We start from the raw sequence: 70883 nt of genomic DNA, 5'->3' as shown, positions 1-70883 counted from the left end.
GGCTTTAACCCACTGAGCCACCCAGGTGCCCCTAAGCAAAGATTTCTTAGATAGGACACAAAATTCAGAAACCATAAAAGGAAAAAAAAAAACAGATCTTAAATCTAAATTTAAATTTTAAATCTAAAAAATTAGATTTTAAAAATGAAAAACTTATGCTCTTTAAAAGAGCAGAATCATCATTAAAGGGGAACCTGGGTGGCTTAGGTTAGGTGTCCAACTCTTCATCTCAGCTCAGGTTTTTTTGTTTTGTTTTAAGAGTTTATATCATGTGTGAGAGAGAGAGAGATCATGAGCAGGGAGGAGGGGTAGAGAGAAGCCAACTCGCGGTTGAGCAAGGAGGCCCGCTGAAGGACTCGATCCCAGAACCTTGAGATCATGACCCAGGATCCTGGGATCATGACCTGAGCCGAAGACACTTAACCAACTGAGCCACCCAGGGTCCCCACTCTCGGCTCAGGTCTTGATCTCACGATTGTGAGTTCAAGCCCCACCTGCAGATAGGTGAAAGCATTTGCAAAACATGTATCAGATAAAGGACTTCCAGCCAGAATTTATAAGAGTTCTGACAACTCAAAGTAGGAAGGCAACCAGTTTTTTTTTTTTTTTTTTAAAGATCTTTATTTATTTACTTGACAGACAGAGATCACAAGTAGGCAGAGAGAGAGGGGGAAGCAGGCTCCCTGCTGAGCAGAGAGCCCGATGCAGGGCTCCATCCCAGGACCCTGGGATCATGACCTGAGCTGAAGGCAAAGGTTTTAACCCACTGAGCCACCCAGGTGCCTTGGTGACCACTTATTTTAATGGAAAAAGAGTTGATCAGACACTTCATCAAAGAAGATACACAAATGGCCAATAAGCACACAAAAAGAAACTCAACATCATTAGTCATTTAAGAAACATAAACTTAAATCACAATAAAATGCCACTACACATAAATAAATAATCTTTAAAAAAAAAAAAAAAAAAGGGACGCCTGGGTGGCTCAGTTGGTTAAGCGGCTGCCTTCGGCTCAGGTCATGATCCCAGTGTCCTGGGATCGAGTCCCACATCGGGCTCCTTGCTGGGCAGGGAGCCTGCTTCTCCCTCTGCCTCTGCCTGCCTCTCTGTCTGCCTGTGCTTGCTCGCTTTCTCTCCCTCTATCACTGGCAAATAAATAAATAATCTTTAAAAAAAAAAAAATGCCACTACACATCCATAAGAATGACTAAAAATAAAAAATGGCAAGAATGTGGACAGCTAGAACTCCCCTACTCGGCTGGTGGGAATGTGAAATGGTGCAACTTTGGAAAACAGTTCGGCAATGTCTTGTAAAGATAAATATACACTTACATTACATCCATGCCATTCCTTTCTTCGGTATTTACCCAAGGGATGTTTACCGAGAGATATTTACCCAAAGAGTTAATAAATGAATGTTCGTAGCAACTTGATTCTCAATGGCCAAAAGCAGAAAAGAACCCAAATGCCAATTAACTGGTAAGTGGGTTAACAGTTGTATAGTTGTGTCTATACACATAACAGAATTTACTCATCAATAAAGAGAAACAAGCCACTACAGTTGTGATATATATATATAAGAAAATGGATAAATTTAAAAATCATTATGCTGGATGAAAGAACCCAGACATAAAACAATGCATATTATATGATTCCGTTTATAAGAAACTCCAGGAAATTCAAAATTACAGTGACAGAAAGCAGATCAGTAGTTGCCAGAGGCTAGGAGTTGGGGGAGAGGACTGACTTCAAAGGGGCACAGGGAAATTTGGGGGTGATAGAAATGCACTATATCTCCATATATCAAGGAATAGATATATGTTTATCTCTCTATATAGGAATTACACAACTGTATACATTTGTCAAGATTCATATTTTACACTTGAAACTGGAGAATTTCATTGTGTGTAAATGATGCCTAAATAAAACCTATTTAAAAAAAAAAATACTGGCTTCTTTTTATACATAAGGCCACTTCCCAGATTGGTTTTGTGGTTAGCAGTGGGGGAGGGGCCCCACAGCTCCGGAGTAGGAAAAATGAGACCTAGGGAAGTTTAGCCAGGAAGGGGAAAGGCACTTAGCACTTTCCTTAGCAAAACCTTTAAATTCGAAAGAAGTTCTAATACCATACGTTTGAATGAGTTTACTCTTTTGTCCGGTATAATATATATGAGTTACAGGATTTGTCCAGTGGAGATTGTTATTAAAGATCTATAAAAGAATCACAGTTTGTCCAGTGAACAAATCATTTCAGGACCTCTTTGTTAGTCGAGATTACTGACATTCAGACCCCCCTGACATGAAGTCCCGCTGATTAGATAGGGACCACCCTCATCATTAGGGGCCTTCCCATATGTGGGCCTCCCCAAGGCTCCGGGCTGTAGGGTCTTTGTAAGAATGTCCTTGGCATTTCACTTAGTGCTAGTTGCACCATACATATTCTCATACTAATGTCCCTTCATCCTTTGTTTCTTGCCCCTGAAAGCTCTTTACCAGAAAAGGATCAGAGTCGTAGTTTATAGCTAAGGATTAGGTTGATTAAATTTAGGATTATGGGCATGGAAAGCCTAATTCACACTGCTCCTCCCAAGTGTGTGTACCACATAGGGAGTGGTGAGTATAAGTATTCAAATCAATGAATGAATGAAAACTGATTGAAATGGAAGGAAGCTGTTAGTTGGCTTCAGGTGGCTCAGATAACATCATGAAGGATAGAGAAGGGGTTGCTCTCTCTCTCTCTGTCCTGACCTCTACAGTGTCATTTGAAGGCTTCCCACCACTCACCACCTACCTCTGTTCTGCTAAAAGCCTCCTTGTGCTCCCCTGTGCTGTCCCATAAAGGGGAGTCTCCCTGGTTGCACCATGGAGAAGAAAAGCCACTTCTTCTCAAGAATGCCAGAAGAAGTCTCCTTGCTTTCCACTGGCTTGGATTTGGTTTGGGGCCCAGCTCGAACCTTGACTGTGGCTATATGGACTGGCTAAAACCAATCAGAACCTATTCTTGGTGCTGGGGAGTGAGCTGCTTTCTGCAGTCATCAGGGGAATGGGTGTTTGGCAGTCAAAAATAACAACTGTCACAAGGATGTCAGGGTCTGGATTAGAGCTTCCAAAAGGCTCCAGTGTAGACTGAGCAGTGAAAAGGCTGAGTTGTGTTTCTTTTAGATCACGATAGGGAGAAAAAGCATAACACTTTGTGCCCTGTGTTCTGCTTTTCAGGACTTTGCCTGAAAACAAAAAAGCCACCTACCTAAAAGCTGTTCTTCATGTAGAAGAGTGTAAGACCTCTTAAACATGTAGGGTTGGGGGAGAGGGAACAAATTGTTATGTACGTTACTGAGTTACGGTAGTAAAAATACTGTCTTTATATGGATAAAAATATGGAAAAATAAATATCACCAGGTGTGCTAGGCTATTTAATGACATACAGGGATTGTTGAAAAGCAATTTAACGGCTTCAGTTTTCCACATATATCATCACAGTGTTTGCCTAATCATAAGAATACAGCACAACGCCTGGGCGCCTAATCATAAGAATACAGCACAACAGGGGCTCAGTCAGTTAAGCGTCTGCCTTTGGCTCAAGTCATGATTCCAGGGTCCAGGGATTCAGCCCGGCATCTGGCTCCCTGCTCAGCAGGGAGTCTGCTTCTCCTTCTTCCTCTGCCTCTCCCTCTGCCTCTTGCCCTGCTCATGCTTGTGCTCTTGCTCGCTCTCTCTCAAGTGAATAATAAAAAAATCTTTTTAAAAATGTAAAAAAAAAAAGAACACATCAGAACAGAGTTTGGGTTAGGTGAGGGATGAATGCTGGGGCTGGGGTGCAGATGACCTTTCCCTGAGAGAAATGGTTTAGTCTCGGGCGCCTGGGTGGCTCAGTGGTTAAGCCGCTGCCTTCGGCTCAGGTCATGATCTCAGGGTCCTGGGATCGAGTCCCGCATCGGGCTCTCTGCTCAGCAGGGAGCCTGCTTCCTCCTCTCTCTCTCTCTCTGCCTGCCTCTCTGCCTACTTGTGATTTCTCTCTGCCAAATAAATAAATAAAATCTTAAAAAAAAAAAAAACATTAAAAAAAAAAAAAAGAAATGGTTTAGTCTCTTGCAAGCTTCGGTTTCCCCAGATGTAGGACAGAGGCAATAGCGACAGTGACACCTCACAAGCGGTCGTGAGGGTTGAATGAACACTCTGTCTATCCCATGTAGAGCACACAGTAGTTGGTACCCACTAACCTCTCTCGGTATACCCTCGCGGTTAGGAGGAGGACAGGGGAGGGATGCCTTGTAAAGCTAGGACTAGCTGTGACTGCACATAACTGGCATCAGATTTGCAAAGCGGCTTTATTGAGGTAAAATTGACATGCAATAAACAACACATGTTTCAATTATACAATCGGACAAGTTTTGAGGATGTATCCACCCTTGCAACCATCACCACCACCAAGATAAGTCCCCTATCTACCACCCCCAAATGGTCCTATTCCCCTTGGAATACCCCCTCTCATCCCTCCACCCTGCTCCCTCCAGATAACCATGGGTCTGCTTTCTGCCAACACAGATTAGCTTGTATTTCCTAGAATTTCATGTAAATGGAATCATAGACATTATATACTCGCTCTCTCTCTTTTCTGGCTTCTTCCATTCGACTTGTTTTGAGATCTTCCATGTTGGTGTTGTACTAATAGCTAGTTCGTGCTTTTTTATTGCTGAGTTGTACCCCATTATATGGCTATCTCACAATTACTTTCTCCAGTCCCCTGTCGGTGAACAAGTGGGCTGGTGCCAGTCTTTGGCCATGACCCAGAGTTGTTATGGGCTTTTAGTCTTTGGGTGGACATATGCTTTCGTACATCTTCTGTAAATAGCTACCAGTACGATTGCTGGATTGTAAAGTAAAAAAAAAAAAAAAAAAAAAAAAATATATATATATATATATATATATATATATATAATCTTTACAAGAAACTTCCTGGCAGTATGTGCCATTCCAGGTGTGCCCCTTTGCAGGTGGAGCCATTCCAGAGTTCAACCTCACAGGACCTCGGAGCCACGGGCAGGACAAACCCACTGCGGACTTCGGGTCCCCAGCTCAGCAGCAGGTGGTAATTAGAGTTAAGATGAGGAGGAGTCCGAGGGGCACCTCATCTGAAGGGGGGGGCCAAGCATGAGCAAGAAAATAGCCCCAGGTGTGCCTATAACCCATCTTGCCAGGTAGCCATAAAATTGAGGTGGTTCGTGACAGAAAGTTTCAAGAGCCCGGAGTCCTCTGCTCTTTGCCATGTAGCCTCTCCCTTCAGAATCAGGGCCCCGTGTGACACCCTGCCTGGCTCATGCGAACGCTGTCCCAGGGCTGGACCTTGCCACGCCCACTGGAGTCCTGCTGCAGACCCGCCAAGTCTCTAGACACAAACCTGGTTGCATCTGTCGACCTTGAGACTATGGAAGCCCAGAGCCCAGGGGTTCCAGGAGCTCAGCCTGTCTTCAACCTCAAGCTCTGGACACACCCAGCTGCCGTGAGCGGGGCCGGCTCTGCAGCCTGTCTGTCCCACGCTCCCCTCCTTTCTTATGCCCCCCTCCTTTCTTATTGAGCCACCCATCTGTCCCCACCCTGGTTCAGTCTTGGTTTCTCCCACTTGAGCTATATATCTGGTCCTCTTCTGGCTGCTCTGCCTGGCCTCCCTTTCTCCAGCGCATTCCCTCAATCCATCTTCCACACATCATCATTCTAAGATGCAAATCTTTTCTTTTTAAAGATTATTTACTTATTTGACAGACAGAGAGATCACAAGTAGGCAGAGAGGCAGGCAGAGAGAGGAGGAAGCAGGCTCCCCACTGCGCAGAGAGCCCAATGAGGGGCTCCATCCCAGGACCTGAGCCAAAGGCAGAGGCTTTAACCCACTGAGCCACCCAGGCACCCCTAAGATGCAAATCTGACGAGGCCCCTCCTCTGCTTCCCATTGCCTATAGTGGAAAGCTCTAGTTCCTTAGCCTAGCATTCAAGGCCCTCCATGGACTGCGTCTCTGACCTTTCTGGCCTCCACTCCCTCCATCCCTTGAACCTTCCCTGGGTTCTAACCACCTTTATACCTGCTGTTCCCACTGCTTGGTACACTGTTTTTAAGTCCCTATTCCTTCATTAAGAATCAGCCCTCCCTTGGTTCCTTCCTCGGTTTCTGGCACCCTGTGCAAAACTTCACAGTGACAGGGTGCCTGGCTGGCTCAGTAAGAGCATGCGACTCCTGATCTCAGGTTTGTGAGTTCAAGCCCCAACCTTGGAGACAAAGATTACTTAAAACAAACAAACAAAACCCCTTCCTGATGGCAACAGCCACACTGTGTTAGAGTTGTTCCATTGTGTTTGTTGGCCCACCCAGCTGGGGGTTCCACATGCCTATAGCTCCATCTTTAGTAGCTAGCACGTGGTACCTATATGTCGAATGAACGAGGGAAGAAATGAATGAATGGCAGAGTGAGTGAGTGGGACAGTGACCTGGCAGCACCCACGGTGGTGATGGTGTAGGTGGGTTGGAGCAGGCAAAGGATGGAGGTGAACCAAAAGAACAAAAGGAAGACACGAAGAGACGGCTCCAAGGGGGAGGGGAGGAAGTCTCCACAACGATGATGTTCCAACCCTATCTCTCTGCATGGGTCCATCCTGCAACCGGGCTGTGTGCTCTGAAATCCCCCAGAATCCCTGTCATTTCCTCATGTTTGTTATTTCTGCTACCCCTATGAGGAAATGCTCCTTGACCTCGCCCTTGAGAAGAGTTGCTCAGGCCTTACCTAAGGCTGTTGGCTTCTTTGCCAGCTGGGAGGTGAGGAGGGGACAGCACCGTTCACCCCTCCTCTGGGCTCCAGGACCCTCCTGGCAGGGGTCCCGTGGGGAGGGCCTAAGAGCTGAGCAAGCAAGGCCTGAGCCATATGGGAGAGGAGGTTGGGCCTGTGGACAGGGGGAACCAGAAAGCCATGGGGTCTGGAGGCTGGGCCACTGGGCCATGCTGCTGTCTCTGAGCACACCCCCCACCCCCACCCACACCCCAGGTGGGTTTCCTGTCCTAGTTCTCTTGTACTTAGCTACATTCCTGATGACAAAGCACTCACTCCATGCTCAGCCAGGAAAGGGAAGCAGGACTGATGGAAAGTTTTTTGCAGGGTATGAAGTATCTGCCTCATTCGGTCTTCACCACTATAACTTCAGGACCCGATACCATGCCTGGCACATGGTGAGGGAGCTCAAAACTCTGTCTGATGAATGGATGGATGGATGGATGGATGGTTGGATGGAAAATTGTCTTGCCTGGGACCAGAAGTCTGTAGGGGAGTAGCATCTCTATTGTCCATCCCTGGTGGCAAATGTGGCCAGGAGAGTGTGGGACTCCCTTGGAAAGGGGTAAGAGGCTGGGGGTCTGAGTCGGGGGTCTCTTATGCTACCTCCCCACCTTCTCAAGCTCTCTGCTCCAATCTTAGAGTTCTGGGATTGAAATCTCAATGAGGCCTATCCTTGCTTGGAGACACCCCTTCCCCACGCGGAGGTCCACATACCTGGCTAGGCATCAGAACTTCAGGGCTGTGTTTCAGGAGAGGTTGAACCACAATGATTCCTGGATTCCACCTGAGATCCACTGCTCAGAATATTGCTGGATGGGACCACAAATTCTGTGTTTTTTAAAGTATCCTGAGTGATTCTGCCATGTAAACAGGCATAGGAGTTCCCCCACCTACCGGATCAAGTTTAAACCCCCAAGTAAGGCATTCGGAGCCCTTTGCCATCGGGACCCAGTGCCCACGTGTACCCTCATACCTTGCCCTTCACCCCAAACACGTAGCCCAGTGAAACGGCGCCATGGTCCCCAGTCCTGTTCAGGCTCTCTCGTCACCTGAGCCTTCACTCAAACTCATCTGTCTTACCTGCCCCCCTCCGCTACCTGGAGAACTTCCATACATTCTCTGAAGCCCAGAAAATGCCACTGCCTTCCCCAGGAAGCCTTTCACACCCTTCTTCTATCCAGCCAGGCAAAACTTCAATCTCCTTCCTGTGAATTTCACAGTCCCTGCCACTACCTAGACCATAGCACCTGTCACCCTGCTTAGTCATTATCTGATAATGTTTGCACCAGCAGCCTTGTTAAATCCTCCCAGACACCCTCTGAGGTAAAGGATGACAATGACAGTGGCGGTAGCAAAGTCCAATTATGCAAAAAGCCTGCTGGAAGCCCTCAACACGTGCTGCTAGGCCCTTAAATCCTCACAAGAGCCTGGTGAGGTAAGTACTGTTATTACCAGGCCCATAATACAGATGAGGACACCAAAGCCCAGAGAGCCAAGCACCCTTGCCCTGGGCCACACTGGATGTGGTAGAGCTGGGATCTAACCCAGGCAGTGCTCCACATACCACAGTCTAACCCACCACACATCGGCCCGTTTACACTTAAGGCTCAGGGAAGTATTTGCCCAAACTCACCATTCTCGTAAGCAGCCCAGACATTCTTTGCACCTAGGAGCCCCTGATTCCCAAACTCCACGCTCCCACATGGCCCCTTTTTGGTAAGTAATTGCAAGCCAAGCCCCATTCCAGGCTCTCTTCCTCACCCCGGGACCCTCCCCCTATCCCCCAAGGACCTGGCCTGCCCTCTCGGCTCACTCCTGTTTATCCTGCCCCACCTCAAGTTCTGAGTTCCATGGAAGGAACGCCCAACCCTTGCTGAGGCCACATCAGCTGGCAGGCTGAAGTCTGACATTGCTGGCAACTTCTCCTCCATGACATTCCCGTGCAGCATTCTGGGTCGAGCAGTCTGGGACAGTGGAGGAAGCAAGCCTCCTCCTCCTCTCCCTCGACCTCAGTTTCTCCATACAGTGGTCTTGGTCTGGTTGTCTTCCAGGGCTGAGAAGAGGCTCTGGTGATCACAGGACAAGGGGCTTGTCAGTGCTGGTGGGCCAGCCCTGAGTACCTCACTCCTGGGCCTGGTTAGGAGGGCCGGATCCCCAGTCAACCTGCAACCCTACACTGCCGCCCTGGCAGGTTACCTACCTTCCCTGTGCCCCAGCACCCCATTCAGCAAATGGGATCCCATGAGGACCTTTGCACACAAGCACTGTGGGAATAGACTGCGGAAAGGCACGGGGTACATATAAAGGGCACCTAGACCAGGGCAATACCGCCAGACATAAACAGTAGTAATTCCTAAGAGCCCTGCCTCCTTCTGAGGGGCGAACAGACCAAAGCAGAATCACAGCTGGGAAGTCAGTCACCTTTGTAGACAAAAAAAGTGGTAACGTACATGCAGCGGTAGACTTGGCTTTCTAAGGTGGGTCCCCAGCCCAGCTATCCCATGCACTGAGAATGCTCTACCAGTCCCGCCGGATGTCTGCAGGGCTTCAAAGTCGTACTGGGCTAGCAGATGACCTTCACGACGTGCCAGAGCTCTTTCGCATGTGCTTTTCTCACCCAATTCTTTACAGAGCCTGTAAAAGGAGATTCCTTGGGCTTTGGTTCCAGGCTGGCCTGAGCTCATGTTTCCAGTTCTGCTACTTATGAGCTGCGTGATCTTGGGCAAGTTACTTCCCTCCTCTGGGCCTCACTTTGCCTCATCTGTAAAGTGGGAACGTTAGTCCCAACCTTTGAGGATCCCGTGAGAGTTACAGGTATCAGGCATAGAGAAGGTACGTAATCCTTAAAGCTCTATAACCCCCTTGTTCTAGATGAAGAAACTGAGGTTCAGAAAGCTTCCACTGCCTGCTCCACAACCAGAAGGGAGCAGGCTAACTCTAGCTCACGACCCCTGCTACCACACAGGAGGGTGTCTCCCAGTTCACAAGTTTAGAGGCCATGAGGTCATGAGGGATGGCTCTGGCTGTTCAAGGTCAAGGACACGGGGTCCCGCTTTACAGGCTTCTTATAACTCTCGTTTGTCAGAGTGGGCCAGGTCCAGACCTAATCATCGGGGCCCTCCAGAGTGGGTCAGAGGGGAAAGGACAGACCCAAGATGGCTGTGGCAGGCGTGGCAAGTGTGACAGGTGAGGCCGTGCGCCCTGTGACTACTGGAAGACCCACAGACACTGGGCCAGAAAGCAGAGCCCTTGCCCCAACCAACTGCACCGTGAGGACACAGTGACCTCATCTCTACCGTCAGGAGTTCAGCTATTAACACTGTTCCTTCTTAAGCCTCAGTCAGTGAACAGAACCACATTGCATCGCACTGGCTTTGTGTCTGCTGATTTTATTAGGGCCACTTCTAGATAAAGCAAGTTGTAGTCAGCATGATTTGCATGGATACCAGCAGGCTTGATATGTTCTTTCCACACTGGGGTTTGTCCTCTTGGCGCCTTCCTTATTGGCTCCAGCTCCAGTGCTGTAAGGAAGCCTGGACTCTGCTGCTGGAGACAGAGGAGCATGTGACACCTTGTGCTGAGGATGGCCCCCGCCAAGCATCTGGCTGAATGTCACAGCTTCACCACAGGGAGCAGAAGTGCCGAATCCACAAAATCGTGAGAAATAATACCTCATTGCTGTTCAAAGTCACTAACTAGGTTTGGAGTCGTTATTCCATTCCATGGCAATGGAGAGCTGAAACACCCCAGTGTTTTCATTTCCTAGATTTTCAGCGTGCATATAGACCATTAGAGCGGAAGCACCTGTGTCTGAGCGCCTAGTGCCCTGTGTGCCCCCCACCCTGAAGGCAGAGCCTCAGCCGTCCCCGATGATTGAGCTTCTACTCCTGGCCACACATTGTGCAGCTTTCCCAAACACCATCACGTCCTAGATGCGTACTACTTATTGAACAAGCAAATAAATGCCTTAGCACACACTGCAGTCCCGTAACAGTTGTTTTATCATCACTCAACTGAAACTGATTCTTTAGAAAAAGAATCAGAAAGATGCAAATATTACAAAAGAGGGAAAAAAAAACCATGACCCCGAACTCTACTACCCATAATTTCAATTAACATTTAGCATGTATGTCTAGAGATTCGATTATATTACATATGTATCTTTACTTTGAAAATTGTTGTTGGGGCACCAGGGTGGCTCAGTCAGTTAAGTATCTGCCTTTGGCTCAGGTCATGATCTCAGGGTCCTGGGATCGAGCCCCAGGTCAGTCTCCCAGCTCGGTGGGGAGTCTGTATCTCCCTTTCCCTCTGCCTCTCCGCCTTGCTAATGCTCTCTCTGTCTCTGTATCTCTCTCAAATGATTTTTTTTTTTTTAAATCTTAAGAAAACAAAACAAAACAGAAAGCTCTTTACATATTGATTTGGGACACTCCCCAAGATAAACCACACAGACCATCCTGGTGGCCACCACCTCACTGAGTGTTGGTGGCTGAAGTTGGCTCAAATGCCTTTATGCTTGCAACCAAAAATTTGTCACAATTACTACTCTATGGGTTTGAGAAAGAACGGACTCTCTACCACAAGGCCAGGCCTCTGGGAGCCAGTAAAAAGAACAACCCAAGACAGAGGAATATTGCACCTTCCATAAGCAGAGGCTCTACTAGCCACCGTAAAAAACCGGGTACACAGGGGGCTCCCAGAGGGCTCAATCAGTTAAGTATCTGCCTTTGGCTCAGGTCATGATCTCAGGATCCTGAGATGAAGCCTTGCTTCTCCTTCTCCCTTTGCCCTTCCCTCTGCTTTGCACTCTCTCGCTCTCTCTCTTAAATAAATAACATCTTTAAACAAACAAAGCCAAACCAGGTATGCAGGATGGAATACGAGCTGCCTGAGGGGAGGGCCCCATAGCCCAGCAGTCAAGGTCCTCTCTCTATGCCATGGCCTCCACCTTCCAACCTCAGCAGCAAATATCTGTTGGCCACCTGCCTCATGCAGGGCACTGCGTCCAGGGCACAGATGTATACGGATGCATAGATGTCCATGTGTGACTTTGGACAAGTCATTTCCACCTCTCTGGGCCTCAGCCCTCTCATCTCTTAGTAGGCTGAAATGTACAATCTGAGTATCTTTCCATCTCTTAACCTATACATCTAAGCCAGTCCCGGTCCCAGGGCTCCAGGGAGGATACAAGCTCCAGAAGTGGCATTGGATTTTCCAAACGCCTTCATCCATTGTCTCCTGTGATCCTCCCAACAGCCCCGAGGCAGGGCTCTTAGGCCAATTTGAGGGATGTGGAAATGGGAGATGCGGAGAGATGAAGCAACCTGCCCGAGGTCACACAGCTGTTGAATGGATGAGCTGGAATTTCAATCCAGGTCTGAGCCAACCGCCCCGTGGAGAGAAGGAGCAAACAACCCTTGACTTTTATTAGCATGGTTAAAGATGAGAAAGTTTCTATGAGGTCCCTAGAGCAGTCAAATTCATAGAGACTGGAAGGAAAAAGGTGGTGGCCTCAGGCTGGGGGGTTCAATGGGTAAGGTGTTTCCCTTGGGGAAGATGAGCAATTCCAGAGATGGAGGGCGGTGATGGTTGCCCAACAGCACGAAAGGATGTAATGGCATGGAACCGTATGCTTACACATGGTTGGCAGGGTAAATTTTATGTTCTGTATATTTTACCACTTTTTTAAATGAGAAAAATGAGGTCTAGCAAGATCAATGGAGTAGGTGTAGAGCAGTTTGTGAGAGCTCTAGGGACAGATTGGGTTCAGTTCTCAGATCTGCCACTTGCTCACTTGCTTGACCTGAGGCAGCTTGCTCTGGAACAGTGCCTCAGTTGCCCTCTTTGTAAAACGGAGTAGCACCGGTATATCTGGGATTGGTTAGAAGAATGAAAGAAGAGAAGTCCATGCCAACCCCTTAGTCATGTGCCCGGCACACAGCAAACTGTCTATACACGTGACTTCTTCTAATGACGAGGCCTCTCAAACAGAGCCACAAGAGCCTTGCAAGACACCTGTTAAAGCCCCTTTGTTACAAAATGGAAGAGACCAAGGCTGAGACCGAGGCTTAGAAGGACTTAGAAAGGGACTTGCCTGAAGCCACCCAGCAGATCTGCAGCGGAGCCCAGCGAGCAGCAGAACCGCCACCCCTCTCTGAGCACAGAGATCTCCGTCTCCAGCCAGCCCACAAGACTTTTCCTTTCTTCAGAGCTGAACTGCCATGGATTTGGGATATTAATCTCAAGCCTGGAGGAGGAAGGGAGGGCTTCTCCGGGCTCCCAACTGGTTTTCACTCTCCCTCTTCTGAAGTGTGAGCCTGCTCTGGTATAACTGCTGTGAGTCAGCTGGCATTCCGTGACGAATGCGCGTGTGACTGCCAGGTGGCATCCAGGTGGGGGCTGGGGGAGGGGGTGAGCACCGTGTGATACCTGCTGGGTCATGCGGGCTGCTTGCTGCTTCTGGAACCAAGCAGCTGCACAGTGGTATCAGCAGTTAAGGGGTCCACGTTTCATACCTTTAATTTGCTACCAAATTCCTCCTTTGGTGTGACCTCCAGCAAGTGCCTTTAACTTCTGTGTGCCTCAGTTTCCTCAACCGCCCCATGGAAATGTGAATATAGTCTTACCCTCAGGACAAGGTGTGAGGAGTAAGGGAATGATATGTGAGAAGGTATTTTTTTTTTTTAAGATTTTATTTATTTGACAGAGAGAGAGAGAGATCACAAGTAGGCAGAGAAGCAGGCAGAGATAGGGAAAGCAGGCTCCCTGCTGAGCAAAGAGCCTGATGTGGGGCTCAATCCCAGGACCCTGGGATCAAGACCTGAGCCAAAGGCAGAGGCTTTAACCCACTGAGCCACCCAGGCACCCCTGTGAGAAGGTATTTTGCACACTCAAAAAGTTGTATCAGCATAAAGGACAGTGTTATTTCATTTCTCAGGAGAAATAAGGTTCTAAGAACAAAACAGAGCCCAGCCAAGCTATTTATTTGTTTTTTTCCCATCAGTCCTTAGACTTCTCAGGGTGGCTGAGACCCACCGGTCTCCTAGCTGATCCTATCTGAAAGTGCCAGATTAATTCCTCAGTGTCAGCCTTAATGGAGAGTCTACTGGGCACCAGGCCCAGGGGCAAGCCACTGAACCCTCTCCAGAGCCCCACAGTGTCAAGACTGTTCTGAGCTCCATTTTACAGAGAGAAAACCAAGGCTCAGAGAGAGAGAGCAACTTGTCAGAGACGGCATCACCAGCAGGATGGAGCTGGGCCATGAGGCCAACTTCTGACTAAACCCCACACTCTGTCTCCCTGTAGGCTTGAGGAAGAAAGCCCTGGGAGGGCTGCATCGGGTCTCCTCCTTCCAATTCCAGAGTCCTCCAGAAAACAGTACATGGAAACTGAAACAGGTCGATTCCTGCCACCCTGAAGTAAACCAGGCTTTGCGAATGGAAAACACAGGCAATATTTATCATACTTACCATTTTCAAGTATATATTACATGCCAGTCACCCGACAACCATGTTCTCACTTCCTGTTCTCAATAAATCTTTGAAGTAAGTACTGAGTCTCTCATCATTTTGCGGTTGGGGAAATGGAGACTCAGAAAGCCCAAGTAATATGCCCAAAGACACAGAGCTAGCAGATCTGTCTCCAAGGCCTGTGTTCTTCTCACCCCATATCACTGTCAGACCTCTCATTCATTCGTCCTTTGCTCCGTTTCTTTATAAACAGAGCCTCTTCCTTGTGCTAAGTAACTAACGGGACAGAGGGAGGGCGGGAGTGCTTGAGCCCCTGCCTGGAAGAGGTCATTACCTGGGGAAAGATAAGGCTCAAATAAATTGTAATCTAAGTGATCGGAGCCAGACCCAGGTCCAGTGCCCGTGCTGGTGCTCGGCCAGGTAAAGCGGTGCTTCTTAGAGTTTTAGTTTTTAATTTTTTTCATCAGAGGTGCTTGAATTGACACTCACTACCTGTTTACTCTCTCACTACCTACTCGATCTTGGCCAAATGACTTCACTTCCTCAAATCTCTGTCGACTCTTTGAGAAAAAGGGAGAGGGGGTGCCTGGGTGGCTCAGTGCGTTAAGCAGCTCAGGTCATAATCTCAGGTCCCAGGATAGAGCCCCACATTGGGCTCCTTGCTCAGCAAGGAGTCTAATTCTCACTCTCCCTCTGCCTCTGCCCTCATGCCCGCTCTCTCTCTGAAATAAATAAATAAATAAAATCCAAAAAAAGAAAATAGGAGAGAAAAACATTCATCTCATCAAGTTCTTGTGGGCATTAACTGGGATGATACTGTATCCATTCATTCAACAAATATGTACTGAGTCCCGGTTTATGCCAGGTACTGTTTTGGTGTTGCAGATGCTAGAGGAAGTAGATGGCAGACATTCCCTTGGAACCATGGAAAGATCTGGTTTTTTAAGTTAAAAAAAAAAAGTTAATGGAGGCATACATAATATGCATACAGAAAGTGTAAAAAGTTGAGGTGTACAGCTTGATGAATTGTCACAAGCTGAACACACCTGTGTAACCAACACCGTGATTACAAAATGTTACCAGCAGTGTCAGGACTAGGATATGGTAAGTGAGGCACCCACCTCCACAGTAAAATTTAAGGAGGTGTTGAAAGCACAGTCATCACGATAAACAATGCTTCAATGTGATAGCTTTTTTTTGTCGTTTTAAGGATTTTTATTTATTTATTTATTTATTTGACAGAGAGATACACAGCGAGAGAGGGAACATAAGCAAGGGGAGTGGGAGAAGGAGAAGCAGGATCCCCGCAGAGCAAAGAGCCCAATGCGGGGCTCGATCCCAAGACCCTGGGATCATGACCTGAGCTGAAGGCAACCGCCCAATGACTGAGCCACCCAGGCACCCCAATGTGATAGCTTTTAAAAATCAAAATTCATGCCAAAAAATCCATGATGACAAAATATCAAAATTTTAAATAAGACAGGATTAGTAATAGTGTCGTGTTGAGTCATATGGAAAGCTCAGGGCAAAAGGAGAACATAGGTAAAGTTGACCCTGGCTTACCTTTGTCCCAGCCCTGATATCAACTCCCCTCACAGTCACTGCCTCCCCTGCAAGGGTAACTATTGTCCAGACTTCTAATCCCAGAGGTAAGTTTTGCCTGTTTTTGAACTTTGGACGCATGAAATCACGCTCTTTTGCATGTGGCTTCTTTCACTCCACATTACGTCTGTGAGACATAACCATGTTGAAGCATGCCCAGGAAAAATGTTTAAACAAGGGAAGGAGGTGGTGGCTGAGTGTTTTAGAGACCAGTGTGGCGGCAGGTGGGAGCATGGATACACAGGGGTTCTTGACCCTGCTGGCTCTGGGCCTGTGGGGATGAGGAGGAGAGCGTGAATTCCAGTGATATTTTGTAAGGATAGAGGTCACAGGACTGACAGGCTATTGGGGATGAGGGAGAGAGAGGAGGCAAGGAAGATGCTCCATCTCTGGCTTGCCCAGTTTGGTGGACAGAGGAGCCATCTCTAGAATGGGCACTGGGAGGGAGGGAAAGAGGAGTCTAGATTTAAACAACGTGAGTGCCAGGTACCTGTGGGACATTCCAAGGGCTGTCCTGGAGCGAGCTGTCCAGATAAGCCTAGCCCTCAGGAGAGGATGCTGGAGCGATATGTTCCCCCTGCCCACACCCCAACAACCCCCCCCACCCCACCCCAAGCATCAGCGAGCAGGCGGCAGCCTTGATGAGAAGCTGTGCAGAGGCCTGGGGAAGGGCACAGCAAGGGTAAAGAAGGCAACTGAAAAGTTCTTTGAGAGCAGCTGCTTTGAACAGGTGTGCAAATCAGAATGAAAATATTAAACACCCAAAACTGTCCTGGTTGGTCCATCAGGCCTTCCTAGAGTCCAGCCCCCCGTTTACCTGCAGCCTGGGAGGATTTGAGTTGCAAAACATCCCGAGGATTAGCGGACCGCGCCAACTCCCCCCCCCCCTCCCCGTCCCCCGCATCCCCCCATCCCTGTCCCAACCCCGTCCCAACCCAGGCCAGCCCCTCTCGCATCCGCAGCGAGGGCTGACTCAGCAAGGGTTTTGTTTTTTTTCCCTCCGGGATGCTTGCCTTTAAAGGCAAAAAAGAAAAAAAGGAAACAAAAAACCCTCTTCCCGGGTGCCTTACTCACACCAGACTCGTGGAGCAGCTAGGACCGCCCAGCACAGCGCCCCGGAGCCCACGTGCGTGCTCTCAGGCACGCACCCCAGCGCCGTCACTGGGCCACCTGGCACCGCCCCTCCAGTCCCCGAGAGCCCTTCCTCCCCTGGCTAGGGCTGGAACTGCTTGGAATCAAACCCAGAAAAAGTCCGAGTTCCTTCCAGGGCTGAAGGCAGCCTCTGGGGAACAAAGCGGCCAGTGTGAGCACAGTTAGGGGTTGGGGGGAGTGAGGGGGGGACCCTCGGATCCTCCAAGCCCAGCTCTAGGACTCCACAGCCTCCTCCCAGCCTTCTTAAAAGCCTCAGGGTAGGGGAGGCTTGAGGGGAGGCTGAGATTTCTTCATGTCGTACCCCTGCTCAGAAACCCTCGGTGGCTCCCCACTGCTCACTGAATAAAGTCTCACATCCTAGAACCTGGCAATTGAGGGCCTTTATAACCCCTGTTCTTCAGCTTTTTCGGCCCAAATCCCTCCTAACTTCATATCCTCTTTCCCCAACTCCCTACACAGTGGACACAGGGGCTTTGGGGCTCAGGCTGCACCTTCCTGGCCCACTCTAGGCATTCTTAGCTCCTGGTCTCTCCTCTCCTGCCTCCCAACCTTTCAGGCTCAGATGCCATTTAGACTTTCTCGGGCGTTCCCTCTGCGGTTGGAGTTAAATTCTGTTTTCCAGGACTCAGCCACCCCAAAAATAAACTAGCCCCCCTGAGAGTCTAACCTCTGATCCAGTGTTAATAGCTTCTCATGAGTTTACCTCGAAACTGTAGCGTCTAGGGGCTCATAAAACTTTTACAGAGAGAGAACACCTAGAAATGGAATTTCAAGCAGAGAATGGGGGTCTGTCTGGGCAGGTATGGTGAGGTAGGGCAAAAGGAAAGCTCTTTTTCTGGCTGCTCTTGCTTTGTCTTCTGGTGCTACCCTGACCAGAGGAGGGGGATTTGATTCGACATCATGAATTAGGACGGTTTCTTTCTTTTTCTTTCTTTTTTTTTTTTTTAAAGATATTATTTATTTATTTATTTATTTGACAGACAGAGATCACAAGTAGGCAGAGAGAGGAGGAAGCAGGCTCCCTGCTGAGCAGAGAACCCAATACGGGGGCTCGACTCCAGGACTCTGGGATCATGACCTGAGCCTAAGGCAGAGGCTTTAACCCACTGAGCCACCCAGGTGCCCCAGGACTGTTTATTTCGATAAACTTTTATACATATCCATTTTTTCTCAGGCTGATCCAGGAGGGAACTGTTATACCCATTTTATAGATATGAATCTTGAAGTTCAGAGAGAAGGGATTTGCTCAGTGATGATTGGTAGGCCAGTTGCAGAGCTGGGACTCCTGAGTCTGAATCCGGGAGACTGCCCTTAGTCTCTGGGTGTGGTCTAGAGTCTGTCTTCCTTTCAGCAATTTCTCTCTGCCTGCTGTCTCTATGCATGTTCTTCCCTCTGCCAAGAATGGCCTTCCTTACAATCTACCTGGTGAACTCATATTTAGCCTTCTAAACCCTGCTCAGCATGCCCCCTCCCTTCCCTAAAGCTCTCTCTATCCCCTGTCCTTCCCCTGTGGTACGAGTTCTCCTCCAGTACACATTCTTATCCCTGTATTACTGCTGTCCATTTCCCCTCCTGTGTCCTTTTCAGTTTGGGGGCTCCATAAGGCTAGCAACAGTCTCACATGCCCCTGATCCCAGGGAAGCAACCCACCCGGGGCTGGCCTGGAGAAGGAAAGGGAGCCTGGTGGTGAGTGTGACCCAGGGGCAGAGTGAGACATACCCACAGCTGGGAAAAGACACACACAACAGACTGGGTGTGCTTGGAAACAGAGCTATGGAGACCTTGAGCCGGGAAGTGACCAAACCAAAAAGGTACTTAAGGAAAGACTGCATGCTTTGGCAGGAAACAGGCATGTAGGCTACTCATCTGATCGTTCATTACTGCCTGCCTTCACGCTTTCCGCATGTGTCTCCACCACAGATGCCATCCTCCATCTGGGGGCAGACAGACAGGACCAGCAGCGCATGAAGAAAACACCGAAGGGGAAGATTCTGTCTTGGGAGACTCTGGGACACTTTCTGGAAGCCCCACTGCAGAGGTACTCTGTGCCATCAGAAGCACTGAGGCGGGACTGGAGGGAGTCAGGCAGAGGTAACAACCCGAGCAAAGGCCAAGAGATGAAGAAACTGCGGGTGGCAGAGGTGAGGCCCAGAGCTTGTAAACTAAGCGAGGGCCTATAGCCTCTCGGGCAGCATCAGCCGTAGGAGCCCAAGGGTGTCCATCAGGACTAGAGGAGGTGAGACCAGAGGAGTGGAGGCACAGCAAACAGCAGGGAGGAAGGGAGGGAGGATGAAGTAGGTGGTAGAGAGAGTGAAAGCAGCAGGAATTGGTGGCCTCTGGTATGTGGGGCACAGGAGGAAGCCCCAGGCTTTGCAGGCTGAGCCGCAGGGAGACCATAGGAACAGAAGCTGCAGGCAGAGATATTCTGGGAAGGGGCCTGCTTCTCGTTCTGTGGACTGCTCCATGCCCAGCTAGGGTGCCCCCTTAGCAGCACTGGACACACAGCCCGGACAGAGGAGTCCAGGCATCACGTGGTCAGCTCAGCCTCCTCCTTTCCAGCCAAAGTAACCCCTCCTTGTCCCTTTCCACAGGGAAAGGGACACTTGGCCTCACCTCAGGACTGTGCACTGGTGGGGGGGGGGGTGTCTTTCCCTTCGCTGTCTTAAGAAAGACACCGGTTTAGAAGAGGAAATAAGGCTGAAATGATACCACTGCCCCTAAAAAAGGACTCGCTGTGTGTCAGCAGGTGCTGAGTACTTCATGGACTTATCTGGAAATTATATCTCTCACGACAGCACATGAGCCTGGAGGTGGTATTCATTCCGCTTTACCCGTAGTAAGGCGGAGGCTCAGAGGCCAGCGCGTCGCCTAGACTCGTGCTCGGACTGGTATACAACAGAGCTGGCTCCAAACCCAAGGACTCCTGTGTTCTTGCCGTTCATATTTTTCACACTCACCTGTCGCCACAGGTTCACATGTACGGTCAGGAGTAGAGGAGAGTTCACAAAGGTGATAGGAAAGCCCAGAGAAGAGGTGGGTATGGATTTTCCGGCAGCGGGCCCAGACTGTGCTAAAAGCAAGGCTTGGCTTGCAAGCAGGAATGTCGGGGGTGGAGGTGGGTTAGGAGAAAATCTCCCAAGGAGACCTCCTGTAGTTTGTAGTCACTGTAGTCACAAATACTCCAGTACCACTTCCCACGAAGCAGACGCTGTTCTAAACACTTCATAAATTTTCACTAACTTACTCTTCATAACAAACCTATGAGATGGTACTATTATTATCTTTAGTTTGCCGAAGTTATCCAGTGGCGCAGTGAGGACTCCAGAGTCCTCGCTCTAAAGCGCTATCCTACGCCGGTCCCAATTCGCTGTACAGCTCCACCATTTTGCTAGAGGTCGCTGAGGCTCAGAGAGGTGTGCACACTGGCTTAGCGTCACACAGCGAGCGCGCTTCCCCGGACTCGGGGCACAGGCAGCGGGGAGAGAGAGACCCCTCAGCCTGAGCGCAGAGCCGGCAGGGTGCCCTCCAGCCCCCCTCCCCCGAACCCCCTCCCCGCCGAGCCCCGCCCCGGACGTGCCCCAGGCCCCGCCCTCAAGCTCTGCCCATACGACCCCCCCGACACACACCGCATCGCCAGCCAATGGCTGGGGTCCTATAAACTCTACCGCCGCGGGCTCAAGGCGAGAAGCTAGAGGTAGCCCGGGCTAGCGCGGAGCTCGTGGGCCGCGGGGCTTGGGAGCGAGCTCGCCAGGGAGCAGGAGGCCAAAGGACCGAAGTCAGAGTCGCAGTCGGAGTCTCCGAAGCGGAGCAGGAGCCCGAGCCGGAGCGCGCCGCGCCGCCAGTCCGCCCGTCCCCGCCCGCGCACCCGGCGCTGCCAGAGCCTCCGGCGCAGCGCGGCCATGGAGCCCAGCAGCAAGGTGAGTCGCGCGCCCGCCGGCCCTCCCCGCCCGGAACAAAGGCGCGGACTCCTCCGACCCTCCGCCGGCTCGAGCTCCCTCGCCGCCCCGCCGCGCTGTGCGCCCGGGGCGGGCGCCGCGCCTCTCTGAGCCTCCCTCGGCGCCGGCCTGTAGCGCCGCGCTCTGGCAAGGCTGGGGGCGCGGGTGTGGATGGGCTCGGGATGTGGCGAGCGCAAGGGCGCCGCGTGCGTAGTTGGCGCCCGCACCGGTATCTGGCTTCCTTCCGGGGGTGCCGCGCCGTCCACGCGGCCCGGCGGGGCTGGGGCACCCAGGGCCCAGGCGCTGCACGTCGCTCACGCTCTCCCCGGCGGAGGCCCCGCGCCGACTCCTCCCGGGGCGGGGGAGGGGGCTCGAGCGCGGCGCCCATTGGCTGAGCGGGCCGAGCCCCCGGCCCGGCCCCGGCCTCGGCGCGCGGAGGCGGCGGCGCGCGGAGGCGGCGGGACCCGCCCCCACTCGGCGGGCTCCGAGCCGCTGCGCGCTTCTCCCGGGGGCAGCACTACGCGCGCGGCCTGCTGTTTGGCGCTAGACGCGGCCTCCCGCGGTCTCCCGCGGCAGGGCTCCGAGGCTCCGAGGCGTAGGGCACTTGTTTCAGGCGGGGGCTCCAACTCCAGGATGCCCGGCTCCGGGGCGGAGACGGAAAGCCGGCCTCTGAGGCCCTTCTTGCCTCGTAGTGCAGGCCCCAAAGCTTTGCCAAGTACCGGGGAGAGGTGCTCCGAGATGGCACGTTCCCTGCTGGGGCGGGGCTGGGCCGAGGGAGCTCCCGGGGGGCCGCCGCCGCGAGCCCGGGGCCGGTGGGGGGTGGGCCGGGCCGGGAAGGAGCCCCAAGCCAGAGCAGATCTGGAGGGGAGCGCACGCCGGGGTCCGGGTCCTGGGGTCCGGGGGACACTCCGTGCTCTAGATGTGGCCTCTTCCCCTGGGGACAAACAACTGCCCAGATAGGGATCTCTTTCTTCGTCTCGTAGAGAGACTCGTCCTGCAGGGGATCTTTGTGACTTCCAGAACGGTTCCTTTTCAACAAATATTTGTCGATCCCCTCCTGTGTGCAGGGCATTGTTTCTTTCTTACCCTCCCTTTCCCCTCGCGACGAATATTTTAAAGTGACTTTTTTCTTTGAAGCGCTCCCTCCCCGAATTTTCCCAGCTCTTTGGCAGGGGAGGCACAAGGGTTCCCCCCCCCCTCCTTTTTAAAACGTGGAATGAGGGGATAGGACTGAACTCCGTCTGCACTGCCCTTCCTTTGGGCCGTGGAGATGTCCAGTGGGACTGAACGGGGTCTTGTCTGGCCATAGTGGCGCCTGCCCGACGTCTGGCTGTCCTCGGTCCTTACATACCTGTTGAATCCACGGAACTTGTATCACCCACGCTTGCCCTTGGGCTTTAGGTGAGACCCTGAGCCGCAAACCCAGCAGTCAGCCGTCAGCCATCAGTCGCTGTCCTGGCATGTGGATATGACAAAACAAAAATAAATCAAGTGATTTTGGCGAGTGGGAAGGCCTTGAGACCTTTGCTGTTTTATCTCGATGCTCTGACAGCCCACTTCACCTCTCTGGGCCTCAGTTTCTCTGTAAAAGAGAATCACCTTTTCCCCCCCCCTTTTTCTTTTTCCTTTTTACTTCTTCAAAAGTAAGAACTGTCCTGTTGGGAAATGCCACTGTGTTACTGACCCTCGTAGGTCTGGAGCTCAGAGACGAGCGGTAACTTTTGCAAAATCACACAGCTAGTCAGTGGTGGAGCTGGATTTGAACCCAGGCCAATCCAAAAGGGCTTTCAGTCTCCGCTGACCTCTTTCACCACACCCTTTCTTGAATTTTGGGCCAACGGGAGATTTTGCCTAAACTCAAAGGCTGTCCTTATACGTAGGAGCTGGTTCTAAATGCTGTAGCCAGTGGGTGTTTTCATGCAATACCTTCCAGACTTAGGACTGTCTGCCCATCAGTAAATTACTTTGGAGCACCTCCTTCTCAGTGGTTTATCTATATTTACAAATTCATGTGTATACAGTCTTATGCTAGTAGATTTTATGCCTGCTAACGTAGAAATTTAAAAAGACACAGATAATAGTTAACGGTTAAAAATTTGTTTCATTTTTGCGAAACCCTCTCTGGGTCATTAGTATACATTCTAGAATAAAGCCTTACCTTTTGGAGACTGCTGATTTGATCAGTAAGCACAGCCCTTTTGTGCATGATGTTAGACTAAGGCCTGGAGAGGGTTTGTCCATTGCCTGAGGTCTTTCAGTCAGGTGTGTCTGACTCTGAAATTCTTTCTCTCCTTTTAAAAAAAAAAAAAGGAATCTCAACACCAAGATCAAGAGTTGTACGTTCTACCAACTGAGCCAGCCAGGTGCCCCTGATGTTTTTTTCTGCTGTGTTCCCCTTCATCTCTTAGGCACTGAGAATAGACCCAAACGATTTTGCTGTATTCTGTCTGTCCTTTGCACATTGGTGTCCTCTCTATGCATTGTGCTGAGTTTAACTGAGTAGGAAGTGGGAGACAGGTTGAATGCCTCCCCTCTCAGCCAGAGGTTCACTCATGCCCCCTCCTGGGCAGTTGGCTAGGTGATCCCTGAGCCCCGCGCTAGGACCTCTCACCCATTACGAAGAATTCCTGGCTAGTCCCTTGTGGCGCCTGGGGCCTCTCCTGGGCCTCTGCCTTCTCTGTCTTCCAGATAAAGGAGAAATCAGAGATCTGCAGGGCTCCTCAGCCCCTCAGTGGTATGAAGAGCATAGACTTTTTTAATTTTAAAGTCCTGTGTATGTGGTTTTGAATTCCAGTTTAGTTCAGTTGCCTCGTCGGCAGGGTGATGTCATTTTCATTATTAGAGTCTAAGATTTTAGAAAGAACGTTTCTTTCCCCATAGAGGTTCCATAAATGTTCCTTGCTTCCCTGGACTCCTGAGATCCATTGCACTTACCTGGGTCTCAGGTGACTGTACCTGGGTTGTGGCCTCCATCCAGAAGTTTGACATTCTGACAGTGGGAGCTTTTGCCGGGAATCTTCCCGGGCAATGAGTGTCGGTCGGTTGAGTCAATCATTAAAGATCCCACCGGCCAGTTCTTCTGTAGCAGGGGTTTGTTGGGAAGCCAGTTTGGGGGACTGGCACCTGGGTGGGAGTGTGGGGCCCAGAGCTGGGTCAGCTAATGTCGCTGCCCTGCCCTCCCCTCTGAGGGAGATACGGGCCGCAGTGACATCACTGCCCAATGAAAAATGACTTTCCCAAGGTCACACACCGAACCTCCTACTGCAGAACATGCTTCCAGGCTCTCTGGGATGGCCTAAGAGCATCAGGGAAAGAGCCGGAAGGAACTTTCCAGTGCACAGCCCAGCCCTCCATTTGACAGATGGGGGAAACTGGGGCCCATGAAGGAAAGACATTTGTCTAAGAAAAGGCTGTCACAAAGAATTGGAGATATTCCTGAGTAGTTAAAGAAAAAAAAAAAAGGATTTTTTTCCCTGGCCCTGCCCAGTGTGCGCCCCTCCACTCACCCCAGAGCAATAGGAATTCTATCCTCCAGGACCTCCAAGCTCCTTCTGGTGCAGTCAGAGTCAAAAAGTGGGATTAGACATAACTCGACAACCGAAATCCTTCTGTGAATGCAAGCAAAACATGTCCTCAGGAAAGTATGACCTTGGGCAAGTGACTCTCTTCAGAGCCATGGAGCTGGAAACCTGCTACCCCATAGCCGGTATGATGAGACTGGCCCTGTTCCCCAACTCAAGGTGGTGGCTGTTTAGGTGGGAAGACCCTTTGCATGGCCATTTTGGGTGCACAGACAGTGTAAACATCTCCATTGGGATCCTTGTCCCACGCTGAGCCTGTTGGGGACCCAGCCCTGCTTGCCACAGTACTGGGTCAGTCCCAAATCCCCCATAATCAGCTTGTGACTTCAGGGAGCTCAGCTCTACCCAGTGCCTCCTGGTCACGGGGTGTCAGGGCCTAGAGTGCCTCCCTGGCTCTGAGGGTACAAGGCATCCAGTTCCCCCTCCCCCGGGGCTGGCAGAGCTGGGGAGGCCTAGAACAAAGGGGGAAGTGTGCAACATTGGCTTGGGACCTGCAGCCTCACCCTTCCCCCGCCTTACTCCTGGGCGCACAGGTGACAAAGCCACTCAGTTCGGTAACTGGCCTCCCCCGGATGGTGGAGGCTGAGAAGGCTCCTGGTTGGCCTCGTGGCCTCACAGAGAGGCTGTGATCAGGCTGGCAGGCCCAGGCCTGGTCACCAAAACAAACCTCTGATTGTTACCTCCCTCCATGGGAGGGGCAGAGCGGAGCCGGAGGCTCTGCCGTCCAGCCACCAGGCTAGGGAGGCAGTAACTAAAGCATAAACCGTGGGGTTTTATAGGAACTGAGCCAGGCGCCCAGGCCTTGAACTCAGGGCACGATCAGGGCTCGGTTCACCCTCTCTAAGACCTCGGCACCCACCCCTTGCTGGCTTTGGCTTCTTCAGGGCCTCGGCACCCTGGAAGGGGAGAGACCTCTTGCCAGATCCAGCTTACGGAACCTTCGGCCACTGAGGCCTCTGCTGGACAGGACGTGTCCCCAGACTGCCTGTCCCAGAGCTGGCCTCCCACTGGTATGTGCGAGCCGGCAGGAAAGGGAGCGGACTGAAACAGCTCTGCCATTTGACCTCAGGGAAGCCACACCTTCTGTTGGAACCTGTTTCCTCAACTGCGGTGGGGATAATATCTACTTCTCTGGGTCAGGTCATAGATTCTTTGAAAATGACAGAAACAGAGAGGCGTCTGGGTGGCTCAGTCAGTTAAGCATCTGCCTTCGGGCACAGGTCATGATCCCAGGGCTCTGGGATCGAGCCCCACATCTGATGGAGAGTCTGCTTCTCCCTCTGCCATTTCCCCAGCGTGTGTTTTTTTCTCTCTCTCTCTGTCAAATAAGTTAACAAAATCTTAGGAAAAAAATACAGAAATGATGGAGTCAATGATAGAGAAGCATACAAGGAAAAAGAGTAAACATCTTCTCCTGGTTGTAATGGTTTGTTTGGTGTTTCTCCTCACAGACGACTTTTTGGGCACGTGTGTTTGCATGCCTGTAAGTGGATCACACTTTCTACATAGTTCTGTGTGCCCTGCATAGCCCCTTCTGTTTGCCCACCATCCCTGAGACGTCAGTATCTACAGATGTTTTTGCTCTGCCCATACATGCAAGTATCATCTCTACAAGTTCATTTTCTCCCGCTTCCTTCCACAAAATGTACATCTGACACCTTGTTTTTCCGCTTGCTTTTTTCCTTAACAGTCGGTCCTGGCACGCACTTCCTATCAAGGACATACAGATGTGTTGCGTTCTTTCCAGCAGCTGCATAATATTCCATTATAGGCGTGTCCCACCATTACGAAGCTTTGGCACCCGCATCACTTTCCTTCTTCATATCATGTGCCACCTGATGTAGTTGAGGTTTTATTTTCTGCCCTCCCACCCCTAACTGAAATACCAAGTTTCAAGGAGGCAGGGGGTTGGTTTGGTTTAGTGCTGAATGCACATTGGCTAGAATAGCTTTGGGAACAAGAATTCCGGAGTAACGGCTTATTAGGAAAGCTCTCTTCTGGAGAAAAAGAGGTCTGGTCTGGAGGGAGTGGGCTTTCTCGGGTCAACCTAGTAGGGGGAGCTGGGACTTAAACTTGTCCACGGACAGGGACCTCTGCATATTCTCAAGGTCTGACCCAGTGAATTTCATCAGGGTTGAATTGGTGCCCATCTCACCCTTTGGATGGGTATCGGCTTTTCCAGATGGCTGGTACACAGCCCCGGGAGCGACGTAGGTTTTGTTTTAGGACAGATACCTTTGGGTTGTTTAGAGAGGATGATTTGGTTTTACCTGGAAGGCTTTGAAAATCCTGTGCACATGGTCTAGGTTTGCACAGAGCAGTTCTCTTTCTCTTTCTCTCTCTATCTCTCTCTCTTTTTTTTTTAAAGGTTTTATGTATGTGAGAGAGAACACAAGCAGAGGGAGAGGGAGAAAGCAGGCTCCCTGCCCCTCACCCTGGGAGCAGGGACCCTGATGGGGGGAGTAGACCCCAGGGACCCCAAGATCATGACCGTGGCCTGAGCTGAAGGCAGACGCTTAACTGACTGAGCCACCCAGGCTCCCCAACACAGAGCAGTTCCAAGGACCTAGGGCTTCCAGCAGGAGCTGACAAACTTTTTCTGCTCTGTGATGCCCTTGGGTCATTGTCGTGCAGAAGCAGCTGTAAACAATCTATAAATGAATGAGTGTGACTGTGTTCCAGTAATATGTTTATTTGTGGTTACTGAAATTGGAGTTTGATATCATTTTTATGTGTCACAAAATATTAGTCATTTTTTTTTTCTTTTCCAGCCACTTACAAATGGAAGCTCCGTTCTTAGCTGGCAGGCTGGGTTTGGCCAACAGACCCTAGTTTGCCAACCTTGGCTTAGAGCAAGATCCAGTCAAGTGGCCAGAGGTTTCTGAGCTTTGGCCTGGGCTGTCCTGGCACAGACTGGGCAAGGCCCCAAAAGTCGCTAGAATAGAAGTTGACCTACATAGAAAGTACCAGGTAGGAACCTTGTTTCCTTCAGGGCCGGTGCCCGGAAGCAAGGGGGAGGACATGAGCAGGAAGGGCATGGGATTTGGCCTCAGAGACCTCCTGCTGGAGGCATCACAGAGGCCGGGGACCTTCTGGTTATCTGCTTTCCCCTCTCACAACACCCCCTTTTCTCATCTGTGAGGTGGGACAGCCTCTCTCCCATAGCGTATCCACGGTAGCTGAATTGGGGTGCACTAGCAGCTGCTGGCATGGGGCCGGGTGCCTTGCTGGGGCGGTGGGTGCTGATAAAGGCAGCAGCTCCCTCCTCTCCTCTCTGCTTGCAAGACTAAAGGAGTGCCTTCTGCCCCCAGGGCCACTGCGGGGTGCAGGGGAGGCCCAGCCATGCATGCAGAAGTCCTGACCTCACTGGAAAGCCCGAGGGGATGGCCTCCAGAGGAGTTGCCTGAGGTCACCAGCAGGTTAGGCTTTGGAAGGGGGACCCATCCCTCTTCTTTTTGAAAAGAGTTGGCAGGATAGAAGGGGCCAGAGGGTAAATTTCTAGTCAAGGAATCCAAAGAACTCAAGGCCCAGCCCTGGCTTTTGTTTGCTGAGGATCCTGGGAGTCTGCCCTCTGACCTTAGGCTCCCCATCTGTCACAGGAGACTGTGAATAGCAATTCTGCAGTTAGGGGGGCCTCTTTCTATTTTAATGCCCAGAATTTTGTTCAAATGCAATCTTGGGGGGAAATATAAAATAAAATAAAAATAAAAACAAATAATAAATAAAAATTTATTATTTTTATAAATAAAAAAGGGGAGCTGTTATGGATTTCATACTCCCCTGCCTCACCCCCTCCTGTCCTCCTTAGAACTTGGGGACCCAGCTGCTGGAAAGACTATGTCCTGTGCTTCCGCGCCTGTCAGGAAACCGCTCGAGGAGCTGTGGGAGGAGGATGGGATGGGAGCAGCGTCTGGATCCAGCCAGCACGGGACCCTGCTCCTGCAGGGAAAGCCCTCCCTCTGCCAATATTGACTAAGGGCCTGCTGCCGGCCAAGCCCAGGGCTGGAGCACGGTGCTGAGGAAGGCACCTGGGCAAGGGTCAAAAGGCCACAGTGCTTAGCAAGTTACACAGCATGGCCAGTGTGCCATCTGGCATCCCAGTGTGTGGGAGGAGAAGTCCCCAGGCTGACCCTGCATCAGGACCCTTACATTGGGATAGGGCTGATGGGGGTGGGGGTGTGAGGTCCTCCTCTTTGCTGGTCCCTGAGCCTGGGCATGTGCTGAACTGAGAGGCCTGTAGCACTCCTAGGAGAGCCCAAATTTGAACTTGAGGTCTTTCCTCTCAAGTCCCAGGCCGTGGGAGTTACTGTTAGCCTGTTCATGCCTCTCAGAGCTGATGTTCCAGTGCCCACCTGGGGTTTGATAAATGGCCGAGGTAAAATCTGTAAGGATGAGCACTTTTCTGGCCAAATAAATACCCTGAAAGGAAAATTCGGAAGTGGTTACGAATGAATGATCTGTACTGTGCCCAACCCTGGGCGCGCTCTGGCTGCAGAGCTGGGTAAGATTCAGGCCCCATTCTTGGAGGGAGTTCCCAGACTGGTGGGTGAATTGCAGGGGACGCAACTAGGGCAACACCCTGTGAGAGGGCAGGTTCTTAAGGTAGCCTCAGCCGCAGGGTAGTCCCAGATGGGTGACCAGGGTGGGCTCCTGGGGGTCACAGATTCTAGATTCCAGATTCCACATTACGCTTCCAACTCCTAAAGAAGGCTTCACAAGGGGCGCCTGGGTGGCTCAGTGGGTTAAGCCGCTGCCTTCGGCTCAGGTCATGATCTCAGGGTCCTGGGATCGAGCCCCACGTCGGGCTCTCTGCTCAGCAGGGATCCTGCTTCCTCCTCTCTCTCTCTCTCTCTCTCTCTCTCTCTCTTTCTGCCTGCCTCTCTGCCTACTTGTGATCTCTCTCTGTCAAATAAATAAATAAATAAATAAATAAAATAAATAAAAAAAAAAAAAAAAAAAAAAAAAGAAGGCTTCACAAGAAAGCCACAGCTGTGGGTTTGTTCCCCTTCTCCAAGTCGCCACCAAGTAGTTCGTCAGCCTGACCCCTAAATTAAAGGTGTGGAATGAATGGATTTCATTGTGGCACCTAGATGAGCCACAGAGCAGGTGGGGGCAGGTGGTGCTGTGGTGGCCCAATGGAGAGTGGCTTCCCATGCTTCCCGGGTGCAGCACATGCTTGTCAGGTGAACCCTGCCAGGTTCCCTAATGGCCACGGATACTGAACTTGACAGCAAGTCTTTAGGGAAGGAACTTGGATCCCCCATTCTCCTCTGTGAGGAACCTGAGCCCAGAGGTCTCCATGTGTCCCAACTCCGAAGTGAAGAGAAGCCCTTCTCTGCTTTCCCGCCTGGGTCTCCTGATCTCAGTACAGCCCTGATCCCAGATCCCCCTGGGTGTGGTGGGGGTGTGCCTCCCTGCGGGAAAGGGACGCAACATCTCCTCCGCTGCGCCTAGCATCCGGCCACACTGAGCACTGCCTGTTTAATCCGGCAGAATCAGGCCCCTCTTCTTCCCCCTGCACAGACTGTTCTGGCTACCTGGAATGCAGTCTTGCCACTGCTTCCCCACTTGGCAGACTCAGTATGTCCTTCATGGCCAACTTCAATGTCACCACCTACAAACCTGTCTTCGATTGTCCCAGGCAAAATACCTTGATGCTGGGACTGGGGTCTGTGTCATCCAGGGCCTGGAGCATGGGTCACTGAGCATGCCTGAGTCCTAGTGCAGCAGCCTGCTGGGGTGGCTGTGGCTATAACCAGGAGTGGGTAGGCAGGCAGGTTTTCTTTAAAGCAGAATTTGACCTTGACCTGCCCATGGCAGTTCTAGCCCAGATGTCTGTCCTTGGCTCCTAGTAGCCCCCATTGTCAGAGGCCACAGCTGCTCAACGGGGTGGGGGGGCCACAAGAGTAACTTCAGAGTCGCACACACCCCTAGGACATCGAGCCAGATTGAAAACGGGGTCTGTGATAAGACAACTTAGCGCTCACAGCTCTGCTGTGCTGTTCATTTCCTGATCACAGGTCATCTGTATTGCGGTTCACAACGTCATCTGTGTGCTGTTCATTTTTATTTAAATGCTTTGTTCTAAGTAATAGGAAACCAAGGGGTTTATAAGTAAATTCTTCCGAGTAGGTGATACAGTCACATGGTTCAAAGTTAAAAAGCATGCAAAAAGGTGTAAAGTGAAACCTTTACACCACCTAGCCTCTGCCATCCAGATCCCAGGGTACAGCGTTACCTTTCTTATGTGTTGTTTTAAGTAGGTAGATAGATGGGGTGTGTTCTGCCTCCCCTCCCGTCCTCAGCCATTTCTTCTTCTTTTCATATCACACACAGCATGCAACACACATTGCTAGGAAGCTAGCTTTTCCCTTAATATAGCTTGGGAAGTGTCCCAAATCAATAAGTAAAGAGCTTTCTGGGTTTGTTTTTTTTCTTTTAAGGTTTTTTTTTGTTTTTGTTTTTGTTTTTTAATATTTATTTGTCACAGAGAGAGAAATCACAAGTAGGCAGAGAGGCAGGCAGAGAGAGGGGAGAAAGCAGGTTCCCTGCGGAGCAGAGAGCCCGACGTGGGGCTCGATCCCAGGACCCTGGGATCATGACCTGAGCTGAAGGCAGAGGCTTTAACCCACTGAGCCACCCAGGTGCCCCTTGTTTTTGTTTTTTAAATTTATCTGAGAGATGGCAGGGAGAGGCAGAGTCCTTGATGAGCTGGAAGCCTGATGTGGGGCTCGATCCTAGGACCTGGAGATCATGACCTAAGCTGGAGGCAGACACCCAACCATCTGAGCCACCCAGGCGCCCCTAGAGAACTTTCTTTTTTTCCCCACTGTATTCTATGATACAGCTGTGCCATATTTTATTAAATCATATTTACATTTATTCTAACGTGAATTAGAGAAATCTCTCTCTGGCACACCACTAATACTCTACTCTGTGTGGAAAACCCCAAGTTCACACGTGACTCACCACAGGCAGGGAGCCCTCACATGGAGGCCTTCAACAGCGGCTCTCCAGCCCTCCTCGGTCCACGCTCAGTGCCTTGTGACCGCCTCTGCCTTTATCCCAGCGGCCACCCGATGATGAGTTAGCTTGGCTGGGGCCCACAGAGCACATCGGTCAGATGCTCCCCACACACACAGGGCCCACAGCCCTGGGTCTGGAGGCTCCCTGGGGAGCTAAGGGAAGGGAGACTTTGGAAGGCCTGCAGTCCCCTGTGAGGAGAGCCCCGGCCCAGGATGAATGTCCAGGACAGTCCCAGCACTCACCTGCTGAAGAACGGACTCCGCCTGAGCGCTCAGGCTAACTAACGAAGTCTCCCTCTCTCCACCTCTGATGTGGGAACCTTGGCTTTTGCGCTTGTTGGCCTGACAGCTTCTAGAGGGTGAAAAGACCATGCTAGAGGAACCGGTCTGAGCAGCCATAAACCCAGTGCTGTCTGTGAGGATCTTGAAGACGGGGCTGTTTCTGGGTTCTGTTGGGAAATCGAGTCCCAAGGGTATGGCACCTTGTTCACCCAGGGCTCTCCTGTCTGGGGCCTTCATGCCCCAGGCTGCGGGGGGGACAGAGACCCTCCATGCTTTTCTTCCCCCCAACCCTTTGCCCCTTGAAACACCTTGGCCCGACACTCTTACTTGCCTGGTGTCATGTACTTTTCCAAAGCACATTCCTGCCTGTTACGTCATCTGTGTCCACATAACCCTGGGAAGCCCATGCTCTGCGGATGGTTGCCATGAGAGGCACAAGGTGGGGAGTCAGGAGCCCTGAGCTCCAGCCTGACTCTCCGCAGACCCCTGCGTAATCTGTCTCTGCCTCTCAGGACTCAGTTTCCTGCTCTGTGAATGGAGGGAAAGGGAGGGCAAGACCACATCTCCAATGCTGCCAAGCATGATTCCCCCTGCCTTGTACACAAGCAAATGGGGGTCCGGACGGGACTAGGGAAGGGTGGCAGCCTGCTGGGACTCCGGTCAGCTGGAACCAGAAGCCAGCACTTTCTGGCCCAAAGTCAGGGTGCTTACACTGTATGCTGTTCCTCCCATGTAATCTACCCCCCCCCCCCTTGCATAGGGGAGTTGATTACTGGGCCTCCCAAACAGAGTCTGGAGCCCCCTGGACCTGGGCAGGTCATGGTTCCACCAGAGGAATGAGACTCCAGAGAGAGAGCCAAGACCTGGCTACAGAGGGAGAAGACCCGACTTCCCCTCTCCCCCAAGGAAAGAGTCTGGCCAGCCTAGTGTCTAGAAGTTTGCGGGGCTGGTTCAGGCATCCGAGGTCAGGAAGTGGCTGAGTTTCCTGGGAGAAGGACTGGTGTGGTGCCAGGAGCCAAGCCAGATATCTGAACACGGGAACCTGCCCGCCTGTGCCCTGGAGTAACCTGGGCCCAGACATGCCTGTAACAGTGTGGGTCTTCTTTTCTCTGCAGAAGCTGACGGGCCGTCTCATGTTGGCCGTGGGAGGGGCAGTGCTCGGCTCCCTACAGTTTGGCTACAACACTGGAGTCATCAATGCCCCGCAGAAGGTGAGTGCTATGCCTTCCCAGGCTTATCAACGCCAGCCTGCTCTGCTGGGCACCGCACACCCCACAGGCTCCCCCTGCCTCTCAGGTGCCAGTCATTTACATCAGTTCACCATCTGATCCCACCAGCCAATTGTCTGGCCCTGAACAGGTCAAAAATTCTTGATTTTGGCCTTGGAATCCTGGAGCTGCAAAAATCGTGGAGGCTTGTCATCTTGACCAGCCTCCTACCCAGCACAGACACTCGTAATCATCAGAGCAACGTGTGATACAATGATGCTGCATTTATGTGACACTCTGGGGTTCCAGAGGGCTTGGTGGTGCTTATCTCCCTTGCTGCTCAGTTTGCCCAGGCAGGCAGGCGGGCCGGTGGGCCAGCAGGCAGGCGACAATCACTGCTCCCGTCCTGCAGGTGGGGGGAGTGGCCAGAGAAAGAAACCTGCCCTGCATCACCCAGCGAGGCAGGGGTGGAGCTGGTGTCCAAGCCCAGTCTGCCTTGGATCCTTCCTGACCGGGTGGTCCCCAAGCCTGTGCTCATACCTGTCCACAAACCACACCCTCCCTTGTAAAGGCCGCCTATTCCACTTGGAAATAGCCTTCCCCTGGAGGCCCCCTGTCCACGTAAAAATGATGTCTTGCCCTAGGGAACCATAGGGAGGAGGGGTCTGTGCTTCTTGCTTCTCCCTGCAGCACATCCCAGATCTGTCCTCACTTGTTCCTTGGATATCAGGCCCGGGAAGGAACCCCTCGACCATCTCTAGCTCAGCACACTTGCTTTAGGGAGGAGAGAAGAGGAGAGGGGTCAAGGGGCAGAAAGGAAACCACCTTTAGGCGTCCCTTCTCTATACCAGCCTTTTTGCACATGTTAATGAGGTTAAGTTCCATTTTAGAGACACAAAGACTGAGGCCCTGGGCAGATGAAATAACCAGCAGGCTCCACACATAGCTAGTGAATGGTAGATTCAGAAGCCAGACGGTTTCCATAATCTCAGGCTGTCTCCCTGACCAGCTTCCTCATCAGTTGAAAACTCTGTACCTTCCTGGGGAGGACGAAATGAGAGTGGACAGTCCTGCCAGGGCCATATTCTGCCCTCCAGAGGGTGAGGCTGGAAAGTGAGTGCGGCCAGCTCCCAAGGACCAGCAGCCAGTTCAGGGGCACTGGGCACTGTCAGGAGTCAGAGCTGGTCTTCCTCCCAGTAGGCAGAGGGTGGCTCTGGGGGGCCACGCCTGATGCCCGGGAGCGGGTTACCAGGAAGGCCTGGCCTGCTGAGTCATGCTCAGCTGCAGCAGAGGTAACAGGACTTTTCCAGACTTGTCTGAAATGGCGCCCATGCTTGGAACAGCCCCAGGTCCTGCTTTAGCTAAGTGTTCTGAACAGCTCTTGTCGGAGCTGGCTCCATCTGGGAACCGCACAGATGGAAATTCTGCACAGTCTTAAGAGGATGGCTGAGTTCTGCAGTTGATTGCCCCTTGGGGGCTCCTGATTGCCCCTTAGGAGCCCCCTGGACACTTCCTATCCTGATGTGTTCAGTCCGGGGTGCTGTTTGGCCATTTTATGTTTAACGCGCCCCAGCGATGCTCACGTGTGGCCAGAGTTGGGAGCTCCTGGGTTAAGTGACAGTCTGGACTGTGAACACCTAGTGAGTTAATGACAGGACGAGGACTCTGAGATCAGGATAGTAGCGTTTTCCAGAAGTGGAACAGGGCTGGGTAGGCAGAGGAGACAGACAGTCCAGGTTAGGGTGAAAGGGAGGAGAAAGAAGTCTGGGGAGGCCACCACGGGAAGCCCAGGCCTGACTTACTTACAAAGGGTTTCGTGGGTCGATTTCACCCACAGAGTCACGCACTGGTGTGGCATGGCCCGGCGCCAGCAGGACAGGCCCGTGGGCACCAAGGCGTGGGCCAAGCTAGGAGTATGGACTAGAGTGAGAACAATAGGGCCTCATTGAAGAGGACAAATAGAATCAGATTTGCATTTGAGGGCGAGGAGTCAGGGCATCTGGGCAGTGGGAGGGTCTGAGAATGGGAAATGAGAGATAGGGAAATTGCGAGACAGCGGTTCCGAGTAAGTGGGGATAGGAAAACAAACACCGAACAGGAAGAGTGGGCAGGATTTGGTCATCAGTTCAGTGTGAGGACAAGAGTAGGGTTTGAAAGTGGCTTCTGGGTTTCTGGCGGGGGAGCCGGTATGGGAGGGACCGAGAGGTACGAGAGGGACATGCCAGAACTGAGGTGCAGTGAGACACAGCTGGAGATGCACAGGAAACATTTGGACGTGGGGGTCTGTTCCTCACGCGGGTAATCCGCTGGAGAAAAACTAGGAGCTGGTCACCGGTATTCAGACAGCAGGAGAGGGGGATGCCCTAGAGAGACTGGGATAAAAAGAGGAGTTGGGGGTCGCCTGGGTGGCTCAGTGGGTTGGGCCTCTGCCTTCGGCTCAGGTCATGATCCCAGGGGCCTGGGATCGAGTCCCGCATGGGGCTCTCTGCTCAGCAGGGAGCCTGCTTCTCCTCATCTCTCTCTCTGTCTGTCTCTCTGCCTATTTGTGATCTCTCTCTGTCAAATAAATAAATAAAATCTTTAAAAAAAAAAAAAAAAAAGAGGAGTTGGGGAGTAGGGTGAAGGAGTGCTGTCTGGAGCCCCAGAAGGTGAGCTGGACCAGCTGGCCCCTTATTGCCCAACACCCAAGACCGGATGTTGCCAGTGTGGTGACCAAAGGTTGACTGGGTGGGACTGCGTGGGTAGAAACCTCCATCCCGCTGGTGGGGGTGGAGGGGTATGGGAAAGAGTAGGGAGGGTCCTTCCAAGAGATTCAGTGGAGAAGGGAGAAAAGAGGTTGGTGATTGGAGGGGTGGCCCACCTGAGATGCCTTTTCACTTGGGAAGACTTCATTTTATTTTATTTTATTTTATTTGGGAAGATTCCATTTTTAAAATGTGCCTTAGGGCATCAGCAGAGGGGGTGAGGGCGAGTTTTGGGGAGGGGTCTCCGGAGGCAGGGGCGGGGGTGGGGGTGGGGCAGAGGCACCAGGGTTGCATTTGGCCACCAGGAGCGACTGAGAAACTTCTGAACTTGCAGATGGGGACAGATCCACGGAGCAGTTCTCCCATTCTTGCGTCCTCCTGCCTAAAACCAGAGACTGGCAGAAGGCCAGAACAGCTGGGGAGGGCTGGTGGGCGGCATGGAGGGTCCAGCCGAACCGGAGATGTCATTGATGGTGGCATCTGTGGGCCCCTGTCCAGAGGAGCTCGCTGCCACGAGGTCCGCAGTGAGGACCCGAGGGGCCAGTGCTCATTGCCCACACCCTGCAGTGGAGCGGGCTTTCTGGGGGTGGCCATCTGTGCCCCTGTGTTTACACCTGCACTTTGCACGTACTTCTCGTCAGCCTGGCCCAGCCCTTCCAACCAGGAGTGGACTTGCTGTGATTCACCTAAATGGTGAAGGGGGGATAGGATGGCCAAGAGAGTTAAGAGATAATGGCTGGCCTTGAAGCTGCCCCTTTGTGCTGGGAGCCGACCTGTGACTCAGTCCTTCCGAAACTTTCACTCCTGCGCAAGGCACTGTCCCAGACAGTCTGGGAGGGTAGAGCTGTGACACATGGTCTAAGCTGGGCCCCACCCAGTCCAGCCCTAACTTAAGACTCCCGAAGGGCTGGGGGAGACGTGGGAAGAGCCAGAGCATAATTAATTGGAGGGGGGGTTCCTAATTCATGGAGGGCTTCGGGGTGGCTCTGGATGGAGCCCGGAGGAAGGCAGGCTAATGCTGGCGTGGGATTGATGGGGGCGGCCTTTCAAGGAGGAGTTGGCAGCTAGGCAGACCCTGAAGGGGAGTTGGCCCCTTGCGGAAGGAGGGACAGGTGAGGTGGCCCAGGCAGTGCGGAGATGGGCTGGCAAGAAGTGTTGCCCTGAAGTGGAACTGCCCACACCCTGACTGCCCGGCTTCCTAGGATGCAGCCCTGGGCTGGTTCCCTCGGCCTGCTCTCTGAAGGAGACTGTACCCCACTAATGGTGAGGACACTTGAAGCTGGAGCTTATAAAACAGGCCCCAAAGGGCTTCCTCCTGGAAGTGGTTAATTAATCATAACATTATCTTAAATGTTTACAAACCACCTCCCGGTAAATTATCTCCTCACAGCTGCCCCGCAAGGTGGGTGGGGCTGGGTTATCTCCTCCTCCTAGAGGAGGAAGCTTTGGACTGGTGAGGTCACTTGGAAAGTGAGAGGCTGAGCTACGGGTGGCCTCCAGGCGTCACCAGGGAGTGATGACCACATCCCGATGGTGCCCCTGCCAGGCCTCCTGTCTCCTGGGGAGGAGGGAGGAGGGAAGCCCGACCACAGAGAGCAAAATAAGTGAACAGGGCATCCTGACCACCGTCCTGGGTGGAGAGAGCTGCCTCTCCCTTCCCCAAATGGCCGAGTTGCCAACAAGGGGTGACTAGAGGCCATTTAGAATCCATGCATTCCTGGCCAAGGGACATTGTTGGACGTGTCTTGGAATAAGGCAGCCTCAGAAACCAGAGTTGTGGCTGGAAGGGGCTTAATGGTCCACTGGCTCATCATCCCTTGTTTGACAAAGGAGGAACTTGGCCTGGAGAGCAGACAAGGTCAGCCCAAGATGACCCAACTTGAAGAGGGCTCCCATCACAGCCCTCTGCCCACTGGGGCTGCCCTGGGCTCCAGGCTTCAGGCTCTCAGCCCCAGGCAGCCTCTCCTTAACTTCCATCAAGATCCAGAGAGTTCAGGGTCCTCCCCTCTCCCCTTCACCCATCTCCACTAACACAAACCCTTACAGCTTACTGTGTGCCAAATCTTACTCTCAGTGCTTCAAAAATCATCCTTCAGTTTCTTTTATAATAACCTTATTAGGTAGGCCCTAGAATCCCTGTTTTACAAGAAAGTGGGGGCACAGAGATTTTAAGCAATTAAATAAAGGACACACAGCTAGTAAGCGGCAGAACTGGGATTTGAACCCCGGGGAATCTGGCTCCAGTCTGCATCCTTGCCCACCACAGTAGGAGTGGCAGTTCCATACTACAGTCGGATGGGCAGCCATACACCCTCTCACACACCTACAGCTGACAGCTGGTCCCTCTTGCTCTGACTTCCAGGCCAAGTCAAGCTCAGTCATGTACAGACCTCTCAACGGTTTCCCACACACAGTTGCACAATCCCTTACACCATTACTGCCTGTCTGAGCTGCTTCATCGCTTCAGCCCTTCAGAGAGGTGGCTCATTTATTAGTTAGTGACTACTCTTTCTGCTTCTAGCCCTGTTGCTGGGACCTAGTGACGCAGATGAATCCTCTCCCTACCCCATGTTGAAACTGAGTCTAGAAGGGGATACATGTCTCCTGATGACGAGCTGTTTCAGGGCAGCCATGGAAGTGTGCGCAAGCCCTGTGGGAGCAGAGAAGGCAGAGGGAGAAGGTGCGTGGCCCGGAGAGCAGGGCTCTTCTCAAAATGAACGTCAGGGCCAGATCTTTGGCGTTGGTGGGGGTGGGGGGTGCTCGCCTAAGTGGTGTCATTTCGTTGAGCAGCGTTCCCACCAGTGTGACAACCAACAGTGCCTTCACACATAGCCAGATGTCCTCTGCAGAGTCAAGTTGCCCCTGTTTGAGAACCACTGCGATGGAGGGGAGGGTGTTGGGGATGGCTCTCGGAGTGTTTGTGTATACTCTGAAAGGTGATGAAGGGCCCATCGGGGAGAAGACAGGAACAGCGCATGGGAAACTGCAGAGATGCGGGGTGCCAGGGTGGTCTGGGGGGGGGTAGCGAGGGGGAGGGCAGTGGGGAGCCAGGCAAGGCTGTGAGCGGGGCCTGCTATGGGGACCTGAAGATCCCTCTGCTGGCAGGGGAGGCCCTGGAGGCCAGGGACCTGTGAGGAAGCTAGAGCAAAGGCCAGGCCTGGGTTTCAGAGAGAAGCCATCTCAGGGCTCTTTCAGAGAAGCAGCGTGGGTGGTCGGAGCCTCTACTGGGGGGTTGTGACCCAGCTTCTAGGTCCATCTGGCTTCTAGTCCCCTCTGCAGGCGCTGGGAGGTGCCCCAGGGGACCAAGCAGGTGGGGCTATCTGTCCAGCCCCACCAGTAGCATCTGCTGGAACTCCCCACTGACCCTGGGGTGTGGCCGAGTGTTGCTCTGGGGACATAAGCTTTAGGGGAGGGGAAAGCAGGGACTAGGAAGTCGGGGTCAAGGGCAGGCTGAGGGACTGAACTGGACAAGCTGGCCCTTCTGTCTAACTGGAGCTCAGAGCTTAGGTAGCTCTTCAACCCCTTTACATCTCTCCCCCCACCCCCCGGAACATCTAGGACAAAGAAGAGAGGCTGGAGAGGGAGCTCTGACTCTCCCTCCCAGGATGATCTAGAAGACCCTGGGGCAGAGGAATCTACAGAGAAGGATGTTGAGACCAGCCAGAGGTTCCAAAGCAGTCCCCTTCTCTTGGCAGTAGTTGAGAATTCTAGATCAAGGGTTGGCAGGGAGGCCAAATCCAGCTAGCGACTTTTTTTAAGGCCCTTGCACTAAGAATTGTTTTTACATTTTTAGAGGGTTGCGGGTGGTGGAGAAAAATCGGCTGTGCCCATTTTTAATATTTGCTGTCTAGCCTTTTACGTAAAATGCTTAGCAATCTCTGCGCTAAACTTTGACTTGTATGCTTCCTGCTGACAGGGAACTCACTACCTGTGACCCGAGCAGTCCCATCCTCTGAAGCCTAGGAAGCTCTTCTTCTGAGAGCTAAAGACCTGTGTCCTGGGGCTCTGTAGGTCTGCTGGGTTTCTGTACCTGGGGCAGCCAGGCAGGGTCCGAGGTAAGACTTTAGAGGCAGGTCCCTAGTTCCTTCAGGTCCTTTCTGGCACTAAATTCCTTGGGATAATCCTTTGTCTTTAGGTGGCTCGAGTAACTGCTTATTCTGTATGCTGGGCAGCAGACGCTGCCTCATGCCCAGGGCCTGACTACCGACACTACCCAGACACAGAGGAAGTCCGAACTTCCTCCGCAGACAGGCACACATGTGGTCCTTCTCCCACAGTTGCCTGCGCCCGGGGAGGAGGAGAGGGAGGGATTCCCAAGGAGTCAGATCTGTGACGCAAGCCTACCCCGCCACCCCCAGGAAAATGGCAGGCTGAGGAAGAGCTTTTTACTGGGAACTATCTAGTCCGGGATCTCAGCTGTCCAGAGCAGGCCCGCTTTGCCCCACTGACCCCTGCGGTGTCCCCCATGGGCATCTGCCTTCTAGGGTCAGAGATCCTTCATAGCCCTAAACTCCTGAGAGCCTGATGCCACGGTAGTCCCCGTTCTTCTCCCAGCGTTCAAGCACTCACAGACCCTCGTGTGGGAGGGGTTGGGAAGGGAGCAGAGCTGCGGATGGATGGCTAAGCCTGGAGCGTTGGACGTGCAGGGCTTTGATGGCATGATGGGGAGTAATTAATCATGGGAAGCAGAACCGCTTCAGTGGATGGGAGGGGTCAGGAGCGGAATCCAGCGAGACCTAGGGCAGGTGCTGCACGGGTAGAGAATGGGCCAGATCAGGAGGGAGGTTTGGTGGGACCTAGTGACTGACTGCCTGCAGGGTGGCAGCAGGGTCAAGGCTTGTGAGGAGTGTGTGAGGTGGAAGCTTTCAGAGAAGCACGAGCCTGGCCTCACCTCACATATGAGCTGGGCTTTTGGAGGCTGCCGGTGACCCTGTTGTGGAGCCTGGGTCTGTGGGGTCCTTTTGGGGGACTGTAGGCTGCCCTTGGGGGCATCCACTGGTAGGATGGACGCTGAGGGCACAGACTAGGTGGGGGGTAATCCCAGAGCTTCTCCCTGTGTAGCATTCTTCTAATTTTCCTGGGCCCAAGGCCAGCTCAGGCCCACGTGGGCCATGGACCGCCCCCCCCCGGGGGGGCGGGGACAGGACACGGAGTCCCCACACTAGCAGCAGAAATGGAAAACCAGACATACCTTCTTCCCAGAAATCTCAAGTGCCAGATCAAGAGGCAGGAACCCACTGTGCAGCCTCAACTTGGCCAGGAAGTACCACTGGGGAGTGGAAAGGATGAGCCTGGGGGAGGGAGAAGGTGGAGGGGGCTGGTGGCTCACCCTCAGCCATCCCCATTGAGTGGTCTGAGTAGCCGGGGAGCTCACGAGCCATTGAGCTAGCTCTGGACAAGATTGGGCCCCTCTGACTTGCCACCACAAGCAGCACACTTTACTGGGTGTGGGGAGCCTCTGGAAATGTGGTCCTCTTATTGGCCACCTCAGCATCGCCAGCCACCCCCCAAGAACAGGGTTAAAGACCTGAGCTGCTGAAAGAGCTCAGCCTCACATCTTCAGGCTCATTTAGGGAGTAAGCCCTTACTCAGCACTTGTGGACTCTGCACGCAATTCGGGTAATTCCGCTAGCTGGCTTCTTGGCAAAAATCAGAATGATATATGTGGAGCGTTCTCTTGAGACAACATCTGAACCACGGGGGACAGAGGAAGACCCTGTGAACTCCAAAATGCAAACATTAAAGGTTATCTGGGGCAGAGGGGTGGTCTCCCTGCCCCTGGAGAGAGCCCCAGGGGCAGCAGAGTGAGACTGACAGGGAGAGAGATTTCCACCCCGATGATGGGTTCTCGGTGGCCTGAGTGTCATTTATCTGGACAGTCCCCTTTTCTAGGACGGTCTGTTCTCTGCAGAGTCTGATAAATGGAGCATTACTTCTCCCAACCAGTCCTCCATGGGGGTTGGTGTTAGCCCTTGAAGAACAGAAGCACTTTGTTTTGTTTTGTTAAAATCTGCCTTCTTTCTGCTCCCCTCCCCCCAGGAGAAGAATCTCCCAGGAGGAGAGCCTGAGACCCTCTCTTGGTTTCAGCCTCCTATTCCCTCACCAGGTGTCCCTGACACCAGTCCTGGGATAGGCCCCAGCCCTGGGATAGGCCCCAGTGTGAATCCCTGGGGTCCCTGTCCTCAGAGAGGACAGACTCCTGGGACCCTGTGAGCTGGACCTCACAAGTTCTCAGCATGGTTAAGGCAGGATGGTCCTTCCAGATGGAATAACCATGGAGAGTGTGGAAATGATTCCTAGAGCTGAGGTAGAGATGGTGCGAGGTGGGGAGGCCGGACTGGTGTCTGACCCAGAGCCTTGACTTTGAATTCTGGGATGCAGGGTTGGCTGGACCTTGTCAGCGGTCTGCACTGCCCTCGGGCCGGTCCCGGAATGAGATGGAGGTCCCTTGACTCAGTCCCCAGGCACCACGCAGGCACTCTGTCTCATTGGTTCCCTGCAGCACTCTGAAGTAGATATTGCTAATGTTGCCATTGGAGATGAAATAATTTGTCCAAAGTCGCGGTTGTGATAAAGGGGTAGATTTGGGACCTGAACTCCATTGTTGTCCAGGTTCGTAACCCCTGTGCTCTCTGGCTTCCCTGGGACAGATGGGGGCTGCCTCCCTCCATTCCCCAGGCCCATGTCAACCCTTCCTAACCCCCTGGACCCCGGCCTCCTGTCAGCCATCTCTAGAGACCTGGGACAGATCATGGCAGCAGGGCAGGAAATGGAGAGGCCAAGCACCCATTGCAGCCATGGGGCCAGGCCCAGCATACTTGATGATCTGTCCTGGGACCAAAGGCCTCGGTCCCCCTCTACCCCCAACCTGGGCAGTTGTAGCTGCCTACCATTTCCTCTTCTGCTAGACCCCTGGGGCTTGGGAGGGTTAGGGAGGTCCGAGAGCAGTGGCGCGGAGGTGGTGCGAGAGGCAGCACACTGCTGCGTGCCAAGGGATTCGCCGCGTGCTGCAGGGAGGGCTGCCTGGACAGGCTGGGCACGGGCTCGGTGGGCAAGGAGCCGAGTTTGAGCAGCAGGTGGTGGAAGCGGAGAGAGACATGCAGGTTTGTGACTGGCTGAACCCAGGAATATTCAGACTGTGAACACCCGTGTGTGTGCGAGATGGGGCGAGTGCACAGAAGGCTGTTTCTGGGTATGTTGGGTCCATGCCCAGCTACGCATGTGGCTGGATGGGTCAGACCGGTCCCGTGGCACTGGGTGTGTGGCCGCGTTGCCTGAGAGTAGGGTGAATGTGTCCAGGGAGAACCGGTGAATCAGGCCAGGCCCTCCTTTGGGTGGGGGCAGGGCTGTGGGGGGGGCAGGCCTCTAGGACAGGTGCTTCCAGTTCCTGGAACTGCTTCCTTGTCCTTAGCCTTCCCCATACGTCCCAGCTTGGCACCTGGCACAGGGGAAGAGGTCATGGGTCATCCTTCGGGGTGGAACTCCCACATAGCTGGGCCGAGGGGTCAGAAGGCAGTTGTGTGAGGTTCAGGTGCGCGTCTTGTATGCCGGTGCTGAGGGTAAAGTCAGTGAGTCCGTGAGCTGCCCTTCCCTTTATCCCAGAGCGTCTGGAACCAGGAGTCATCTGTCCAGCTGTGTTTCCTCCCCAGCCATGGGGTTGGGGAGAAGGCACAGAGGCCAGGAGAGCCTTGGGTGCCATGAAGAGAAGAGGGGGGCAAGTCAGAGGAGACACTTTCTCCCTGAACCTCTCCCTGCCCTGACTGTGGGTCATTTGCTGTATCCCCCTCCCGCTAGCAAGTTCTGTTAACCTTGTGACCCCTGAGGGTACTGGAAACTGCATCTGGGGAAAGCATAAAAGCTGGCTCCCCTCTTGGAGATGGAGCCCAGCCCCTTGTTCCTCACCTGGGGAAACCGAGGCCCACCAAAGGGAGGGACTTGGCTTAAGGATATGCAGTGACCTTGGGGCCCAGCCAGGTGTTGGGACCTCTCCGGCACGCTGTGGTCAGTGGCCCCCATGGAGGGGACCACGGAAGGGAAAAAGGGCCGCTGCCTCCCCTCCCCAGCAGGCTGCTTCTCCTCCCGCAGGTGATCGAGGAGTTCTACAACCAGACATGGTTCCACCGCTATGGGGAGAGCATCTCGTCGACCACACTCACCACCCTGTGGTCCCTCTCTGTGGCCATTTTCTCTGTAGGAGGCATGATTGGCTCCTTCTCTGTGGGCCTTTTTGTTAACCGCTTTGGCAGGTGAGCAGAAGGGGTTCTGGCTGTGGCCAGGGGGTCCCAGATGGGGGGAGGGGAGACTTCCCTGCCTGTTCAGGGTGTTGTCTGTGACCTAGCCCCTGGGACTCTGGGGAGATGTAGGCACGCACCTGACCGGTGACCCCACCCCTAGGCGGAACTCCATGCTGATGATGAACCTGCTGGCCTTTGTGTCCTCTGTGCTCATGGGCTTCTCGAAACTGAGCAAGTCCTTTGAGATGCTCATCCTGGGCCGCTTCATCATTGGTGTGTACTGTGGCCTGACCACAGGCTTCGTGCCCATGTACGTGGGGGAGGTGTCCCCTACAGCCCTCCGCGGGGCCCTGGGCACCCTGCACCAGCTGGGCATCGTCGTCGGCATCCTGATTGCCCAGGTAAGCCGGGGCAGGGTCTGTCTGCTCACACTGCCCGAGCCCCCCGCGCCCCACAGCTTCCGTGGCTCTCGTGTGTGTGTCCAGATGTCTCCCCGATGACCGTTCTTAGCCAGCCTTCCGCAGCCCTGCAGCGAAGGATGGCCTCGTGGCACACATCCTAGTAGGCTTAGATCCCAGCGACCACTCCCCCACTCCCGACCTCCCCAGGGCCTCCCAGGCACGAGAGCCGCGTCCAGATGACTGGGCCCTTCTCGTCCCAGCCTCCTCAGCCCTGTGTCCTGTCCTTCTCCTGTATCTCAGCCTTGTGTCCTGTCCTTCTCCTGTACCTCAGCCCTGTGTCCTGTCCTTCTCCTGTATCTCCACATGCCGGGCTCTCCCATGCCCCCGGGCCTTGATGCCTTTACATGGACACCACCTTCTCTCCAGAAGGCTTTCCCTTCCCCATCCCCAAAGCCCCCCTGCCCTGTGACTCCCCCTTGCCACATGTGTCCCCCCACTTCTGCTGTGAGGTCGGTCCTACTTTTCCCTGTGTGACGACTGCGGGAACTGAGGTTCCGAAGAGCCTCGCCTCGCCTGACCGGCAGCCCCTCTACAAAGTGGGCGGAGGCCACGGGCTGGTGCGGGGCTGGCAGTGGGGGTGGCTAGGGCGGGGGTGGCCAGGGCGGCTTCCTCCATCCCGGCCTCCGCCAGGTGTTCGGCCTGGACTCCATCATGGGCAACGAGGACCTGTGGCCCCTGCTGCTGAGCGTCATCTTCATCCCAGCCCTGGTACAGTGCGTCCTGCTTCCCTTCTGCCCCGAGAGCCCCCGCTTCCTGCTCATCAACCGCAACGAGGAGAACCGGGCCAAGAGTGGTACGGGCAGGGCCCTGCCCTCCTCCCCACCCCCCGGCCCTGGCCGCCTTCCTCCTCTGAGCCACCCCCACCTTCCCTCCGGTCCCTCCCCCCGCAGTGCTGAAGAAGCTGCGCGGGACGGCTGATGTGACCCGCGACCTGCAGGAGATGAAGGAGGAGAGTCGGCAGATGATGCGGGAGAAGAAGGTCACCATCCTGGAGCTGTTCCGCTCGCCCGCCTACCGCCAGCCCATCCTCATCGCCGTGGTGCTGCAGCTGTCCCAGCAGCTGTCGGGCATCAATGCTGTGAGTGCCCCCTCAGCCACCCATGCCCATGGGCCGCAGCCAAACCCTGCGGTCAAGTGTGTGCTGGGACCAGATCCCCCACTGAAAACAAACACCCCTGCCGCAGCAACGGCTTTCCTGCAGAGCCAAAACCTCTCAGGGCCCTGGTGCCGGGTCCCCTTCATCCTGTCCTTGCCCTGGGTCCCGTACCCACAGGGACAGCAGCAGGAGAATGGCTGTGGCACTCGGCCAAACCCCAAGCATTTGTCCGTCCCCTAGGTGTTCTATTACTCCACGAGCATCTTCGAGAAGGCGGGGGTGCAGCAGCCTGTGTATGCCACCATCGGCTCCGGCATCGTCAACACAGCCTTCACTGTCGTGTCGGTGAGTCAGCATCAGGGCCCACCCCCACTCAGCTGTTGGGGTCTGGCTCAAGCTGGCCTTAGGGCCTCGCTGCTGAATAGCAGCGTTTACTATGAGCCGAGCGTGTGTCAGGTTCTCGTAAGTGCGTGTCGGCTCATCCTCACAAGCCTGTCCAGTTCATTACTCAAGTCTAACAGCCCATGACACTGATGCTAAGAAGTGCAGTGGCTGCCCAGAGTCCCAGCCAGAATGCTCCGCGCCCTCTGGGGCCAGCCGTCACCCCATCCTGCCGTCTGGATCCGGCTCTCCGCCCCTCAAGTCCTGTGTAGTCCCCAAGCTGAGCCCCAGGGGGGAGGCGGTGCCGTGTGGCTTTCCCAGCATTGGGGACGAGCCTCTGGATGGGGTTGTGGGTCAGAGAGGCAGCAGGAGCGGGTGGCGCTGACCCTGTGTCTGCCCGCAGCTGTTCGTGGTGGAGCGAGCTGGCCGGCGGACCCTGCACCTCATCGGCCTGGCCGGCATGGCGGGCTGTGCCGTGCTCATGACCATCGCGCTGGCGTTGCTGGTGAGTGGCCACGCTGTGGCGGTGGGGTGGCACGAGTTGGGGGGATAGCACCAGGAGCTTCGGGTCCCAGGAGGAGGATGGCAGCCCCAGCCTGGCCAGGGGCATCCAGAGCCCCGGTGGGAGCTGCCCTCTCCCTAGTTCTGCCCGTTTCTTCCCAACCCCACTTGGGCTCAGGTCTGACCTCCTGGCCCCCCAGAGCTGTCTCCCTCCACCCACTTACGACTGGTCGTGCCCTGGCTTCTCCAGGTTTGGTGCATTCTTGCCACAGCACCTCTGGCCCTATAACCCAAGCATCCTCTCCCCAGGAATTGCTCTGCCAGTACTGAACCTTTCAAAGTCTCCCTCCATGGCCTTAGTTCATCTGTAGAAGAGCCCCAGAAAATAGGAGCCCCCGCAACCACCACCATGTGGAAGCATGCTTTCTCTCCATTCTCGGCCACTGCCCCGTGTGGTGCAGTTAGTATTCCCAGTTCCCAGGTGTGGTAAACGTAGTCCAGTGAGGTGAGGAAGGCAGCAGCAGATAAAGGACAAAGCTAGGAGCTCATCTCAGGTGTGCTGGCTACAATGGTAACGGTGTGCAAGCCACCTTCCCTGCACAAACCCTCATTTGTCCGCCTCCAGGGCAAGGAAGCAGCAGTTTGCTCATTTGACAGCTTAACCAAGTCTGGATCCAGAGTCTGGTGATGGCTGAGAGGTCTGGCACGCTGCAGGGGATTCGTAACAGATCTGGGATCAGAACCAAAGCCTATGGCTTTTCCACGGTGGCCTCCCGGAAGACAATGATGATATCTGGCCACCTGCTTGGGGCCTGTTCTGCTGGTCCTGAGCTGAGCACCCTATAGTCCTTAACATTTACCCCAGGAATGTTCTTCCCCATCATTCAGCTTCCAACAGACTGCTCTGCGTCCAGAGCTAGGGGACAGCAGGAACCTCTTCTTAGCCCCTCCCATGTACACCCCACGTTACTGTTCCCGAAGGGTACACTCCACCGCACACCTGCCCTTACAGGACTTAAGTCATTTTGTTCAAATGAGGAAAGTGAGACCCAGTGGAGAGTCTACGTCATGTAGCCGATCCAGGATCAGCCCCAAGCCTAATGTAGCCAATCCGGGGTCAGCCCCAAGCCACCTGCCTCCCAGGCGAGAGCTCTCTTAGCCCTGCCCTGGGCTACGTCAGCAGTGTGTTTTCTTGGAGCGTCCAGTCCCCGCCTAATCCAGCTTTCCACCCCTCTCTCGTCCTCAACAGGAACAGCTGCCCTGGATGTCCTATCTCAGCATCGTGGCCATCTTTGGCTTTGTGGCCTTCTTTGAAGTGGGCCCTGGTCCCATCCCGTGGTTCATTGTGGCTGAACTCTTCAGCCAGGGTCCTCGCCCAGCTGCCATTGCTGTTGCTGGCTTCTCCAACTGGACCTCAAATTTCATTGTGGGCATGTGCTTTCAGTATGTCGAGGTGAGAACCGCCCCGGTCTCCATGCCCACCGTTCCTCCCCTGCACGCAGGCCCCCCTCGTGCTGCTGTGCCAAGTGCTCTCCCAGCTCTTACATCCGAATCCTGCTGAGGAGGAAGTCAAGGCTCCGAAGCCCAGATCACACAGCTAAAAACCCTGACCTCCATTCCAGGGTTCTTACTTAGCTTTGAATTGTCTCCATTCTGCTCTGCCCTGGGGGGGTGGGGGAGGGACCCTGCTCCCTGGAGCCCATTATGTGCCAGGTGCAGGCAGGTCATTTAATCATCTCAGCACTCTGGGTTGGGGGCTTTTTCAGTTGTCCCTTCTTCAGATCAAAGGCCCCAAGTCTTACAGGTCAAGGCCCTACAGCCAGGAGGAAGGGTCAGTACTCCAAACGAGTGTATCTGTGTGTTTTTCAGCAACTGTGTGGGCCGTATGTCTTCATCATCTTCACTGTGCTCCTGGTTCTCTTCTTCATCTTCACCTACTTCAAAGTTCCTGAGACGAAAGGCCGGACCTTTGACGAGATTGCTTCTGGTTTCCGGCAGGGGGGAGCCAGCCAAAGTGACAAGACGCCCGAGGAGCTCTTCCACCCCCTGGGGGCTGATTCCCAAGTGTGAGGCACCCCACACTACCAGCCTGGCCTGCTCTCAGCAGCTCCAAGGATCTCTCGGAGCACAGGCAGCTGGATAAGATTTCCAAACTGACAGATTTCAGCAGAGCTGGGCCTGGGGCTCCTTCCTTCAGCCAACAAAGATGTCCAGAAGCGTATTCAGGATGTTAATGGCTCCAGGATTTTAACAAAAACAAGACTATTGCTCAGATCTATTCAGACAAGCAACAAGTTTTATAATTTTTTTATTACTGATTTTGTTACTATTTTTTTATCAGCCAGAGTCTCCTCTATCTACACCCCAGACTTCACCCTGAATGACTCAGTACCTGAAGGTGGGGACCAAGCCCTGCCTAGACACTTGCCTTCTTCACCACGCTAATCTGTAGGGCTGGACCTATGACCAAGGACACACTAATTGAACTATGAACTATGAGGCTTCTATCCCAAGCGGTAGCTGTGGCCACTTTCTTCTGAGGCCTGGATCTCGCTGCCCTAAGTGTCAGGCTCCATTAGGGTTCGCCCTTCCTACCCAACCACTTAAAGTAATTTTGCCTTGCCTGAGACCAGTTGAGAGCACTGGAGTGCAGGGAGGAGAGGGGAAGGGCCAACTGGGCTATACCAGCTTTTCTAGTCTCCTTTGCACTGAGGGCCAGACGATCATCAGAGGAGGGCCCTGGGAGGCTGAGAACCCACTGCGCAAGAAGACCACAGACACTCCTGCCCTGCTGTGTATAGATGGAAGATATTTATATATATTTTTTGGTTGTCAATATTAAATACAGACACTAAGTTATAGTATATCTGGACAAACCATTTTGTAAATACACCACCTTACTCCTTCTGTAACTTACCTAAACAGATATAAATGGCTGGTTTTTAGAAACATGGTTTTGAAATGCTTGTGTGTTAAGGGTAGGGAGATTTGGATGGAATGGGAGAGAAGCAACTGCCATAGTGACCATGACCTTTTGGACTTCTGACTCAAGATCCAGTCCCTTCCAAGCACTTCTAATCAACACCTGCTTTGTCTGTCTAGGGCCATTCCTCCCTGAATGCACCTGACCTCACTGATAGAAGCCAATCAGGGTTGGGCCTGATTAGTACTTGGTTGGGAGATGCCTTATCACCCAGAGAAAATCTAAGTAAGCTGGCATTCGAGGCATTTCTCTTTTTCTTCACATGAGAGCTGGTTTTCAGAAAATGATGTGCTAACCTTGATAGGCATTATCTTAAATGTGAGGTAGGTACTACATCTGCATTTGACAGGCCCAGAGAGGCCTGAAACCTCACAGCAAATCATTCTAGAACTCCTGCTTCTAACAATTACACAACTCTTTACCCAAACTTGAGTCGTCCGCGTCCTACCACCACCACCAATGGGCCCAGTGAGCACTGTCAGGCTGCCTTCATTTCATTTGGAAATGCCCCCTCTGATCCGATAGCTTAGAGCTACTGTGGCCTCTCTCAAGACTTCTGACCCCCCATTCCTACCCAGAAATTTCAAGAACTTCATCTCTCCCTTTCCTATCTACTCTTCCTCCTCTTAACCTACAACTCCTTATTTCTCCCTTTGGTATCAATTTCGTGGAAGTCAATTTGGTTCATCGGGGTGTTTGGCATTAAAGGTGGGCTTGGCACACAGCGGACACGTGGAGAAGAGTTGTGAAACAAAGCACCAAGGAAATTAGTCCCTAGAGCTTCAACTGAGAACACGGGACGCGCGGGTGGGGGCTGGAATTTGCCTGTAGAAGTCTTCATAGCACGCAGAATTATGTAAAATTCCAAATTCCCTCAGGTGGAGAATGATTGTAGGACGGAATGAAGAGGGGAAAACAGGTACTTAGTAAATGTAAGTGCCCGTGGCCATCATTAGGTACAAAGAATCTGAGGCATTATCCATCCCCAAGTCACAGAGGACTGTGGTTCAGAAAAGGGTTAACCTTGAAGGGTTGGGGCCAGGTGTTAAGTTTGACAGAGGAAGCTTTTTGAGCCTCCAAAGACGTTCCGTTGAAAGCAGTTACCTTTATAAGCTTCGAGAGAGCCTAGAGGAGCAGTGCGAAGAGGGGCCCAGGATGCAGGGGTGAGCTCCTCACGGCGACACCCCTTGGAGGCTGTTCCCGCTGGGTGCAAGGAAACCGTCAGGGGATGGGTGGGGAGGGAGGAACGCACGAAAGATGACAAGTCGGTGGCGCCACCAGTCCGAAGCCCCGAAGCGGGGCAGAGCCAACAGCATCCCAAACCCGCCTCGCCCTTAGGGGTCCAGACCAGGGTGTGAAAATGCCCGAGAACCCACTCGCCTGTCCCCTGGCGTTACAGGGATCGCCCCTACGTGCCGGGCGCCGGCCATTTCCCAAAGTGCGCGGTGCGCGCAGGCGCCGGGAGCCCGGACCCGCCCCAGCCGTGGCCCACAATGCCCCGGGAGGCACGGCTTCCGTCCCCTCGACGCCTGTTCTCCCGGCCGCGCACCGGGGGTATCCGCCATCCACCCGGACCCCAGCCCCAGTACGCCAGGACCCGTTCGGAGGTCGCTCCTTTCGTCGCCTCGCAGGAAGGGCGGGGCTCCGCGCCGTCTCCACCAATCGGCCGCACTGTTGGCTGGCGAGGGGCGGGGGCCCAGGCCGCCACCAATCACAGCCTAGCTGCTCGGGCCCCGGTCGGGGAGCCCCTCCGAGGTCTGCGTGCGGGGAGATGTGGGTGTGCGCGGCTGGAGCGCTGGCCACCTGCGAGTGTAGCCCGGCTGGGATTCCTAGCGCGCACAAGGTGACGTGTGCGGTCTCCGACGCAAGGGGGTAAATAGACAACGAGGCTGCGCTCGGCCACCTTCTTTTCCAGGACTTAGCTCAGTTCGCTGACAGCTTGTGAGAGCCTCCATCTGTTAGCCTGGGCTCAAAAGCCTCCTCTCCCTGAAAACCTTCATCGGGTTACTGCGCTGTGCCCCGCGGCGTGCTGTTTCCTCCATCGCTGACACAGGAGGTGGCTGTCCTTCCACCAGACTGGGGAGGCCCCTGCCAAGTCATTCCGTTGTCCCCAGGATGCCACCGCATACTCAACTCAGCGCTGTTGAGCGAATGAACTAGAATTTAGACTCAGTGACGTTCTACAATCTGAGTTGTTCCAGTGCAGTTTTAGGCCAGAAAATCCAACAATTAAGCATGTGTATTTAATAATAGGGAAAGAATATTAATTCTCTTCTGTGAAAACAACATTTTGAAAGCCCCCTTTCTCATCCTAGGATGTTTATTTCCTAAATCACCCACAGATCTGACCCATCCCGTCCATTGCAGTTGCTGGCCCTGCTGTTGGCTACTCATCATCTCTCTCCCAGGATCACTGCAGCATCTCATCCCATCTCATCTCATCTCACTGTTCTCTCTGCTTTCTGTCTCCTCTTATTCCCCACACTGCAAATCTTTTTTTTTTTTTTTTTTAAGATTTTATTTTTAAGTAATCTCTATACCCAGTGTGCGGTTTTAATTCACAACCCTAAGATCAAGAGTTTCATGCTCTACTGACTGAGCCACCCAGGCGCCCCCCCACACACCGCAAATCTTTCTAAAATGCACATCTGGTCATGTGTCTCTCTCCTACTTAATACTTTCCCTGGGTCCCCATTTCCCTTGGGATAATGCCCAGCTTCCTTGGTCCAGAAATTCAAGGCCATTCAGGATCAGTGCCTAGAGCTCAGATGCAGCCTCATTGCTCACCACTGCCCCCACCTCACCTAACCATCCTCTAGGCAGTGACCTCCACATAGTCCTTCTCCTATGGGCCTTTGGGTTCCCTCCACTCAGATCACCCTGCCCCTATAAGTTTTGTTTTCCACCAGGTGATACATCCCATCACAACCCTGGGGAAGCTGCTCTTGGGACATTGCTGCCGGCTAGTGGCTGTTGTGTGAACTCTTTGGGCAGGTGATAACCTCAGCCTCCCAGGGGGTTCAGAGCCCTTGAGATAACCCTTTACTAGGACTGTTAAATCTACTTGGTGACCCTATCCCTGGCATCCCAGAATGACCTTCCTAAAGCAGTGTATGACCACATTATTCTATGGCTTAATACTCCCCACTATCTCACGATAAAGCCCAGATTCCTTAACCTAGCAAGCAAGATTTTTCACATTCTGGTCCTTGGAAACCTTGACGTCCACTATGCTCCTTCAGCACGAAAGGATCCAGCCACAGTGATGTGTTCAGTGTTTCCTGAACAGCTCCTCACCTAACTAACCCAAAACTTTTTGTTCAAACTGCTTTTTCCTGGTCTGCCTTTGCTCTCTTTGAAAGGCCATTTGATCTCAAGTAGAGTAAATTAACTGTCACTTTCTCTACAACGTGTCCATTCATTCCTTCAACTGTTACTTAACTGGGCACACACTTTTTGCCAAGCTTTCTCCTAAGCAATGAGGCATCTTGGAAAGAACGTGCTATTTAGCAGAATAACCTTGAAGAAATCACCTTTCTGATCTTCAATTTCCTCATCTGTGGTGATAATAAGATGAAAGAAGATAACATATGGGTAAAGCCAGCATCAGCTGGAGTTAGTCCGCATTCCCCCTTCGACCCTATTGGGAAAGTCTAGTGCTCACCATCGAGACTTCTGTGGTTTCCCAGTGATTTCTTCCATTCTCACGGTCATCTCTGGCTCTGACATTGGATATCTCCTAAACCACCTGTTGATAGACTCCCAGTGCAAGCTGTTTCCTGTCTTGGAACTCAGATCTTTTGTTTTGCTTCATTCATTTACTGATGAATTACTGGGAGTCCGGCATTATTCCAGGGCTGGGAGTTATTATAGACCTTCATGGAGCTTACATTCTGAGGGGAGAACCCAATAAGCCATCAACAAATGCATAATAAGGTATCAGATGGTGATTTGTGTTATGGGGGGAAAAGGCAGTCTAAAGAGAGAGGATGATGGATTGTGAGAGCAGGTGTAGATAGGTAAGTTTTAGATGAGATAATTTGCGTGTCTCCCAAGGGAGTGATATTTAAACACAGATGAGGAATGGAGGGAGAAAATCATATACATGCCTGGGGGGGAAAACCTTCTAAGTCAAGGTACAGCAATTTCTGAGGTGCAGGGGTGGACCGTGTTTGGCCTCCAGCAAGGAGGTCAAGGCCACTGGACTAGGGTGACAAGTAGACGTGGTCAAAGAGGTGACAGACAGCTAGATTGTGTCAAGCCTTTAGATCACATGAGAAGTTTTTTTTAAAAAAGGTTTTTATTTATTTATTTGATAGACACAGATCACAAGTAGGTAGAGAGGCAGGCAGAGAGAGAGAGGGGGAAGCAGGCTCCCTGCTGAGCAGAGAGCCCAACGAGGGACTCGATCCCAGGACCCTGAGATCATGACCCAAGCCGAAGGCAGAGGCTTAACCCACTGAGCCACCCAGGTGCCCCAGAACTTTTGTTTCTAAATGTAAGATGAGACTTCCCTGTTTTGATATTTTGTGCCAATTGTAATCCACAGTTATGGTCAGCAGGTTAGTTTTCACGGGTTGGTGAGCAGATCCAACCTCCTGTGGCGTATTTTACAACTTTGAGGGGACCAACACAGCTCTCCTCATTTCAACATATATAGTTTTCTGTAATAAAAATACAGTTGTGAGGTTACAACAACCCATGAAAGGTAGTTATGAAATGAACTTCTATTAAAAGAATTTCACTGCCTTTCCTCATAAGGGGTCTTCAGAATTCAGTTGCTCTCTATGACAGAAAGAAGTATGAAGGATAAAGATAGATTTAACTTAAACTTTGTAAACACTGGCAGGTAAATATTCGCTCACCATTTTCCTTTCTTTCTAAGCAGAGGACAGAAGATTTTTTAGTGTTTTGTATTTCAAAAGCGCTTGTGGTGACAGGCTGCACTCAAAGTTTCTCATGAAGTATCACTGATACTTGGGCCCCAGGTTTAAAATCTAATTTTAAACAAGGTATATGAAAGTGTTCAAGGCTTATAATTTATTTCCACACCACTTTATGCAGATTGTGATGTAATTTACAGTGTGTCTCAGTCCCCTTGCCCCAGCCTTGTTAACATTTGACCTTGACATCTGGTTCTCAGTGGCAGATCCTTAAGGAGCATGAGGATAAGGGATGGAAGTACAGGCTTGGGGGCCATATCGCCCAGACACAAACCCCCATCAGTTTTGATTGTCTTTTTACAGAGGTGAGAGTAGAAGCTAAGACAAGGAACACAGGTAAGAATACTTACCCCAGGGATGTCTGGGTAGCTCAGTCAGTTAAGTGCCTGCCTTTGGCTGAGGTCATGGTCCCAGAGATCTGGGATCAAGTCCTGCATTGGGTTCCTTGCTCAGTGGGGAGTCTGCTTCTTCTCCCTCTGCTGCTCCCCTCTTTATGCTTGCTTGATTGCTCTCTCTCTCTCAGACAAATAAATATATAAAGATGTTTAAAATATATATACTTACCCCAGAGATCTGCAAGGATTAGCTAAGACCAAGTGATATACTCTTCATGTAGAGTTTGATCAGAGAAATGATAAAAAATAGGAACTATTATCATTTCCCAACACTTTCTTTCTTCATCCATATCATATCTTTGAGTTCTCCTTTCTGTTCGCCTAGATTATAGCTAGCTAATCCTCCCAACTAAATTCCAACTGAGAGGAAGCCAAGGTGAGTATGGGCTTCTCTCCTTTCTCTGCTTGGCGGTTACATATGTGTATGGCCACAGTGATCCATGGTAGCCTAGTTTCTATCTTTAATACCAATAGCAGCTGGTGTTTAGATAATGAGTACTATTTGTCAAGCACTGTTCTTTTTTTTTTTTTTTTTTTTTTTTAAGATCTTATTTGTTTATTTGAGAGAGAACACTAGCATGGGGAACAGCAGAAGGAGATGGAGAAGCAGGCTTTCCAGTGAGCAGGGATCCCAATGCAGGACTCCATCCCAGGACCAAGAGACCATGACCTGAGTCAAAAGCAGATGCATAACCATTGGAGCCACCCAGGCGCCCCTGTCAAAACACTGTTCTAAATCTATGACGTCTATTAATACATCAGATCTTTAGAAACACCCCACCAGGTAGATACTATTATGATTATGCCAATTGCTTAGATGAGGCAGCTGCAGCTGGGCTGCCAACAGATCTACACTCTCTTAATCAGCCTCCCACTTCCGTCATGGTTGAGCTGCCTCCTCTGAAATCCAATCAAGAGGAAAAACTGGCCTTATCTCCCATCACTCTGCTCAATAAAGAGGCAGTTTTTATTTCCATTTATTGCTGAACAAATTGAGACCTAAAAAAGTCAAGCAGTTCCTTTCTTGTCAGGCCATCATCCTGGGGGGTGGGGATGGGCAGTGCTATGCTTTCTGCCTAGTTCGACTGCTTATGTATGTGAAGTGTGGTGGCTGAGAACGTGACTGACTTTGACATAGGAAGCACAGAACTTTAAATAATGCTACATAGGATTCTGTGACCTTCCTTAGACTGCGTTTTTTTAATTTATGAAAAGAAGATAATAACATATATCACTATAGAGTCATTATGAGTATTGGAGGCTTATGGTAGGTACCAGGCTCACATCAAGTGCTCATTAAATGGTTACTATAATAATAATTATTATATTACTATATAGCCACCTTGTGCTGGATTTCTTAAAAACCACTTAGATCAAAAGCAACTGGGTCAAAAATCTATAAGGTTGTCCTTTCATTCTTTGGGCAATAGGTGCTGGAGCTTAGGCAAACTTTAGCCTTTCATTTTATTCTTTCAAAAATCATGTCTAACTCTGAGATGTATCTTCCGAGGCAAGCTCTAGAAGGGATATTTCAAGTCATGTCCTTTATGGGAAAATATTTCTTGTTCTCTTGAGTGTAAACCGAAACACCTCCACAACCAAGTCCACTTCCTCCATACTCTTCCTGTTTTAGTTCTCGTCTCAGATCTGGGGTTAGCAGTCCTCCCTGCTGGATAGCCTTGGTGACTACACACTGTGGAAGGAATACCTACCCTGTCATTTAAGAGTACCTATCCTCTGTAGTCACTGACTTGCTTTTTCTCATATCCTTACCTCCTGCTAATACCCCTAGTAGTCTGTAAACGTTTTTGCTTTCAAGTCTATTTTGTCCGATATTAGGAGAGCTATCATTACTATCCTTTGGCTACTGTTTGTGTGGAATATCTTTTTCTATCTTTTCACTTTCAATCTGCTTGCTGCTTGTGTCTTTGGATCGAAAGTGAGTCTTTGGTAGACAGCATCTTAGTTGAGTCAAGTGTTTTTATCCATTCTGCCAGTCTGTCTTTTGATTGGAGAATTTAATCTATTTACTTGTAAAGTAATTACCAATTAGGAGGGATTTACTTCAGCCATTTTGCTACTTGTTTTCTATATGCCCAATAGCGTTGTCTCTTGTTTTCTGCATTACTGTTTTCTTTTGTGTTTAGTTGACTTTTTAAATGTTTAAATTCCTTTCTCTTTTCCTTTTGTTTATATTCTGTAACTGTTTTCTTTGTGGCTACCATGGGGATTGCATTGAACATCCTAAAGTTTTAACACTCTAATTTGAACTTATAGCAGTTTAATAAGATATAAAAACTCTGTCCATTTTCACTTCTATCTTCACGCCTTTTGGTTGATAATGCCACAAAATTATATCTTTATACATTGTGTGCCCCCAAACATAAACTTTTAAAATTCTTCTAAATTCTTTAGTCTTTTAAATTATGTCAGAAACAAAATTTTGAGTTATAAATCAAAGTTACAGAACACCATCTTTTAAACCAATAATTAGGATTTTTTTTCTTTAAATGTATTATATTCTTTATTTTTTAAAAAAAGATTTTATTTATTTATGACAGAGAGAGAGAGGGAACACAAGCACGGGGGACCTGGAGAGGGAGAAGCAGGCTCTCCACTGAGCAAGGATCCCAATATGGGGCTCAGTCCCAGGATTCTTGGATCATAACTTGAGCTGAAGGCAAACCTTTTATGACTTAGCCACCTAGGCACTCCTATTTTTTAAATTTTTACTTGTTTCTTTAGCCTCATGAATACACTTCTAGGCACATGTATATTTTATGTTTATAAAAATGTTTTATTTAAATTCAGTTTAGTTAATATATACTATATTATTTTAGGGGTAGAATTTAGTGATTCATCAGTTACATATAACACGGTCATTTCATCAAATGCTCTCCTTAATGCAAATTATGTAGGAAACACCAAGTGTAGTTAACAGTAATACTAATTGTTATAATTACCAGGTATTTACTTTTATTGAGATTTCTATTTCTGTATATGGCTTCAAGTTACTCTCTGGTATCCTTTAATTCCATCTTGCAGGACATCTTTGAGAGTTTCTTGCAGTTCAGATCTAGTGGCCTCAAATTTCTTCAGCTTTTGTTTATCAGGGAATGTCTTAATTTTCCTTCCCTTTTGAAAGACATTTTTGCCACATACAGATCCTGGTTGACAGGTTTTTGGTTGGTTGGTTGGTTGGTTTTTTTGGAACACTGAATGTGTTAGGCTACTGTCTTCTGGCCTCCGAAGTTTCTGATGAGAAACTGCTTATGATCTTATTGAGGATCCCTTGTATTTGATGATTTGTTTCTCTCTTGCTGCTTCTAAGATTCTCTCTTTGTCTTGGTCTTTTGAAAGTTTGATCCTAATGTCTCTCAATGTGGTCTCTTTGAGTTCATTTTACTTGGAGTTCTGGAGCGTCTTAGATGTTTATATTCATATCTTTCATCAAATTTGGGAAGTTTTCAGCCATTATTTCTTCAGATATTTTCTCCGTCCCTTTTTTTTTTTTCTCTTTCCTTTCTGGGATGCCCACGATGCCTATGTTGGTCCAGTTGATGATGTCCCACATACACTGCACAATCTCTACTCTAGGCCCAAGTGTTTGTGGTTGAGTTGACTCTTCCTCAAACATGGAGTCAATGCCAGGCACAGCCAATTAAAGCATCACATTTCCCCAGACACAGTGATTGGTTCCAGATTAGACCCTTAAGCTAGTTAGAGTTAATGAGATGCAATGATTCTTTGGGGGGAACATTTGGGAGAGAGGCAGCCACATTTTTTTAGCTGTACTTGAGCCCAGAGGCTCAAGTTCCAAAGTCACCTGAATTTTTAGGGGTGTGGTCAGAGGGAAGCCATATGTACACTGGTTAAGAGCACAAGCTTTAGAGCCAGGCAGGCATGGTGTTAATTGCTGCTGTCTGAAACTTTCTGAGCTTCAGTTCTTCATTCGTTAAATATATATAATAATAGCATCAGTGTGATTTTTTTTTCAGGTCTGAGGGCAGATTTTGTGTACAGAAAAGACTCTAAGCATCTTGGGTTTTAAATTAATATTACATTTATTCATCTATAAACTGAAAACTTGGTTTTATTTAAGCTTAAAAGTTTAATTTGCAACTATACTACTCTATTTAAAAATTTATTGGATCTATATAAAAATATTAATTAAGTTGGGGCACCTAGGTGGTGCAGTTGGTTGAACATCGGACTCTTGGTTTTGGTTTAGGTTGTGATCTCAGGACCATGGGATCTGGACCTGCATTGGACTCCATGCCTGTGGAACAGAGTCTGCTTGAGATTCTGTCTCCTTCTCCCTTACACCCCTCCCACACACTCTCTAATAAATAAACAAATCTTTAATATATTATATATATTATATCTATATACATATATATTATATGCATATACATATATATTATATCTATATACATACATAGGTTGGGGCATCTGGATGGTTATATATATATATATATATATATATATATATAGTTGGGGCACCTGGGTGGTTCAGTCAGTTATGCATCCAACTATTGGTTTTGGCTCAGGTCATGATCTCAGGGTCATGATTGAGAGTCTCTGCCTCTGCCTCTCCCTCTGCCATTCCCCCTGCTCTCTTTCTCTCTCTCAAATAAATAAATAAAATCTTTAAAAGTATGTATTAATTAGTTTTAAAGAGATATTTTAATATTGTCAAGTAACAGGCAGAACAATCTAAACTCTTTTTTTTAAAGACTTTTTAAAAAAGATTTTATTTATTTATTGGACAGAGAGCGAGAGCACAAGCAGGAGAGCAGCAGGCAGAGAGAGAGGGAGAAGCAGGCTTCCTGCAGAGCCTTGAGCCTGATGCAGGGATTGACCCCAGGACCCTGGGATCATGATGTGAGCCAAAGGCAGGTGCTCAACCAACTGAGCCACCCAGACAGCCCACGATCTAAACTCTTAAACAATTAATCCCATTTTTAAATTTATAATATGTAATTCCATTAAGCATTTTTTAAGACTTTATTTTTAAGTAATCTCTACTCTCAACATAGGGCTGAAATCCACAGCCCTGAGATCAAGAGTCACATGCTCTTTCAACTGAGCCCACCAGGTGATGCATCCCCCCCATCAAACATTTTAAACTGTATTTGTAAATTCCATGTATTCTATTTTCATTTTATACCCTTCATATGCCTGATCAATCTAGTTTCCATCCCTAGCGAGCAAGTCCTTCCCAAGTACTTGTCAAAAATTTGTTATATATATGTATATGTAACATAAATCTAGTAGATCTGGTTTTCAGATATTCCAGTACTATTCTATTTCCAAACTTAAATTATCGTACACCCATAGACTAATCTACCAGATCATGCAATATGCCATATTATTTCAAAATTATGACACACACATACTTTAAACACAAAATTATAAATATGATAGGTTTGGTTTATCACTTATCTCTATTTTTAATTTTAAGCCTTTTCTAATTTTAAAGCCATTTGATCACTGAGAAAGAAGGTCTAACATCTCTAGGAAGTTCAGATTACTAGGTCAACAATTCACAACCATTATAGAGTTACCATCTGGGAGGGTGACCTTGAGGTGACCAGCTCAGCAGTTCATGGCTCTGATACAGTTACCTTCTTAGGAAGGCTGAGGTTGACATTTTAAGCAGAGGCTATTGGGTTGACAATTTATTAACACAGTAAGGTCATTATCAGTCAGAGATTCAACACTGGGAAGCAGGACCTGAGCTTTGCAGGCTTCCAAGATGATTCAACCTGAGCCACATGTGGATACAGTGACTCCTTCTTATAGTTGCCATCACAGGGGACTTTCGTCCATACCCTTCTCCTGGGTTCAAATTACATCCTTCCGTAATTCATCTGATCGAAATTTGCAACCTCATACAGGTTGCAAGAAAGGAAACTTCTGTCTCAATTTGAGTGAATTATTGAGTGCTCTTAAGATATTTTAATTCTGGGGGTGCCTGGGTGGCTCAGTCATTAAGGGTCTGCCTTTCGGTCCTGGGATGGAGCCAGCCGTGTGTTGGGCTTCCTGCTCGGTGGGAAGCCTGCTTCTCCCCCTTCCATTCCCTGTGCTTCTGTTCTCTCTCTCACTATGTCTCTCTGTCAAATAAATAAATAAAATGTTTTTTAAAAAAAGATATTTTAATTCTGTTGTTCTTTAGAAGCTGAGGCCTTTCCACCCTTCTTCCACGGTTCTGATGTTATTAGTCTGGGCGCAGCCTGGGCATTAGGGTTTTTCAAAGCTCCTTCAAAGATTCTAACATACAACCAAGGTTGAGAACCACTGTTGTTGTAACCACTGTTACACCCTCTTCTCTAGCTCTAAAGACATGTTACTTTTAATGCACTGGATCTTCTCATTCCTCTCTTTGTCTGTTTCAAGTTGTATTGGTGGCAATAAAGTTATAATATAAAATGTGGTTATAACTTAGGGCCCTAGGATTAGTAGTCTTTAGTGAATTTCTTACCTCCTCTCCCCTAGTGTCATCAGCTGTAAGATGGGGATAATAATTGTACCTATACAATTGTATCTCCTAGAGTTTTTTAAAAAGTAGGATTGCGTGTATTATACATGTAATGCTTACTGAACAGAACCTACACATATTAAGTGCTCAGTAAATGTTAGCTCTTCTCATTTTTTATGCAAATGGTGATATAACCTGCATATAAATCTCTTCCTTTCCAATCCTCATACTTCTGCCTTCATTCTCTGGTCATACTGTATTGGTCAGCACCTCCAGTATCATGCCGAGCATTAATGGTGATAGAAGTACCCCATCTTATTGGCCTGCTTAGTTAACCAATGTTTAAAGAAATGCTTCTAAGGTTTAAAAGCTTACTCATAATTTTTTAAAATTTTATTTATTTGACACAGAGAGAGTGAGCACAAGCAGGGGGAGCAGCAGAGGGGGAAGGAGAAGCAGACTCTTTGCTGAGCAGGGAGCCCCATGTAAGGCTCGATCCTGGGACCCTGAGATCATGACCCAAGCCAAAGGCAGACGCCTAACCATTCAAGCCAACCAGGTGCCCCTTAGTCATACTTTAAAGTATAAGTTCTGATAGAGATATTGCCATAGATGCTCTTTTTATTTTAAGGAACTTCTCTTATTTTTTAAGGGGTACTGGGTTTATTTATTAAAAATATTTTTATTTATTTATTTGAGACGAAAGAGAGCACAAGCAGGGGGAGGAGTAGAGGGAGAGAGAGAAGCAGACTCCTGGCTGAGTGGGGGCCTTAAATGGGGCTCAATCTCAGGACTTTGAGGTCATGACCTGAGCCCAAGTCAGGTGCTTAACCAACTGAGCCACCCAGGCACACCAGGGGCACTGAATTTTATTGCATGTTTTCCTTGCATCAAGGGAGATGATCATATGGTTTTACACCTCCTTTAATCTATCAAGGTGGTTTCCATTTTTGAAAGGATAGCATTGATCAAAGGGGGGGAAATTGAGACGGGAAATTGTTACAAGGTGGAGGAGGGTTAGGAAAGTATTCTCTAAACCGAGAAGGCCCTTTGAAACCCAAAAACAATGCAAACCACTCCCTACCGTTTATACGGTTCTAGCCAGGGTGACTTACTGACAAGAGGATTAGGCAAACAGACAAACAAACACTGCACAGCTCTTTTTTGCCCACTCTTGATCTTAAGCCACAGCTTTTACAGCATGAGAGGCATTGTGGTGAGGTTAAAGGGTAATGCTATCTAAAGTGGCCCCACCTGCGTGCCTGAAGATCTCTACTGGTTATCTCAAGTGGGGCCTTCTGTGCACCAGTCCTTTCTACTAGTTATCTAACACAGTGCCTTATGGTCGATCACTGTCGGGAATATCAGGGCATACATGAACCTCCACGGGGGCCTGGAACATGTAGGCTCTAGGGAGGTCATCAAACGGACATGAGCAAGATGGAGGGCCAAGGATGGAGTCAGTGTCGTCAGCACTCCTACAAAAATGTACTGTACAGGAGGAGAGAGAAACCAAGGTTAACTAGAAAAAATAAAACTAAGTCAGTAAATTCAGGAGAAACTATTCTGATTAGTCAGACCTTATGAAGAGAGAGAAGAGAAACAAGCACAGATTATGGAATGTTTCCATTTTTATGACCACAAAAGTGAAGATTTCAAGAACACAGTGGGTGATGAACCAATTGGGATTAAAGCTATAGTAATGGCTGCACTGGATTTCTTCTATCCCATGCTGCCCTTGCCTCTGTCCAATTGCGTTAGATACATTTTTTAGTTTTTTTTGGTTTTGCTTTTCTCCCCAATTTTTATTTTGAAAAATAATCCCCCCAAAAGGTAAAATTATAGTATAACAAATTAATAGTTTATCCAATGCCTAGATTCACCAATTATTACCATTTGGTCACATTTTATTTATCTAAGTACCCATGTATACATTTTTGTCTTTTTTGCTGAACCATTTGAAAGTTCCAGACATCATGAGATTTCATACCAGAATATTTCAGTATGTAACTCTTTTTTTTTTTTTTTTTAAAGTAGGCTCCTTGCCCAGCATGGAGTCCAACATGGAGCTTGAACTCATGACCCTGAGATCAAGACCTGAGCTGAGATCAAGAGCCAGATGCTTCGCTGACTGAGCCACCCAGGTGCCCCTACATGTGACTCTTTAAGAACATGAGCATTCTCCTACATGTCTCTGATACCATTATCACATCTAAGAAATAACATTAATATGATGATATCTAATATACAATATTAAAATGTCTTCAGTTGTCCTCCTTGCTTTCTTGGTAACTTTTTTCCTCATTTGATCAAGGTTCCATTTAAGGATCCCATATTGCCTTTGGTTGTCAAGACTTATTTATTTATTTATTTTTAAAGATTTTATCTATTTGACAGAGAGAGATTACAAGTGGGCAGAGAGGCAGGCAGAGGGAGAGAGAGAGGAAGAAGCAGGCTCCCTGCTGAGCAGAGAGCCCGATGCGGGACTCGATCCCAGAACCCTGAGAACATGACCGGAGCTGAAGGCAGAGGCTTAACCCACTGAGCCACTCAGGTGCCCCAAGCCTTTTTTAGTATCCTTTAATCTTTATTTTAATCACACACACACACACACACACACACACGCTGGGCACGTGTGCATTATATATACAAAGTCCTTCATGCCAATAATATTTTCTGAAAAGTCCAGGGAAGTTATCGTATGGAATGTCCCACAATCTTGATTTGGTCATTTGCCCACACAATTAGATTCAGGCTCATCGTTCTTGGCAAAAATACTATGTACGTGATCTTTGCTTCCCAGTACATCACATCATAGTTTTTCTCTTGCAGGCGATGGTGAGTTTGGTCACTTGGTTCAGGTGATATCCATCAGATCTCCATTTTAAGAGTTCCTCTTTGTAATTAGTCGAGTAACCTGCAGAGTGATACTTGGGAACTGCATAAATACCCTGTCCTGCAAACATCGTTCATCCAGTGCCTTTAACATCCATGGGTGACCCTCACCTGAATCCATCCATTACACTGATGACTGTAAAAGGGTGATCCTCCGAAGTAATACTACCGCGTACAAATGAAATAAACGGAAATTAAAAATTAGCAATTAGCTCTGCTTAGGGAGATCTGGGGAAGCACAAGGGATTTTTGCAGAGGCTTGTCATGTCATGAAAGAAAATATTATCTTGAGCCTTTTTACTCAAGAGAGCTTCGGGGTTCCAGATCCATAAAACAGCCATTTCTCCTGGTGACTTCGGTCTGGTCAGTTTAAGTTAGTGAATCATGCAGTTGCTTCCCTGTTTTATCTGTGTGTGGAAATCATTAGTGTTTCCGTATGAATGAGCCCAGATGTTCACTCCCGGGTCCTCCGTATAATGGGGCCTCGTCACAGTAACAGTACCGGCTGACTGCCGCGGTGGTGCTCCTTGCCTGCTCGGAAGAAGTAGTGGGACTGGGATAGGAAGCCAAAGCAGAGACGGTTTCTAATTTCCAAAAAACCCTTACATTCCCGGAATAAGCTGTACTCTGGCTGCGATACCTTATTTTACTGTTGGATTAGAATTTGTGCTTCCATGTTCATAAATGAGATTGTCCATTCTACAGTCCTTAAATGGTCTTGGTATCAATACTACATTAACATCTTAAAAACGAGTTGGATAAAATTTCTCCCGTTTGGAATAATGTGCATAAGAATTATCTGTACCCTTGAACATTTAGTAGAAGCGGTCTGGCTTTAGTGCTTTTATAGAAGAGATAAGGTGAGTCGTGGCATTTCCCTAATACAGCAGTATTCACACACTAGAGCAGTAAAAATCAAAGAATACAGCTTCATGTAATGACATAGGTAAATCTTGAAACCATAAAATGAGTCACTTTTGTTATTCTTGTTTGTTTTTTTATTATGGACAGTGCCACTCTAAACGTTCTTCTACATGTCTCTGGGTGTGCGCATGCAAGTTTCTCTAGGATATATACCTAGTAGAACTGCTAGCTCGTAGGGCACATGCATGTTCAACTTTTTAAGGTAGTGCGATACTATTTTCTTGGAGGACTTTTCCAATTTATACTGCTGTCAGTAACATATGAAAGCTCGCATTGCTCTGTACATTCTAGCTATAACATTAGGTATTATCCAACATTTACATTTGGTGGCTGTGAAATTGGAGTTCATTGTGGTTTCAACTTACATTATCCCTGATTTCTAATGAAACTGAAATGTTTATGGATGACTTATGCTTTTTCTTGAGTGAAAACACTCATTTCTTTTTTTTTTTTAAGATTTTTTTTATTTATTTGACAGAGACAGATCACAAGTAGGCAGAGAGGCAGACAGAGAGAAAGAGAGGAGGAAGCAGGCTCCCCGCGGAGCAGAGAGCCCGATGTGGGACTCGATCCCAGAACCCTGAGATCATGACCCAAGCCGAAGGCAGCGGCTTAACCCACTGAGCCACCCAGGCGCCCCAACACTCTTCATTTCTTTGTCCATTTTGTTGAGTTGTCTTTTCTTACTTCTTATCATGTAGACGTGATATATCTAGATATTAAATTATACTTACTTTTGTGTGTTGCAATCATTTTCAGTTTGTAGCTTTTCACTCTCTTTATGTGACTAGAAATGTTTAATGTTCATATAGTCCAATTTGTTAATTTTTCCTTTTCTTTCTTGAGCAGATTAAGAAATATTTTCCTATCTTGCAGTCATGAAGAAGCATCCTATATTGTTTGGGTTTTTTTTTTTTTTAAGATTTTATCTATTTATTTGACAGAGAGATCACAAGTAGGCAGAGGCAGGCAGAGAGAGAGGAAGAACCAGGCTCCCTGAGGAGCAGAGAGCCCGACGCGTGACTCGATCCCAGGACCCTAAGACCATGACCCGAGTTGAAGGCAGAGGCTCAACCCACTAAGCCACCCAGTAGCCCCATCTTATATTGTTTTCTTTAATAATTTTCTATATTAATGTCTTTAAAACTCTAGGAATTTACTGTATATATATTGTGAGATAGAAATCCAATTTTGTTTTCTCCCTAATATCTAATCAATTGTTCAAACACTGTTTATTTTAGAAGTCAGTGTTTGTCTTTTTCTTTTTAGTTTTTTGTTTTGAAATGATTGTAGGTTCACAGGTATTTTCATAGATAGGACAGATAGACCATATATGTCCCTTTCACCTAGTTTCCCTCCATGGTTAGTTACTGAGTTGGAAACCTGTGTTTCCCCATTAAGCTCACACCACTACCATACCCACAATACTTCTGACACTGGATGTGTGTGGGGCTTTCCCCACAACAAACAATTCTCTGTGACACCAGATAGGTGACCTACAATTCACTTCAATTCTGACACTATCTTCCTATAGGTAGCTCCAGATCCCATATGTTAGGGGCTTGGCCCCACAACACTGTCTCCTATTTTTTTTTTAAGATTTTATTTATTCATTTGATGGAGAGAGAGAGAGAGAGATCACAGTAGGCAGAGAGGCAGACAGAGAGAGAGGAGGAAGCAGGCTTCCTGTTGAGCAGAGAGCTCGATGTGGGGCTCGATCCCAGGACCCTGAGATCATGACCTGAGCCAAAGGCCGAGGGTTAACCCACTGAGCCACTCAGGCACCCCTGTTCCTTATTTTACATACCAGTTGCAAGTAATAGCTCTCCATGTTACCCACAATTTCCGTCCAACTTGGCTATAAATCAGAAGTTCTCATGACCTCCTCTCCCTCAGATCCAAATATTTACCAGAGCAGAACTCAGGAAAACACTTATGTTTACCAGTTTATTAAAGAATCTGATAAAGGATACAGATGAACAGCTAGAAAAGATACACAGAGTGAGGGCTGGGAGAGCCAGAGATCCTGAGCACAGGATCTTCTGTCCTTGTGGAGTTGGGGTCCATCACTCCCCTGGTATATGGATCTGTTCACCCACCTGGAAGCCCCCTGAATCCCATACTCTAGGGATTCTTATACAGGCTTCCTCACATGGACATGCTAAGTTATTAACTCCATTTCCAGCCCCTCTCCCCTCTCTAGAAAATGAGGGGGGAGGGCTGAATATTCCAAGCTTCTAATCATAGCTTGGTCTTTCTGGTGAACAGCCCCCATCCAAGGACCCATGAAGAGTCACCTAGAACAAAAGAAATTCCCAAAGTCTTAGGAACTCCATGTCAGAAATCAGGGCCAAAGAACAAATAGGAGAACAAAAGAGGTTCCTAGTGCTCTTATCACTTAGGGAATGATAGGAGTTTTACTGCCAGGAACTGGGGGCTGGGACTAATACATATGTTTCTACTATCTCACCATTATATCTTACATAATTAGTATGCACTATCAAAACCAGGAATATGACATTAGTATGATGTATGTGTATAGACCTGTGTTATTTTATCACATGTGCCTATTTGTGTAACCACCACCACAATCGAGACACAGAACTATTCTTCCACTACAAAGATCTCCTTGTGCTTCTTTCTATAATCCCATCCCCTGCTTGTCTTTTCATTCTCTTAACAATATCTTTCAAAGGTCACAAGTTTTTAGTTGAAAAAAAAAAAAAACCCAATAAATAATTGGGAAATATTTCAGGGCACCTGGGTGGCTCAGTGGGTTAAGCATCTGCCTTTGGCTCAGGTCATGATCCCAGGGTCCTGGAATCGAGCCCCGCATCGGGCTCCCTGCTCAGTGGGGGAGTCTGCTGCTGCCTCTCCCTCTACTCCACCCCCGCCCCCCCTGCCCACACTCACCTTCTGTCTTTCTCACTCACTCTCTCAGATAAGTAAGTAAAATCTTTTTTTAAAATTGGGAAATAGGGCGCTTGGGTGGCTCAGTGGGTTAAGCCGCTGCCTTCGGCTCAGGTCATGATCTCAGGGTCCTGGGATTGAGTTCCGCATCGGGCTCTCTGCTCAGCGGGGAGTCTGCTTCCTCCTCTCTCTCTGCCTGTCTCTCTGCCTACTTGTGATCTCTCTCTGTCAAATAAATAAATAAAATCTTTTAAAAAAATTGGGAAATATTTGAACAGACAATTCACCATAGATGATATAAAGATGTCAAGTAAGCACATAAGAAGGTTTTCAACATGTCATTGGGGAAGTGAAAATTAAAACCACAACAATACAACCCACTGGTGTGGGTTTCTTTTCTTTTTTTTTTTTTTTTAAGACTTTATTTATGCGGCACCTGAATAGCACAGTCAGTTAAGCAACCAACTCTTGATTTCAGGTTGGGTCAGGATCTCAGTGTCCTGGGATTGATCCCTGCATTGGACTCAGCCTGGCATCTGCTTGAGATTCTCTCTTTCCCTCTCCCTATGCCCCTCCCGGTCCTGCTGTCTCTCTCTCTCTCTCTTTCAAATAAATAAATAAAATCTTTCAAAAAAAGAGAGTCCTGGGATCAAGTCCCATGTTGGGCTCCCAGCTCAGTGGGGAGTCTGCTTCTCCCTCTGCTTGCCTGCTGCTCTGAGTAGGGGGTTGTGGGGGGGGGGGGATAGGAGCAGAGGGAGAGAGAGAAGCAGACTCCCCACGGAGCAGGAAGCTGAAGCTGGGCTTGATCCCAGAATCTTGGGATCATGACCTGAGCCAAAGGCAGACACGTAATTGACTGAGCTACCCAGACGCCCCATAAAACGTTCTTCGAAAGGTTAAGTGTACACTTCCATCTGATCCAGACATTCCTAGGAATTTCCCCCAAGAGAAATGAAAGCATATGTTCATACAGCAATGTTCATAGCAGCTTTATTTATTACAGCCAAAAATGGAAACAATCAAAATATCCATCAATAGATGAGTAGATTAACTTATAAATGTATGGCCATATAATGGAATACCACTCAACAGTAAAAATAGATGTATGATTGTGAACATTACCACCTGCATAGATCTCCAGATAATTATGCCAAGTGCAAGAAGTCAGATCAAGGGTGCCTGGGTAACTCAGTGGGTTAAGCCTCTGCCTTTGGCTTGGGTCATGACCCCGGGGTCCTGGGATGGAGCCCTGCATTGGGCTCTGCTCAGCGAGGAGCCGGCTCCCCACCCCCACCCTTTGCCTGCCTCTCTGCCTACTTGTGATCTCTTGTCTGTCAAATAAATAAATAAAGTCTTTAAAAAAAAAAGAAATCAGATCAAAACAAGAGTATACACACAATATGATCCGATTTATATAAAATTCTATAAAATGCAAGCTAATCTATAATGACCAAAGCAGAGTCTGCGGTCACCTGGAACAAAGTGGAGGGTGAAGAGGGATGAGGGGAAGAGAATCACAAAGGGCATGAAGACATTCTTGAGGATGTTGGACGTGTTCTTAACTATTTTTATTCCTCACAGGTGTTCTCTTTAATGGATAAGCTGAACATTGTGGCAAATTTTAATAGAGTAGAAAGACTTCACTGGATATTGTCTATATTTAAAGTTTATTTCTCCTTCTGAAAAGAGAAGTTATAAGATCAATGTGTCCTGAAGATAAGAAATTTAAGAAATTACAGAAACTGCTAGTTTATTTTATTTTATTTTTTTATTTTAAAGATTTTATTTATTTAACAGAGATCACAAGCAGGCAGAGAGGCAGGCAGAGAGAGAGAGAGAGGGAAGCAGGCTCCTCGCCGAGCAGAGAGCCCGACGCGGGACTTGATCTCAGGACCCTGAGATCATGACCTGAGCTGAAGACAGTGGCTTAACCCACTGAGCCACCCAGGTGCCCCCCAAAACTGCTAGTTTAATTCAAGTTGTTTAAACTGGTGGCTACAGCTTGTTAAAGTTATATATTAATTTCAGAGTGATTGGTGGTGGTAAAATTTATCCAAAAACAATGAGTCAAAAGGCTCACAATGAGGCTCCACACTCAGCCTGGCATCTGCTTGAGATTCTCTCTTTCCCTCTGCCTGTGCTCCTCCCGCTCCTGCTGTCTGTCTCTCTCTCTCTCAAATAAATAAATAAAATCTTTTTAAAAAGAGAGTGCTGGGATCAAGTCCCATGTGGCATGGGACCTGTCCAAAATATAGCTGGGCTTTATTTATTTACTTGACATAGAGAGTGAGAAGAGAGAGCACAATAAGGCAGAGAAGCAGGCAGAGGGCGAGGGAAAAGCAGGCTCCCCACTGAGCAGGGAGCCCAATGTGGGGCTTGATCCCAGGACGCTGGGATCACGACCAGAACCAAAGGCAGCCACTCTATCAACTGAGTCACCCAAGCGCCCTGATAGTTGGGCTTTAAAAAGATACTACACTCCTAACAATACCAATTTTTATCTTTTAGGAATTGGTCCAATTTAAATACATGATTTATGTTATGTTAGGCTATCTAGTTTATTTCCCATAATTGATTTTTTTTAAAGATTTTATTTATTTATTTATTTGACAGACAGAGATCACACGTAGGCAGAGAGGCAGGCAAAGGAGGAAGCAGGCTCCCTGCAGAGCAGAGAACCCGATGTGGGGCTTCATCCCAGGACACTGGGATCATGACCTGAGCTGAAGGCAGAGGCTTAACCTGCTGAGTCACCCAGGCGCCCCTCCCATAATTGTTTTCGGAAACTATCACCATAGAAGAGTGTATTTCACGGAGGTCCTTCTGTAGTGAACCAGGGCCACCGAGCACCCATACCCATAAGACA

The 70883-nt window shown here is 49.9% G+C and overlaps 1 protein-coding gene across 1 annotated transcript; it reads left to right on the top strand.

Annotated features, from left to right (window-relative positions):
- Positions 1-20675: 20675 nt before the first annotated feature.
- Positions 20676-49435, top strand: SLC2A1 (solute carrier family 2 member 1). The gene is made up of 10 exons (XM_059136473.1): positions 20676-20955; positions 32977-33072; positions 43899-44059; positions 44208-44448; positions 45139-45301; positions 45399-45586; positions 45845-45949; positions 46389-46490; positions 47736-47939; positions 48356-49435. The coding sequence occupies exons 1-10, from the start codon at positions 20938-20940 to the stop codon at positions 48554-48556; spliced, it is 1479 nt and encodes a 492-aa protein (XP_058992456.1). The 5' UTR covers positions 20676-20937; the 3' UTR covers positions 48557-49435.
- Positions 49436-70883: the final 21448 nt, after the last annotated feature.

This window comes from Mustela lutreola, chromosome 10 (genome assembly GCF_030435805.1).
Source record: "Mustela lutreola isolate mMusLut2 chromosome 10, mMusLut2.pri, whole genome shotgun sequence".
Classification (NCBI taxonomy): Eukaryota; Metazoa; Chordata; class Mammalia; order Carnivora; family Mustelidae; genus Mustela; species Mustela lutreola.
This window is presented reverse-complemented; position numbering and strand designations above follow the sequence as displayed.

Excerpts from the sequence above, each read along its gene's own strand:
- SLC2A1 (XM_059136473.1), top strand. Across the intron at positions 45,302-45,398 it reads GGAGAACCGGGCCAAGAGTG|TGCTGAAGAAGCTGCGCGGG; the intron begins GTACGGGCAGGG and ends CTCCCCCCGCAG. Across the intron at positions 47,940-48,355 it reads TGTGCTTTCAGTATGTCGAG|CAACTGTGTGGGCCGTATGT; the intron begins GTGAGAACCGCC and ends TGTGTTTTTCAG.